Below are 72,089 nucleotides of genomic sequence, written 5' to 3'. Positions count from 1 at the left end.
AACCGTATCGAACCAGCAGTATGAGTCAAACAGGACGAGTGGTAGGAAACATTTCCTGTTAGATAATATCTAGATTCTTTGATGATCCAACGTTTCTTCAAAACGTTACTCAAGTTTCGTGTTTTGGGGTTTTTTGAAGAGAATCTCCAACATGTGCTTGTTCAGACACCGGTGATACTTTTAGGGTGAACTGCAGGTCCTCATGCTACTATTTTATCATGTGTATATATGCTATCATTTCCACTGCACTGGACATATAACAAATCTTTGTGACGTGGCTTTAAGCGTATATGTTACACATTACTTTAAATATATCTTTATTTTTGTCACACCGTCAGACCAGCAGGCAGTGTGGACATCCAACTGTGTGAACACGAGAACGCAAAAATATATTATTACATTACACTCAATCATGTGTTATTTACCGGTATATTTATAATTAGAGCTACTTTGTTATATTTTGTAACTTTGTAATATGTTGTTTTATTTCATTTAGTTTGGTTAGCTACTGTTCTTTACTGCCTTGGAGCAAGCATAGCCACATAATTTCCTCTGGGATTAAAAGAGTGCTGGGATAGTCAGATTCTGATTCTGACAAAGTGATTAATATTAAGTTGATACCATAGATACATCTAAAAAATCTGGGATCAATTCAAATCTCAGGAACCTTGATTTTAAAATCAAGGTCAGAGGTCAAGTTTTCTGAAAGTCTGGTAAACACAATTACAAGAAACGGACAAGTTGCCCCATTTTTTTTTTGGCCCACCTACTAAGAGGCTGAGGGTCCTTCTGACTGTTGTGCTGTTGAAACAGGCGACTCCTCCCTGTGTCAGATTAGGTAAAGGTATCTTATCTTGTGTTAAACCCCCCATTTTTTTTACATGTTGTTTCACTGGAAGACTCAGAGAAAGAAAGAAATACAGTTTTATATCAGATTCATCCCGACTGCACTTTCCCCTTCCCACTGATTGATGATTTATTAATATCATTATTTCATATGCTGAAGCAGCAGCAGTGACAGTTATCTGTTCTCAGAGGAAAATCTGACTTGATTTATGCAGAGAAAGATCCCCCAGCAGCTGCAACTGCAACCTACTCGTCGGTGAGAAGAACAGCCTCAAACAGGATGAGAGGTACGCCGAGTTTCCTGCAAGATAAGCTTTAAAACGTGTGATGTTTCCTAAAAAGTTCCACAAGGTTCATGTTTGGGGTTTCAGACGAAAGCCTGGTGCTTCCTTTAGAAAGTAACTGCAGGTGCCTTGATTTTTTTTTTCTTCCATCAGTTCAACATTTCAGTACTGTTAGCCCTGGGCCTACGTTAGTTTGCGGCCAGATATCCATGTTTCTGCACGTCAGCGTACTAGAAGAGCGACAACAGCAAAGAAGCTCTGCTGCACTTCAGTTTCCTGTTTTTCTGATTTAAAAAATGGGGAAACACTTTTTTTATTCAAATGTTATTTGAATAAATGTATGTCAGAGTTATCCAGCTTTTTATCAAACACAATCTTTCCTCCACTTGACATTTTAATTGACACAAATGACACAAATGCCAACGTTTCAAATTGACTTTACAGAAAAAGATCTCTCAACGGCTGCCACCTACTCATCGGTGAAACGAGCAGCAGCAGACGAGCAAAACGGAGCAAACGGGACCAAAGGTATGAAAAATTCCCGGCACGACAAACTCAAAAATCTTTGAAGGTGTTCTGATGTTTCCACAGGAGGTTTTCTGGGGTTGATTGTTTTCGAACATGTGTCGGATGCATCTGTGATGAAATCTGCTCCATATGTTGGTGTTCTGGATCAGCAACTAAGCTAAGCACTAAACTGAAGTGCACGACTACGTTATGATGGTTGTTAATAATCGGAATCAGAATTCTTTAGTAATCCGAGAGGGAATTATGTGGCCACAGTTGCTCCAACATGGTACGAACTTTAACTAAACTAAACTAAACAAGAATCAGCTGACAAAAAAAAATCAACTCTTTTCAAATCTTCAGTCCACTGAACATCAGCCTCACTTTTCCAGGTGCTTGGAGACTTTCCAACTTTCCAAACATGGAATCTTAGACTCTTAACATTTCCAGGTCCATATTTTTTATCTTTTGACTCTGCTTGAATAGCTTAGCATGATTCACATCTCAAAATAATCCTTCTTTATTTGATATGGAGTCTTGGTGCAGGCCCTCAGTTCATTCTCTCTCCCTCCTGACAACATTATTAGAAATGTTTAATGTGATTATCCATGGCTGGAACAAGATCTATGTCAGGAAATAAAGAAAAACACAACTGATCCACTTCAAGATGAGCTTTCCTTCCAAGTTATATCTTGAGTGCAGCTGCCAGTTTCAAAAACAGATAATGCGTCCATGATGATTTTCCTCCTCACACAGAGCTGTAACACAAACAGCTGTTGAGTGAAGCAGATCTGTGGCGTCTCTGTGCTACAGAAACAAGAAGAAAGTCTGGATAAGCACGTGGTGATGCTCACGTTCTTTCTGATCCACTTCTGCATCCTTTGGTGGGAACTGAAAGTGTAACCTTGGATAATTTGATATTTTGGAAGCTGGTCCCGTCTAATGATGGTAACAACACTGTTGTCTAAGGAGCTTGGAAAGAAAAGTGTCTGGACTTCTTTAAGCTGCTTGAAGACGTTTCACCTCTCATCCAAGAAGCTTCTTCAGTTCTAAGAGTCAAATGGTGGAGAGTCCCAGATTTAAGCCTGCAGGAATTTTGGGACAAAAGGACCCCCTGATGATCCTCTACCTAATCACATGAGCCAAGGTGTGAAAATGGGTGTGGGTCACAAACACAGTTGTGCACGTTCAATGCAGACAACAGGATTCAGACGCCTTCACATTCACCCTCTTGTTTGTGTGCAAGAAAAAAACAGAAGTGTGTCCACCGGACTCTCGGAGTGAGCACAAACTTTTGGTTTTTTTTGTGTTCTCACTTTTACTATAAAGTCAGGAACTCCTTCTGATGTGGTGAAGGTGTCTTTAAGTGGTTCAAACGTTTTGACTCATGGGGCTTTGAGCTTTCAGACTTTGTGCACTGATAATAAAGCAGCAGTATTTTCATTCAGATTTTTAAACTGGGTCATTCTTCCTCAGAGTTTCCCTGCATATACTTTCACTCCGTTGTAGGACTGACCAGTGTTAATTGGGCCAAATGAGGCCAAGAAGTCATGGCAAAAACTCACATCTGTCCAATATGAGGTGAATATCGGTGGAGGCAGCTACACTCACCCTAAAAGTCAATTTTTCTTTGAAACAGCTTTCACAGGTTAGCAAAGTGTTTTATTTGGGTTACGTTAAGTTTGCAAAGTGTTAAACGGGCTTGGCAGATGTGAGTAGCTCTGCACTCATTAAGCTTCCTGTTTCGAGCACTAAACTCAGCAGAGGTGCTAAAAAAAAGTCACTCCAGGTTGAAGAGAGGATGTGCTGTGACTTTACGTGCAGCCCTACTCATGAAAAGTCCACATTTTCCCTCACGTGACTTCTATCTTGTTTTTTTTTTCAGTGTGCGATCCAGCTGCAGGTTACTCTTCGATGCACATAACAAGCGAAGTCAGTTATGGAGAAATCGCCATCAGGAAAAACAGCAGGCACAGAGGTACAGCTGCTCCTCTTTCATACTCGCTGATCTTCTGCAGGATCTGGTTTAAGTGCACAGATGCTGTTTGTACAGAGGAGGAGGAAGTCGGATCACTTTGATCCCTCCACACTGTAAAACCTAATCAAACCCTAAATGCAACAGAAGAATGGGGTCAGATTCATCCTGCTGCTGGCACTGTGATAAACACTGTGAAAAGATGATGACGCAGTGACAGCATCTGCACTGTAGAGCTCCACAAAGCAGACAGGAGAGACTCAAACTGTAACATGAGGAAAATGTTGAGGTTTAACACAAATACTGAAAGTAGCAGAGCTGCTGCAGACGAAGCAGCAGAGTGTGACCCACAGTAAGTATGACATACTATATGAACGTGTGAGTGTCTTACACCTCTGAGTGCTCAGGAGGAGCAAACATAACCACAGCCTAACGAACCATTAAAAAAACACAATCATTTATTCACTTACTGAAAGTAGAGCTAATGTTTGTTCAAAGCCAAGAAAGAAAGGTAGAAAAAAGGAGGACAGTGTACGAGCACACATCTCTCAGGATCATGAATCGTTTTTAAGATACTGGAAAATTTAAATATTTCTCATAGAATTATTATAAACTATGAATCTATTAATTTATACTTTCATCTGCTGGGACACAACACAAAAAAGCACATTTTGATTTTATAAAACATAAATCAGAGGCTTATTTATGAGCTCAGCAGGTAGGATCATATCACTGTTGTAAGGTTTATGGAACAATAAAATGGTTTTAACCTTCAGCCAACAGGATGAAAAGGGAAAATATAAAGACGCTTATAACAAACTTCTTGATGCTCATCTGGGAAAGACAGAGATTTTAGATCATCGTGTTATCTGTGCTCTGAGCTCAGCGGGATCCTGCAGAGATCTGGTGGCAGTTTTAACCTGCTGATCTCTTAGGTTGACCATAACCTGCTCTTCAGCCCTTAACCCTGCTTTGTACTGTAGATCTGAAGACATTATGCCTTTAATGACACCTCACAGGCTCTGGGTTTGAATCTCCTGGTTGGCTGTGTGCAGTTTTTACACTGGACTGGGGACCTGTTTAGTTTGTAGAGCTCTATCCTGTGTGAGCTTAAGTTGGATCGAGTGTTAGGGAAGTGTGTGGAGGGAATATTTTATAACCAAACCAAAAATGTTTTTTGCACTTAGGTTTTTGTACAGATTAAACAAATATTCATACAAGTTTTCAACAAGTGTGGCCAGTGTGAGCAGGTAGATTTGGTACTTTGGACAGAGCTAAGCGAGCTGCTTTCCTCTGAGTCCACTATCAGAGATAAACATTAACAGACTGCAGATAATTTACTGCTGATGTGAAATGTCCCAGTAAGAGAGGCAGCAGGAGCAGTTACAGCATGTTTAGTCGCATAAAATCATTTCTCTAATAAGAAGTGCGCACACTTAGTGCATTTAAAGCACGAGCCCCACATGGACACAACAGGGACAAGTGGGTGGTGCATGGTATGCTTATGTCTCTTCATAAAACAGCATTAAATAAGTTTCATTCAGATAAAGGTAGGATTGGTGAAACAGGACGTTTAGAAATTCTATGGATACCAAGTATTTACAAACAGGCGGATGATCAGTGAAAGATCATCACTGAAGGGTTTTTTGGGGAACAGAAAAAAGTCACCAGCTGCTGCTGACACATCTTCAGTTCCTGAATGATTAATGTTCATGTTCTTAGGAAAATAAATCAAAGTGAAAGGACTTCAAATTTGATAAGTTGTTAAATGTTTTTTCTGCCTCAAAGAAACAGTCGACTCATAAAGATATAAATATTTAAAAAAGGAAAATCAAAGTTACACACAGTAAATTAATAATGGACAAGCTGACATATCAATAAAGGAAATGCATGTATTGGTATCACATCACCCAGACTGTCCTGTAATGATAATAAGAATATGTCAATAACATTTCAAAAATAAATAGTAAAAAAAAAACAGGATTGTGTCAACAGTGAAGTGACACAATCCTGAATCAGAATCACCAGAATCCCACTATAATACAAAAATAAACTTCTTGTAAACAGGAAGTAATGTCAGACAGAAGCAGGCTCAGGGAGGGGCGGCCATCTGCTGCGAGTGGTTGGCTGTGAGGGGAGGGAGAGTGGACAAAGACACATCGTGGAAGAGAGCCAGAGATTAATAATATTAATAATGACTAATGATTAAATACAGAGAGGTGTGATTAAGAAGAAATCCCCAGTGCACCATGGGAAGCCCCCCAGCAGCCTAGACTGATTCCAACGTAACTGAGGCAGGGTTCAGGGTCACCTGATCCAGGCCTGACTTTATTAAAGGAGAAGAATCCTGCAAGAACAAATGTCCTAAAGGGAACAAGACTGAGGAGCCAGAAATCTCTGACATGAGCCTGCTGAAGGGGGCCCAGCTTGGGCCAGACTCATTATTAGTGTCAGGAAAAAGGTCAAAGGTCAGATGAAAAAAAAGGCTTTTGTTGAGCAAATTTGAGTTCCTCTGCTGCCACCTACTGGCTCATATCATTTTGTGACTCGTTTATTTTTATGCTGTGCACATACTGGCCACTTTATTAGGTACACCTTGCTACCACTATTGCCGTCAGAACTGTCTTAATCCTTCACAGACTCAGCATGGTGCTCAACAACATTCCTCTGAGGTTCTCATCCATATAGAGATGATAGCATCACACAGCTGCTGTACATTGATGATGTGAATCCAACACGTCCCTAAAGTGCTCCGCTGAATTTTCAAGGGCTTGATTTGGTACAGATGTTATAACTGCATTTATGACACAGAGTGTAATAGTAACTGTAATAGTTTTATATTCTTAGACTGAAAATGAATCTTAGAAATAAGCAGCAGTTTATTATTGACATTCTGCTCTAAAAGTAGAGCGTGAAATGTACAAAGTGATGAGATTCTTCCATTATTTAAACCAGTTTACTGTCCTGTCAGATTCAACTGTGAGCTCTATAATGTAATTTCAATTAAGTTTTACCTATATAGTGCTGAATCACAACAACAGTCACCTCAGGATGTTTTATATTGCAATATAAACCCCCCAAGGATAACACAGAGAAAACAGCAACAACCAGACAACCTCTATAAAAAAAAGCATTTTTAGACAGTGGGGAGGAAAAACTCCCTTTTAACAGGAAGTAACCTCCACGAGAAGCAGGCTTTGGCAGGGGCGACCATCTCTGGTGACGGATGATCTGATATCCTCGTGTTGGTGTTGTTCCCAGACCATCATGAAAATGTTGTTCCAGGTTCAACATTGGAAGTGACCAATCACATTGTTGTGACGTTATTCTTTTGCGCGCCAAGCCATTCGTGCATTTATGAAATTCCAATGTTGCAAGGACAATATCAATTCTACTTACTGTTTATTAAAGGGTTACGGTTAGGGTCAGGGTCTGTTGATCGGCGGACAGAGGCGGTTTCACGCAGCTTAAGTACAGTTTTTTGTTTTACGCCGGTTTTTCCCGAAGTCGCAAAAGTATGACGTCATAACATTCTGATTGGTCACTTGCAATGTTGATCCTGGAACAACATTTTCATGATGGTCTGGGAACAACACCAACACGAGGATATCAGATCAACCCTCTGGTGACTGCCTGGAGGAGAGGGGAGGGAGACAGGAAAAAAGACACGCTGTGGAAGAAAGTCAGAGATTAATAATAACTGATAATTAAGTGCAGAGAGGTTTATACACACATAGTGAGTGAATAAGTCACTCTCAGTTCATCATGGGAAACCCCCAGCAGCCTGGGCCTATGAAAAAGTTCATTTGAGTCAAAGCTAACGAATCTGAGTCTCTTTAAAGGGTTAATTTGATCTACTTTATCAAATCCAAAGTCAGTGAAAAAATGAATATATTGTCTTGATCTTTGTGAGGATTTATGTGAGTACAAGACTAAAAGTGTCCCGGCTCTGTTACACTTCAGTGGATGTTTTCTTTGTGGAAAATGTTGCATGTGCAGTTATTTTTTGATGTGTCCCAGAAGTTTTTATCACCTGAAATTTAAAAGTTTCTTTAATCTGTGTGTTTGTGTTCAGATCCTTCACCAGAGCCAGGGGTCATCTACTCAGCACTGAAGTCAACAATGACGCCTTCCAAACAGCCGATCCAGTCTGACCAGAGATGACGGCTGGCTGCTAAATACAGTGCTGTACACCTCTGTGCAGCACATGTTATTTATTTAATTACATGCTGTGTGTGTTTGCAGTTTTATAATTGCACTGAAATAAATGACTTGAATGTACAGTTTACGGTGAGGTGGATTTGTTTTGTTTTTTTCATTTAGCCAGTCATTGGAAACATGAAGAATCAACGGACCGGAGCGTGCACGTCCATGCCTTCAGAGTTCATCTTTGAAAACAGTCACTGCATGTTATCCAGCTCCACCTACTCCCCTCCACACATGCTGGGTTGTTTTAGCACAACAGATATTGTATCAGTGATTAAAGAAAACACTTTGCTGTTTATAATGCATGTTTAAAGGAGGTGAGTGCAGCTGTCTCAGATGAAATCTAGGGGACTGGGTCCTAGAGGTGGACCAGTTTTTGCATATTTTATAACATAGTGCCATAGTGCTGTTGAGTGCCAGGAGGATTTCTATGATTTATACATCATGGAAACCAAACAACCTCTGGTGAAGCGGATGGCACAACACAGAAGAGCTACCTCGTCAGGCCAGGACTCTGCAGTCTGTTTACACCTACAGGCCAGTGGACACTCTTTCAATGATGAGGATGCACACATCCTGGACAGGGAGGAACGCTGGTTTGAGGGTGGAGTCAAGGAGGCCATTTACGTGAAAAGGGAAAGACCATCTCTGAATCGAGGAGGGGGCTTAAGGGTGCATCTTTCACCATCTTACAATGCTGTGATTGCAGCCATTCCCCAACTCTGTGTGAATGGTACTCATGGCCATTGGTGCATGATTTCCTTTGCTTGAGTCATGTTCTCCATAAACTGATGTAAATTTGTATATACACATTTTTGTATGAAATGTTAGTTTAAAGTCCTCCGTGAACGTTACCTTATACTGGTGGAGGGGTTTGTGTTTCCCAGGAATCCTAGGGACTATGTTGTTAGGGGGATTCTGACCCTTGGTTGTAACTTGGTTTGTTTTGTTTTTGCAGTATACTGGGATTCTGATGTTTAGAGAGCCATTGAGTTTTTGTTATTTAAGTTTCTACTTCTTCTACTGTTTTAGTTTAATCAGCTCCCTTTCTTATGCGGCATGTCTTAGTCTTCTCCCTGCGTTCCCTAGTCAGTCTTGTCTCCATGTTTATTTGCCTTTCAAATTCCCCAGTCTTTGTCTCTGGCTCTCTCACCCTCATTCTGTGTCATGTCTGTCTCCTTCCTATGCTTCCTTGTATTTTGTCAGTCTGCGTCTCAGTGTTTGTTCTTGATTTCCAGTTTTATTTTGATAGTCACTTAGCCTGTGTGCATCATGTTCAATTTTGCTTCACCTGTGTTATAGTGAATTTAAGGAATAGTGTTGCTGGTTCATTAATAAATGTGGCCACCAGGGGGCATCAGTTAAAATGCAAATGCTTTATTGAACTGTAGTTTTTGTCCCTGGGCCTCTGAACTATTTAAAGGTTCCAGGAGAGACAAAGGAGGAAGTTGAGACGGAGAGATGCTTGGGGTTTTTCTAAGTCTCATTGTAGAGTTATATGGTTTATATTTAGGGTTTTGGATAGTTTTGGATGATAGTTTTAATTATAAATATAATATATACATGTTTATGGTTACTGGTCTTTTTTGGAAAGTGTGGAAACACCCCTGGCATTTTATGAGGAGGGCGTGCTAATCAGCAGATGGGTGTGAAGGACTGCCAATTGCTAATTTAAAGTGCTGATCGTAGATGCCGCTAGTGCTCCACAGAGCTGCCATGTTATGCTGCTGAAGTATTTTGATTTTTAAAAAATGCCTACAATGATTGGAACCTTGCTGCTAACAGTTATTCATCACACTGTTTCAGCAGTATTTCAAATCATTTGTTTTTTCTGAATATTGAAACATGTGATGCAGCCTGTGAAATGCATTTTTAGAAATCTTGTTCATGTTGGAGGTGTTATTGAAACTGAATGAAAACAGGAAGAACAGGCAGCATTTCTGAAGGAAATATGTGTGACATCAGACCTGTTTGTCATTTTTGTCTCTGTGCTGCTGCACAGAGACAAAATAATAATACATTATTATTAATACATTATTATTTGTGTGTAATAAAAGACCCACTGTTGAAGAACAAAAGACACACCTCTGTCCCATTGTTGCCCTTTAGAGTACAACAGCTTTTCAGTAAGTCCTCTGATTCAAGTAATATTGGAGAAAAAGTGATGACATTGAAACCATGGGTAAAACTGAAACTGAATCAGTCCAGCAGTAGACCATATAACAAGCTTTTATGACTTATAATACATGAATAGGTCAAACATAAACAAAACACATCACCGAGCTTCATATTCTACCAGAATTATATCAATATTAATAATTTTCCATCCATTAAAAAATTAATTGAACTGAAACTGATTATTTTTCTAAACTTTTTAAGCCTTTTCTTGTTAAAACTAGTTTCTAAGTTAGTGTCTGAGTCCTTGACATTTTTTAGAGGTCTTCGTGTTCATATTCATGTTTACACTTCGTTTGTGTGTGTGTAGTTTAGGTCATCTTATTTCTATAATGAAATAGAGGTAATGTTAGTCAAAAAATGCTTACAGTTTCTGCTGTGTGAACGTCACCACTGTCAAGCACTGTGACAGCATATCACCAGCAGGTGGCAGCACAGGAGATTCAGTCAGGCCAACAACAGGCTTTTAGTGTTACCTCTGTGATGGAAAATTAGTGTTTCATCTCATCTAACCTCTGCGCAGCATCAGTATGTAATTGTAACTTTTTTGTACAAAGACAGTGTATGAAGAGAGAAAACTGACCGTAAGCTTTGCTTGAGGCCATGACACAATACATTATCAAGCTGGTGCCTATATGATAGTGTGAATTTCTTACTAACTGCTGAACAAAGAAAGATTGCATCCACACGAGGGCTATGAAGGAGCTGCTATAATTTTGCATTTTATTAATGTTGGTACAAACCCTGTTCGTGCTGTGTTGATCCCTTTGCAAAATGTTGTAACTTTCTTTCATAAATTTCAGAAAATCTGTTGGTTTTGGTGCTCATATTATTTTTCCACAAAAATTGTGGCGATGAGGATGGGATTTATTAAGCGATTTCTTCTCTGCTTTCATTTCAATTCAGGAAAACCCGCAGGTAGATGGATAAATCTAAAAGAGTTCTTATCTATGAAAAAATTATTGTGGAGGTGTGTGAATGACAGCAGAGACCAGAGGGGGTCACCGCTGAAATCTCAATTGATAAAGAACTCAGAGTGAAGAGCATCTGAGACCAACTTCAGTTTCTGATTGTATTGTAGTTTTTCAAGTACAAATTCTTTAATTTATGAAATCTGAAATGTAATTAACTTACATTTAAAAAAAAATGTCGTTGCGGTACAAGAGGAAAATTAAGGAGATAAAAAGGTAAAAAGGATGATCAGGAGAAATTAGTTTGGATACATATTTTGTTGCAGGATTGTGGGGAATAACAGAGACCAGCAGGCTTCCCCTTACCTGCGAGCAGTAGCAGCAGCTGGAAAGACGTTTTAGCTTCACATGAGTTTGTGGACAATCCAGACGTAACCCTTTAGTTGCCACATTTTGTGTCACTGATCCTTCTACAGGAAAAACTACGTATTTACTAGCTGCATGTTTGTTATGGTATCACATTGTATTATTGAATAATCTCAAATGTCACTATTAAAAGATGTACTGGGTTAAACCCAGCATCACTTCTCTCACAGCAGCAGAAGGTGAACGACATGATTTTATAGCAGCCATTTCTGCAATCTGTTCATCCAGACCCACAGGAAGCATCGCTGACTAATTCTAATCTGAGGGTCTTTGTGGATGATTTGGCATCACGCAACCAAGCTCACAGTTAAAATCAAGTAGGATGTGCAGTGATCGCAGAACATAGGCAAATACATGGAGTGATACATGATTTTTGACATATTATGGAAACAGTAGTTTCAGCTGATTTAGCGAAATCCATTGCACATCAAACTCCCTACATACTTACATGTATGTATACTACATACTTAGTTATCAAAGATGGTGCCAGTGTTGGTGGCAAGCAGTCTCCTCCGCTCTTTGCTGTTTGTCGTCCTTCTCTCTATGTGCTGCCCTGATGTCTTCACGTTACTCGCATAATGATCACCAAACTCTTTTGAATCTCCGGCCTTTGGACTACCAGACGCAAGAGTTTAAGATTTCCTCAAAGGAAACGTTCACGGACACGGGGTAAATGTGGTGGCATCCGTGTTCGTATCAAGGCCTATTTAAATTCACATGTTGCGACAAATGAGTTTTTAATGATCTTCTTTTAAATGTTGACTCTGGCTATTCCGTGGTTTTAGTTTTACTAGACTTTACTGCAGCTTTTGACACAGTTAACCACAACATTGTTCTATCAATACTGGAACATGTTGTTGGTCTTAAAGGTACGGTTTTATCCTGGTTTAAATCTTACCTCTAAGAGAGGTCGTTCTCTGTTGCTATGGGGCAACACTTCTCGGCCTCTGAACCTATTTATTGTGGTGTGCCTCAAGGGTCTGTGCTCGGTCCTGCTCTTTTCTCTTTGTATTTGGTGCTGTTGGGATTAATTTTTCAAAAAAAATATAACATCTCCTTTCACTGTTATGTCGATGATATCCAGATTTATTCACCTTTGAAATCAGATGTGTCTGCATCTTTGCAACCTCTGTTCAACTGTCTGCAAGAAGTTAAAATTTTGTTATCACATAATTTTCTTACACTCAATCGAGTATAAGACCGAAATCATAGTTTTTGATAGTCACATTCCGCCAGACCAGTTAGCTGATGCCCTTGGCCCTCTTGCTAGCCATCTCTCGCTCACTGTAAGAACCTTGGAGTGTTCCTGGAGAGCTGTTTTAAACTTGAGAAACAGGCCTCCACTGTGGTTAAAAAACAAACAAACAAAAAAAAACAGCTTTTACCAGTTGCGTCAGATATCCAAAGCAAAGCCTCAAAGGTCATTAAAGGACCTTGAAAATCTTATCCACGCATTTATCACATCCAGACTGGACTACTGTAACTCCCTCTACTTGGGCCTCCAACACTCTTCTCTTTACCAGCTTCAGTTAGTTCAGAATGCAGCTGCACGCATAGCTGGACTGCCCAGCGGCCCACCGGGCAAATGCTGGCGATTTTTTGTTTTTATGGGCCGATGGATTTTTTTTTTTCTTTTCTTTAGGAAGGGTATATATAATGAAAGGTGTTGGATTGGCCAATTGGTCATGATTGACTCTGGGCTGGACCAATTACAGCCGAGGAGGCCGGATGCACCCGCCCCCTTGTTTAGCAATCACGTGATTTTCGCGCATTGCATGCCGGGAACTAGTGGCAAAACAATCCAAGTACCGCATCAAATGCAAGCATTTGCAGCACCGCTAAACGTTCATTCTCCGGTTCCAATACCTTCTTGTTTTTTCTTTGCCGCACAAAAAAGGAATGTACAAAACAAAAGGAGAACAATGCCGGTCTGTACAAAGACAGACTCGACGAAAAGACAAAGAATAGATACGAGGAAAAAATCAAAGGAGTGAAAGTGTTAGACCCTTAGCACACAGAGTGGACAAAATACGTTAGCGTGCTGCCCAACTTTCACCACGCTCAGATTTATAATTATACGCTTCTTGGAGTGAGTGCATACACTCATGAAGTTTAGTAACTTCAGGTCACTGCAACAAGCCCAGGTACAGTTTACTGACGGATGGGTACAGGACCTTGAAATGCACCGTGTAGAACGAAAGACCATCGTACGAACAAAGGTAAGTTTACCAGTCTCACAAATCGTCGTCATAAATACACATTCGTTAACCGTTTATTAATATAACCTTTGAGCTCAACGGTAATTAATTAGTAGTGGAAATAATTTCTGGTAGCATTACAGAAATGTAGCAGTGACAATAATATTGTATGTTGTAATCGCACTGGACAATTAGTGATACAAAACAACAGTTTTATCCTGTGAATAAAAGTATATGTTTTTGTCAGTGTACCATGGTAATAACAGAAGCGAAACGCAATATTGTGTCAGGACAATTCACTATTTATGCACAATAAACAAAGGAGCATAGCGCGACAATTTCTGTTCAGCGCCAGACTTGCTTGTAACCTATATCACCAGTTATGTTAAGAAAAATGACGTATTAACTACTACAAAATTCTGACCTTTGTGGGAATGCTTGGAGCAGACTAACATGTGAGCTGGAGTGTTCTGAGACGTTATATTTGGTATATCCAGACCATCCGTCGGCTCTTACTTCGGAAATATGGCTTAAAAAATTTCTCTTCAACGACGTAATCCGATTAAAAAAAAAAACGATCTCTTTACCCTTCGGCTTCCCGTGGCTGCAGTTAATAACACAGCAGCTTCTTGCCATTTTTTTGGTTTCTTTTTATCGCTGTGTAACTGAGTTCAATTGAAAGCCTGCGTGCGCTAGTACCGCTTGCCACAAGTTCCCAGAATCCTTTGCGGTTTTACCCCTGAATGATGTCACATTTTCAATCTTTATCCTGGTGGGCCGGTCTCTAGTCAAAATGCCCGGGCCGATTTTTTGTCCCAGTCCAGCCTTGGCTGTGTATGAAGTGTGATTTTATCGTGGTGGAAGCAAAACAGCAAAGGTAAGAGGGAGATTTATGTGAAGCGTAGTTTGGATCTTCTTTTGCTGCTGGTTCGGTCAGTATTGTTTGGAGAGAGATAAAACTAACAGCTTTAGAATCAGCGCAAAAAGGGTGTAAACACAAAGCACCGACCCGCGGATCAGAATCAGTGCCCCGACCGTCAGCTGAGAAAGGCGACATCTCACTGATTCTGATCCGCGGGCGATTTTTTGTTTTTATGGGCCGATCATTTTTTTTTTTTTTTTTGGAAGGGTATAAATAATGAAATTATTGGCCATTGGATTGGCCAATTGGTCATGCTCGACTCTGGGCTGGACCAATTACAGCCGAGGAGGTCGGATGCACCCTCCCCCTTGTTTAGCAATCTTATAGACGAACTAAAGAAAATGGAGAACAAAAAAAGGAAAGGAGGTGCAGAAAAAATTAGGGCCAAAAAGAAACAAGCCCTTCAGGCAGACGCTGCCAAATGTGTAAAAATAACTGAATTGTTTGGCGGTAGCTGTGGCATAGCTTCCACAGATTTAGCAACATCAGCAAGTGGTGGAGGCCAGCAGGTGGATAAGGGAAAGGGGAGGCAAGAGGAGGAGAGACCCGAGGCGGCCGCCGGTCATAGTGGCAGAGGAACTGAACTTCATGTGGCAGGATGAATGTTATCCTTCGGTCCAACCCACTTTCAGCCTGGCCCATTAGGGGGCGCTGGTATAAATAGTGGCCATTTGAGTGTCTCTGCGTCGCTTGCCTGTGATCTCCTTTTTGGTCACCTGACTTCCCCTCGGTGTGGTGGAGATCATTTGCGGGTTATTCTTCTGTTAACCCCCCAACGGCTGGGGTCTCTGTAGCAGAGAGACTAGTTTTTGTGCCCCGTGACAGAAAATGCCCTATGTTTAGAGGAAAATCAGGTATAGGGTTGAATGAATGGTTGGAGGAAATAGAAGGTTGTGCTAGAGCACGTCATTTGTCTTTGGCTGATAAAGCATTTTTCCTGTTTGTCCACCTAGAAGGAGAAGCACGTGAGGAGATTAAATATCGCTCTAGTGCAGAGAGGACTGATCCTGCTAAGATAATTACTATATTGCAAGAACTTTATGGCTGTTCAGAATCCTATGTAGCATTGCAGGAAGCTTTCTTCTCTAGAAAACAGCAGGAAAGTGAGACACTGCAAGAGTTTTCCCTCGCTCTCTTGGGTCTTATGGAGAAAGTTAAATCGAGTGCCCCCAATGGCATGCCCAATGCTGACGTTTTATTAAGAGATCAATTTGTTGAACAGGTCTTAGATAGTACCTCGCGGCGGGAGTTAAAGCAGCTAGTAAGGAGGCAGCCCACACTGACATTGCTGGAGATTAGAGGGGAAGCTATTAGGTGGGAACGTGAAGGGTTGCCTAGTGGCGTTAGGCATAGAAGCAGTTCTGTCCCTTCTGTTTATGGCATTCAGTATGGGGTCCATAGCGGTCCTTCAGGAATAGCCCAGTCCACCCATTTGTCTGAGATGGGCGAGATGAAGGAATTGTTAAAGCGCCAGCAGGAGCAACTTAATCAGCTCACTCAGAGCATTGCTCGATTGCAGGGCCCCCATCGAATGCCTCGCTCAGGACGGGGCGATTCCATTATATGCCGTCGTTGTCAGCAACCTGGACATTTTGCTCGGGACTGTGATGGGGAACGCGTTCCTCGTTCCCGGCCTCCTTCGCAGGCCCCTCTGCATAATCACCGGCACTCTCCTTTAAATACGGCTTCGGAAAACTAGCACCCTCCGTATTGCCGAGCCACAGTTCGGGTGGGGTGTCTATTGGCTCAAGGGTTGTTTCTAATGGTCCAGAGGCAGTCTCGAAATTAATTTCGTCCTGTCCTCATATAGATGTGGACATGGGCGGTATAAAAGTACCTTGTTTGGTTGATACGGGGTCCATGGTCTCTACCATTACTGAAAGTTTTTTCCGCCAGCATTTTGAGTCCTGGGGTCAAGAGCGTCTCCAAGCTTGTCATTGGTTGCAGCTTAAAGCGGCTAATGGGTTGTCCATTCCTTACCTTGGCTATATCGAGCTAAGTGTAGAGCTCTGTGACAAGTTTCTTCCACAGTGTGGCGTGTTGGTCGTTAAAGATCCTCCAGGTGCAGGACCTTCCACGGTTCCGGGTGTATTGGGGATGAATGTCATTCGGAAGTGTTACCACGAGCTTTTTGGGCAACACGGTGAAGCATTGTTTAGTTTGGGCTTTGTCACAGAGGCCCCTAAACCCCTTGTGCAGGCGCTGCAAAAGTGCCATGACGTTAGTATAAGAGCCCCACTGGATTTGTCTGGCCATGTGAGAGTGAGGGGTAAGCGAGCATGTTGCATTCCGGGTGGTGTAATGAAAGTAGTGGCCGCCACCTGTTCTGAGCAATATTCAGGTGCCACTGTGTTATTTGAACCTACTGATGTTAACTTGCCTGCTGGACTTTTAGCGTCCCCTGCATTGGTTCGAGTGGTTAGAGGTACTGCATACATACCAGTTGTTAATGTAGGGACTACGGCGGTCTTGCTTTACCCTAGGACCGTTATAGGGACCCTGGAATCTGTTCATGTGGTCAGTTTGCCCGCTGGTGTGACAGAAGTACCCCCTAACGTAGCCACAATGGCATCTCACACCGCCACTCCTACTGTGTAGGATCAGATGGAAGGGATTGATTTGTCTAAACTGTCAGCAGAGGAACAGGGACAGGTGAGGTCTCTCCTTAAGAAATACAGCTCGGTCTTTTCTGCTCATGACACTGATTTGGGTTGCACTAACTTGATCTCCCATGACATTCCACTCTTAGACGATATCCCCGTGCGGCAGCGTTACAGGCGCATCCCCCCTTCAGAGTACGAGGTTGTGAAAGAGCATATTAACCAGTTGTTAGGGGCCGAGGTGATTAGAGAGAGTAGCAGCCCCTATGCTTCTCCCATTGTGCTCGTTAAGAAGAAGGATGGCAGCCCGCGCATGTGTGTTGATTATCGGCAACTGAACAACAAGACAAGGAAAGATGCATTCCCCCTGCCGCGCATTGAAGAATCCTTAGATGCGCTGACTGGTGCCCGTTGGTTTTCCACCATGGATTTAGCAAGTGGCTATAATCAGGTCCCAGTTACGGAAGAGGATAGGCCCAAGACTGCCTTCTGTACTCCTTTCGGCCTATTTGAGTGGAACCGAATGCCATTTGGGCTCTGTAATGCCCCTAGCACCTTCCAGAGACTAATGCAACGCCTTTTCGGTGATCAACAGTGCCAGTCTCTGCTTCTCTATCTTGATGACATTGTAATCTTTTCATCAACAGTACAGCAACATCTTGAGCGGCTGGATGTGGTGCTAGGTCGGCTTCAGCAGGAGGGTTTAAAAGCAAAGCTTGCCAAATGTGCCTTTTTCCAGCGGGAGGTTCGCTACTTAGGCCACATCATCTCCGATCAAGGTGTCTCCACGGACCCTAGCAAGGTGGAAGTGGTGGCTAACTGGCAGCCTCCTAAGACTGTCTCGGAACTACGCTCCTTTCTTGGGTTTCCCAGCTATTATCGCCGTTTTGTAGAGGGTTTTGCCAAGTTGGCGGCACCTCTGCATAGACTGGTGGCAGAGTGGGGAGGCAGAAAATCAAAGAAGAGGTCAGAGCATGGTGTCGCGGAGAACTGGACTGCAGAGCGTGTTCAAAGTTTTGAGGCATTAAAGACTAAACTGACAACAGCACCAGTGCTTGCTTATGCAGATTTCTCTTTGCCTTTTATTTTAGAAGTGGATGCCAGCCATGCCGGCCTAGGGGCAGTGCTTTCCCAGGAGCAGGGAGGCAAGGTGAGGCCAATAGCCTATGCCAGTCGGGGTTTGAGGCCCACTGAGCGCAATATGCTAAATTATAGCTCAATGAAGCTGGAGTTTTTGGCACTTAAGTGGGCCATGACTGAGAAGTTTAGAGAGTACTTGTTGGGCCACAAGTGTATTGTTTACACCGACAACAATCCTCTTAGTCACTTGTCTTCTGCTAAACTTGGGGCTACTGAACAGCGCTGGGCAGCTCAGCTCGCTTCGTTTGACTTCGACTTAAAGTACAGGTCAGGAAGGAGTAATAAGAATGCAGACGCTTTATCTCGCCAGCATCCACCTGATCCTCAGGAGATTAAAGCCATGGTTCCTGGTACAGCCTTGCCTGGAGCTCTTCAACAAGCCTTGCGGCTGGGACCAGCTGAGGTATCACAAGCTGTCATTACAGTTTTGCCCCATCTCACTACTCCTGATCTTCATACCCTCCAACAGGTCGACCCAGTGATAAAAGAGATCTTGGTGTTTTGGAGACGGAAGCAGCGACCCAGCTTTGAGGAGCGGCAGCAGCTTGCTCCACTTGCTCTGGTGCTGCTACGACAATGGGATCGTCTGATTGAAAGGGAAGGAGTTCTGTATCGTCAGGTTCATCGCCCTGACGGTGCCGAGGTGGTACTTCAGCTTTTGCTGCCTAGTGCACTAATTGAGCAGGTGTTGACTCATGTTCATCAGGAGCACGGCCATCAAGGTGTGGAAAGGACCCTAGCGCTTCTCCGCTCACGGTGCTACTGGCCAGGTATGTCTGCTGAGGTAGCTCGTTGGTGTCAGAGATGTGAACGTTGCCAAGTTGCAAAAGACACCCAACCAGCAGCTCAAAGTTTCATGGGACATTTGTTGGCTTCTCGACCAAATGAAATCTTGGCCATTGATTACACCTTGCTCGAACCTTCCCGGAATGGGCTGGAGAACGTCTTGGTGATGACTGATGTTTTCAGCAAGTATACATTGGCTGTCCCCACTCGTGACCAATGTGCTGCTACAGTGGCCCAGGTTCTTGTGACTGAGTGGTTTTCGAAGTTTGGTGTACCAGCGCGTATTCATTCCGATCAGGGTCGCAACTTTGAAAGCTCCCTGATCCAGCAGCTCTGCAGGTTTTATGGTATTGAGAAGTCCCACACTACTCCTTATCATCCGGCTGGAAATGGTCAGTGCGAACGTTTTAATAGGACTTTGCACAATTTGTTGCGGACCCTGCCAGTATCCAGAAAAAGAGACTGGAATGTATGTTTGCCCCAGTTACTCTACTGTTATAATACCACTCCCCATCAGGCTACTGGGGAAACTCCATTCTTATTGATGTTTGGGCAAGAACCCAGGTTGCCAGTGGACTTTCTGTTGGGCAGAGTACCGGACCCCATCAGTGGAGATGTGCACGAGTGGATTCAGGAGCATCAAGCCCGGCTACAGGTTGTACATGAAGGAGCCAAGGAACGATTGCAATTGGCTGCCGACCGCAGAAAGAGGCACCATGACAAAAAGGTGAAAGAGGCACCATTGAACGACGGCCAGTTGGTGTTCCTGCGCGATTTGAGTGGAAGAGGGAGATGTAAAATCCAAGATCGATGGAAACCAGCGGTATATAGAATCCTGAAGGCACCTAAAGGAGGTGGGGCAGTATATACCATTGCACCTGCAGATGATCCCAGCAGCGTGAAGCATGTTCATCGTACCTTGTTGAAGGCTGTGGTAACGGCAGCCACACCATCAGAAGGGCCTGCTCCAAGCAGTAGCCCACATGGCCCAGAAATATCCTCCCCAGAACCAGGACATGACTCATCAAGTGACAGTGACCTGTTATTCCTGAGCGTAGGAGCTCCTCAAGTAAATGTTTCACCATCTTACAGCCCAGTGGCAGTGATTCCAAGTAGCCCTGAGTTGTTGCTCCCGCCAGAAGACCGAACTTCCGATGTCCCAGCCACTTGTACAGTTACTCCGAGTGTAGCACCAGTTCCATCTAGCTCTCTTCCTGCTCCCTCTATGAGTTCTGATACAAGAAATGTGGTGGTGCGAAAAACAACCCGGTCCACAGCTGGCCAGCATTCAAACATCCATCATCTCCCAAGACCAACAGGGGAGGTGGCACAAGGGGCTGCTGATTCTATTTCTGAGCTTAGGGTACATGCTGTCTCTGCATTTTTTAGGCCTTGGGACTAATCTGGGTGTCTTTTCATCGTCGGGGCGACGATGCAAGAAGGAGGGGTAGAATGTGGCAGGATGAATGTTATCCTTCGGTCCAACCCACTTTCAGCCTGGCCCATTAGGGGGCGCTGGTATAAATAGTGGCCATTTGAGTGTCTCTGCGTCGCTTGCCTGTGATCTCCTTTTTGGTCACCTGACTTCCCCTCGGTGTGGTGGAGATCATTTGCGGGTTATTCTTCTGAAGCCTCCATCGCGGCTGGTCGTAGCTATAGAAGCCTCTTCTGAGCTATTCTGCTTACGTTCTGTGACCCGGCTTACTTGGTACGTAATCAACTTTTGTTACGCTCTCTGCCTTCTATTGTTCTTTTATAGTAATTATTTATTATGTTTCGCAGGAAGTGTGGGCCTTCGTTTTGCGCCAAGCTACGCGAACTGAAGTGCTGCTGTTTTGCCTTGCTGTGCTTTTACCGTCTGTTCCCGTTGTGAGAATTCTTTCCCTGCTGCTGTCAGCTTTTACAGTGGATGTCGGCGTGGACAACGGCCATATGCATGCCGGTTATCAGAGTCAGCTGGCGTGCATATTGATTGACTGTTACTTATCGTCGTGTGGACGGCAAGTTGGAGCAGTACGGCGATTCCGTTGCTCCAGATTTTAGAGTTTTATCCAGATTGTATGTTGTTTTATTGTTTTTGATTTGTAGTTTGGATTTTTGTTACACCACTGGTGGGAGGCCCTTTTTCTAGCTGTAGATCACCAGTGTGGTCCTGCAGTTGGGTTATCCCCCGGTTAGTTTGTTGTAATATATTAAAATTTTCTTTGTTTCTTTTATTCAGATGCGGAGTGCCGACGTGGAGGAGACTAGGGTGCCTTGGTGGTGGGATCCCTTGAGTGTACACACCTGCCTTGTTTAGTTTATTAGTGTGAGTGTGTGTGATAGTGTGCTGCACTTGTGTTTTGGGTGTGTTTTCTTTCTTTAGTTTGTGTGTGGCATCCCTGCCCCTCCACTGGTAAGCCTCAGCTCTGAATACCCTTTTAAGCATATTTGTACTTGAATATTTATGATTGTGCTTTTATACTGTGTTTTAAATAACTATTAATAAATTGTCAATTGGTTTATCATTGAACCTCGTCTCTGGACTGAGTATAGCGAACCTAAGTGCCTTTTTGGTGATTTAGTGTTATTTCCAGTATTCTCTGGGTGAAATTCCCAGGGTGGCATTGTCGTTCTTTAAAACTGAAGAGTATTTACTTTATATCCCAACCTCGTCTCGCCACATTCAGGTAAGAAGTTATGACCTGCTGTCTATGTAACGGAGCGGAAAGGTGATTCTATTTCCACAGTGTTTTTTTTTTAATTAAAAGGAAGGAAACCTTCCTCCAAACGGACAGAGCAGTGGAGCCGCCAAGGGAAAGCACACGATTTAAAACTGTATGATTAAAATATAATTTATTATGTTTAAATAGTTAAAAATGTAAAATAAATTAAAAGAACCTTGGCCAAGGGGTAATACAATAAAAATCAATAAAACACAACATTAAAAGTCCAGTGGCCTGCGCCACGACCTAAAAGTCCCAGGGAGCTAAAGAAATCCAGGGAAGTAGTATAAAAAGGGAAACCCAGCGGAGTCCTCTCCTTCCTTTCCGCATTCGCGTCCCGATATGCTGGAGAAAGGGAGGAGCGGCAGTCACTATTCTTCTAGGCAGTTTTTATTCAATAAAAGGGGATGAGTCGAAGACTTACCCCGGGTGGGCAGAGCTCTCAACTCCGCCCGCCGCTTCTTTAAAACTGCAAATCCACACAGCCGTCTCGTGCCTTCCGCTGGTGCTGTCTCTGCTGGTACTGTCGGTCTCTGCGCTGGTACTGTTGCTCTCTGCGTGCTGGTGCCTCTGCGCGCTGGTCCTCCATTAGCCAACTCTAGCCGCCTTATATGTCACTCTGTAAATTATCTTAAAGCCTCACGTCAGGCCTCTCAGGCCCCATCTCTTAAGCCTCCGTGTCACTCCAGGCTCTCGTCGGTTCCCGTGACACTCATGGGTGCCTTCATGCTTCAGTCCTCTCTTGCCTCTCGGTCGAACCGCTTCCTTTGGTCTGCCAGGCCCTCTTATTGGCCTCTCTGGGATCTCTCGCAGGTGTGATCAGTTTACTATCAGGTAGGGGCGGAGTCTTTCCAGGACAATTTGACAGTATAACGAAAACATGCAACAACATAACCACTGCACAAAACATGACCAATACATGCAATATAAAAACTAAGTAAATACACTTCATATTAAAATATTAAAAAGGTAAAACACAACAAAACATGCAAAACTTAAATAACTTGTCCCTTTCCACCCCGTGACATCTATCTGTGTCAGATATAAATCAGGTTTAGTTGTAGTTTGTTTTCGTTGTGCTGACTTTTTACAGTCGCTTAGAATAACTGGTACTGTGTACTAGCTAGCATGACGGAGTTTATATACTGCTGGGCTTATGCTTAAGGTTAGTTTCTCAAACTCCTCAAAATCTTAACAAATTGTGCCAATCCTTACATGTTGCACCAGGCTGATTTATCATCAAAAGTGGAGAAGTCTGTGACAGAGGAGACAGAAGAGCAGCAGGGAGAGATGGAGCAAGAGAGAGAAATAAAAGAGCAGGAGAGAGAGATGGAGAGATGACTTTATGTCATCCATGAGGGATGCATTTGACATGTGTTTCACATATTATAGCCCAACAAGTTACTTATAGCAATTTAAATACAAGCAATCAGTTTTTGGCAAATACCGGAAATCAGTTTTTGGCAGACAATCACCTTTTGGCACAACACCGGCTATTGCAGTTAATAATACAACAGCTTCTTGCCATTTTTTGTGTTTCTTTTTATCGCTGTGTAACTGAGTTCAATTGAAAGCCTGCATGCGCTAGTACCTCTTGCCACAAGTTCCCAGAATCCTTTGCGGTTTTACCCCTGAATGACGTCACATTTTTGGTGGGCCGGTCTCTAGTCAAAATGCCCGGGCCGATTTTTTGTCCCAGTCCAGCCCTGGTCCGCGCTGTGTGTTTACGTCTTTGTGCAGAATCCGTGTTCCTGCTCTCAATTACTGTCTTAGCTGTTTGGTGGTTGTTGAAATTTTGTGATATTTCACCAGAGATTCTGGCATTTCAGGCAAAATAAATTAATATAAAAAAATCGATTCAGGATTTTAATGAATCGATTTTAGGTTATCCAAGCCAGAATCGATTTTAATCGATAAATCGATTATAAAAACCCACCCCTAGACCAGACTGACCAACCTGTGTACTGTCTGGATTCAAACATTTTTTTTTAGCTGCTGACTCTTTCACAGACTCTTTCAGTCTGGCTGGTCAGTTTGAATAAAATGCAAAGTCAGAAAGCAAACCAGTTTCATAGTATTTTGTGAAATAGTCATGACTTTTCATGTGTTGATACTAGGGCTGGGCGATATGACCCAAAATTCATATCTCGATATTTTTTAGCTGGATGGCGATATAAGATATATATCTCGATATTTTTTTAAGCCATAAAGTAAGAACAAAAAGAGAGTTCTTAGTTAAAGCTGTGTCCCAGATGTCACACAGGCACTTTTATTAACATACAGCACAGATGTACATGAAAAATTACTCAAAAATAAATTATGAGCATTCATTAAATAATAATGCTCCATAAATAAAAGAAAACAATGTTGTTTTTGTGCATAACAAAGAGCTCACAATTGTGCAGTCAAAATGTAAACTAAAAGACGCTGAGCATAGTAACAAAGACAGACAGATGTCACAGCAGCTCTATTCCCAAGTTTTACTGCGTGACTGACAGCTTGGAGTTTGAAATCCACTTCATAACCACGTCTCTTAACAGGTGCCATTTATGGTCCTTATACACACACAATACGGTAATATTACGTTGAAGCACAGTACGTATCACTCCGCGAGGCTCCTCGGTAGCCGTAATGCCCCGACAATCTATCAAGCGGTGCAGCTCCGTAGCTTACCAAAGTCGTACTCAAACATTTTTGACAGATTGCTGAGCGCCGTGTTCCACATAAAATCGGTTCGTGGCCATCAAGCACAACCAGAATTCATACATAAGGCGCGCTGTCAACTTTTGAGAGAATGAAAGGATTTTAGGGGCTGCATAGCGTTAGCGCGGTTAGCTCGTTAGCGCGGTTAGCTCGTTAGCATGGTTAGCTCGTTAACACGTTGACGCCGTCCAGCCCCACGCACGGGGCGATGCGCAGTAACTCGTTAACGGAGATTTGCCGTGTCCATCTTGTCGTTGCCTGCACGTGAAGCAATGGGGGAGGAGGGGGAGTTGTGTTCAGTGAAGGAGAGAGGCGAGGCCGAGTAACGTTGCGTAGAGACAAAAGTGAACGAAAGAGAGGCAAACTTGCGGCTCCACAACTATAATTATAACGTAACATAGACTATATCGATATAAAGGATATTGTCACATCTTATATCTCGTATAAAAATATATCGATATGTTTTAAAAACTCGATATATCGCCCAGCCCTAGTTGATACATGTTTCTGTATTTCTGCATCAGTCATGTGTAGTAAATTGTGTCCAAATTCACAAAGCAGAAAGCCTTCATATAGAAGTGGAGGAAGGGAGGATCATATCAAACTTACATGTACATTTTTTAAAATGAGTTTCAAATGTTATTGATTAGTAATTTATTTCATTTATTTATTCTTATTACTTATATTAATATTTATTTTTGTATAGATGGAAAAAGATCATGATTTGTGTTAAAATACAAACTGTTAAGGTTTATTTTCCTGTATGAAAATCCCCCACCCCCTCCAAAGCTAGTTTTTGCCCACATGGACATAAAAAAAAAAGAAAAAGAAAAAAAGAAAAGATTATTGAATAGACTGTTTTACATTGGTGCTGTAACTGTTGGCTGCAGCCATTTGAATAGGCAAATATATGATATCTCCTACATTAACTTACTGGCATTTCAGCATAAGATAAGCTTCTGTTTTTATTTGAATACTAGTGCAGGAGACTGGCGATACCTTCAAGGGAGCTACTACAATTACTATGTCTGTAAAAGTTCTCAGTCATCCATGTCATTGTAGTCTAAGGAGCTTGGAAAGAAAACCGTCTGGACTTCTCATTGGATGAGAGGTGAAACGTCTTAGACTACTACAATTACTGCTAACAGCTTTACTACAAAAAGTACTATACCTGCAACTGTCACATTTCGGCTCTATGAAATGGAAATGCATGGGTCCATGTCTTATTTTAGATTACCATACTTCATTAAATACATTACTCATTAATTGCTTAAAATAAAAGTGTTTTATGGCTCTAAGCAGAATGGTTGTGGTCTCTGTTATGGAGAAACTTCCTTATTAGTGTTAGTTAGCTAACACCAGGTGTGAAACCAAACGGTTAAGGTAAGAGATACTGCATATCCAGTATGTAAATTGTTGAACTACAGCCAGAGTAGCGGCAGCTGGAATTTGAATGTACTGGACTGATGCAGTGAGCTCACAGACATCATATCTTTCTTTAGTCAAACTGTTGAGGATCATAAAGCTGCATTTCTATAGTATGTATAGGGAAATGCCGGTATAAGTATCAGAGGGGTTGGTGAATTTCTGATCAGCTGCTGGAGTCTCCGCAAACGTTTGCAGAACAAGTACAGCAACAGGTAACACTTCTTCTTTCTTTTATCTGTTTGAAGAAAAAGTGCAGGTGGCTTTATTTTTAACTTGTGTAAAAGATTTGCCTCTAACAATAAAGCAAGGGTGTTTTCAAAAAAGAAATCCCACCATAGTAATAAGTTTCTTTGATCAATGGACTCTGTAAAAGCTAAATCAGATGAGCTTTTTAAAACCTGATGTGGACACCCCCTGAGTGTTAAACATCTTGAAAACCAGGGATTTCTGGAGCTGCTACATTTAAACTTCTGCTATTGTTTCATATACATGTATTTATGTATGTATTCATTCTTTGTATAATGACAAAATTAGGATTTGTCATGATGTTAGGTAACACCTGCTGTCAAACTAAACATTGACACTCTGCATAATTTGAACTCTTCTTTGATTTTACATGACATATTTGTCTCTTACTGCATTAAGAGAAAATGATACAGTTAGGTCCATATCGCTGTCAGAAAAGAGCTCATTCAAATTTCTGACAGTTATCACTTGATACTAAATTGCTGAGTGTGTGTGAGTATCAATGAGTGGGTGACATACAGAGAAAGAAGGGAACAGGCATAAAATTAGAAGGTAATTTTTTGTAATCTTAAACTGTTTTGTGGGTTTTATTTTAAAACTAACTGTGTGTTAGTGGGGTGAAACTATACAGGTAAAAACAGAGACATTAAATAAGGTTAGATGAGTTGAAATGTGCGAGAATCCTATTGATAGCCATTATAAACTCTGAAAGGACAGACACAAAGCACGGAACTTAAACTGTTCAATGTCTTGGGTTCATTTTTTAGTTTTAATGGTGTGAATGAAGCAGTTAGAGTTGAGGATTTGAAGAGTATTCCCATTGAAATATGCTATCAATTTTTGTTCAATATTTAAAAAAGAGAAATTTTAGAATATAAAAAAAAAAAAAAAAAAAATAGAAAATAAAGATGTCCAAATGAACAGAACAGAACAGAACAGAATCAACTTTTGGAGGTAATTGGACAATTGACTTAAAGGCTGTTTCGTGGTTGTATGGAACGCCTGGACTGCCATAATGAATTAATTAAATACACCATTAAATACTTAATTAAATGTGGCAATAATTAATTGAAATTGGAAATAATTAAAAAAAATTTTTTTTTTTTTTTTTAAAACACATTTAATTAATTATTGCCACATTTAACTAATTATTTATTTCACATTTTAATTAATTATTGCCACATTTAAATAATTATTGAATGGTGTATTAATTCATTTTGGCACAGTTGATTCCTTCAGGTCTCACCATGAAATAATTTTATCTGTCAACCTCACCCATCAAACTCAGGGGGCGGGGTTAATGCTGATCGAGTCAAAACCATTGCTTTGGCCTGGTGTTTCTAGCACACAACAACCGGCATGTGGAAACTAACAGAACTGAACTGAACTTTGAAAAACCCTGTTCGTGTGTCACCAAATACCATTTTAATATATATATATATTTTTTTTGCCGAGAATGTAGTGGTTTAATCTTCAGATGTCTGGTCGGTTTGTCAAGATACAGCCTCTTTGCAAAGTGATGTCTGCCCAGCCCAGTCTCACAGCAAAGCGTGGGATAGACCTGCTCGCCTTGCAAGCATTCGAGCTTTTATTACCACCGACAAAGCGCAGGCCCCGGTACACAATGACTTCATTTACTGAGGTTATATTTATCGGGATTTTATTTCCTGATGTTCGTATGTGTCCTACGTGTTTCAGTCGCCAATTCTGAATTATAACTAACATTAAAAACATGTTTAAGGAGGAGGGAGAGCAAATAAATTCGATTAACATCTGATCTTTGAGTTTTTATTCAGTAATCAGATCTCCGCCCCATAAAACACATGAATGGTTTTATAACATCAGGGTAGGTTTTCTGACGCCCCCTCATACGTCATCCGATACAATACACATAAGTTAAAACCACAAATGTTCTGTTGACAACTTGTGACACAGTTAAAAAAAAAAAAAAGAACATTGTCTTCACGGCAGGTGCTTCCTGTCGCTGCCGGACGCCCGCTTATCGTCGGTAACATCAGGCTCAGTTCTGCAACAAACTGTTCTTTTACAGGCACAATTTTGCAGTTGCAAGCTTTTACAAAATATTATTTGAACCTTCACCTACCCCTGAGTCTAACTGCTGTGTAAGTGTGTGTGTCGACCTTAAATGATCTCTGGTTAGTTTCACTTTCACAAGCACGCTCAAAAGCCTGCGCTTCCTGTCTACTTTGGCACAGAGTGTACTCAGAGTTGAGCCTTTCTTTTATAACTCAACAGAATCAGCACATACACATTTAAGATTATTTAAAAAAAACAAAAAAAAAAACAAAAAAAAAAAAACCTTATTCAAAAGCATTTGAGATTATAAATTCAACTCAACAGTTTAAAGTGGTTATCACTGCACCTGTGATAAAGGTTAATATGATGCCAGTATGTTTAAACATCTGAATGCAATGGCAATGATGATGATCATGAAAAACAGCAGTAAAATATTTCCCTGATCCCGACACCATTGCAGAATAATTTTTATGATTAAAAGAAATGATGGTGAAGAGGTGTGGAAAAGCTCATGATCCAAAGCATAGCACATCATCTACAAAACACAGCAGAGACAGTGTGATGGCTTGGCCATGCATGGTTTCCAGTGGGACTGGGGTGTTAGTGTTTATTGATGATGTGACGTGGGACAGAAACAGCCGAATTAATTCTGAGGTGTTCAGAGACATACTGTCTGCTCCAATCTAGCTAAATCCAATCAAACTGATTGAGCAGTGTTTCATGATGGACAATGACCCAAAACATACAGCCAAAGCAACCAAGGAGTTTATTAAACCAAAGAAGTGGAATATTCTTGACAGGCCAATTCAGTCACCGGATCTAAAACCAACTGAGCATGAAACTTGTTGAAGACTAAACTTCACACAGAAAGGCCCACAAACAAACAGCAACTTAAAGTTGCTGCAGTGAAGGCCTGACAGGGCATTAGAAAAGGAGGAAACCCAGCATCTGGTGATGTCCATGAGTTGAAGACTTCAGGCTGTCATTGCCAGCAAAGGGTTTTCAACCAAGTAATTGAAATGAACATTTTATTTTCAAATAATTAATATGTCCAATTTGAGCACCTGACATGACGGGACTGTGTTAAAAAATAATTTATTTCCTCACATTTTTATTAAATCATTTTGCTCAACCCGCTGAATTAAAGCTGGAAGTCTGCAATTTAACTGCTTATAAGTTGTTTCATTTAAAATTCATTTTGTGAATGTACAGAACAAAAATTAAAAAAAAAAAAAAAAAAAGTTGTCTCTGTCCGAATATGTATGGATCTAACTGTATATGCTGCTAAAATGCCGAGCAACCTACTAACCCCAAATATTGATTGAAATAAATATGTAATAATATCACTGTGATTAACATATATAAACAGAATTATAGAACAAATGCTAGATGTGAAAGTGTACATACGTTTACAGACCTATATAAGTCATGAGGTGCTAAGTCCTCTTTTAACTGCTGAAGGAGTCGCAAAATATTTCACTACTTTAAGAAAAGAAATATCATAGCTAAGTGTAAACTCTCAAAAATAACTACTTGGAACTACTGTCATCTGAACATAGAATAATACCAGAATATCATTGTTGCAGTAAACCTATGATTAATGTGCGCACTGTGCAATAAATGAATAAGCAAATAAATAAAGTCTTTACTCATTCTGACTACTATTGACATCTTTAAGCTCAAACCTCTGCTCGCATTTTTTGATTCTATTATTTAGTCTTAAGTAGGGATGGGTATTGTTTAGGTTTTATCCGATACCGGTACCAAACCGGTACTCTTGAAACGGTGCCGGTGCTTAAACGGTGCTCGAACCGGTGCTTAAAGAATGGAGAACACAAACTTTGTCCAAAAACCTCTCATGTTCAGCTGTTTTTTTGTAAAAAGACAACAATGTTAGCCTTTTCTGCAGCTATAGGGCATATATGGTATCACTCTTGGCTGGAAGCAGTGGTTTAATAATGGAAAAAACAAACTTTGTCCAAAAATCTCTCATGTTTAGCCGTTTCCCACTTTTTCTCTGGTCATTTTAGCCTTTTTGGCCAGGGTGAAGGGAGCATCTGCCATCAAACAAGAAGAAAGGCGCATGTAACTACGACGGTGTTTGCTAGTTCACCTTACATGCATTAATGTAATAACGTGGTTAGCCTACTCAACATAAATTACACATGAACAACATGAAGCTACTCACGCAGAGAAGAACGGCTGCTGCTGCATCATCCTCCTCATCATTTCTGCTACACTGGCAGGGCTAGGGGCCAGGACTCTCCTCTTTGGGTTCTTGGGGGATGTTGCTAACTCTGGGTCCGATAACAGGCACCACACCCGCAGTAGATGTGCTCGGTGTGAGGTCTCGCAGCAAGCTATCAGATACGGTGCATTTCTCGGCTTTTAATTAAAGCACTATGCGTCACCACGTGTTTCATCAGATTCGAGGAGTTACCTCCTTTGCACAGTATCAGCTTAAAGCACTTGTTGCAGGCTGCTGAGTTTGCATCTTTTGCTGTGAAGTACAGCCAGACTTTGACCGCTTCGCCTTGGACATTTTTAATCTGTAGCTCTGCTCTAAAAGAACATACGTACCTGGGCCCGCCTACTATCCTTGGAAATGTAAAACGATTGGCTAGAATCCAAAGTGTATCACAGCTCAGGAAAAAAAAAAAGAAAAAAAAAAAAAAGCACCGAAATAAAGCACCGAAATGTGCGCTGCTTTTCGGTCTGGTTACTACAGTTTATGTCAGAACCGGTGCGATACCGGTACCCATCCCTAGTCATGTCAGGTAATCATTTTCATGTGTTCTATGTATACAGTGGAACAGGCCACATCCACTTGAGCTGAATACCTGTTAGCTAAAGAATCAGCAATATGTCATTTATTTATGGACAGGACATTATGTGTACCAGGTGAACTAGTTCAGTCATCCTGCATAACCTATTAAGCATGTTTGTCTTTATAAGATAAAGTGATAAACAAATATTAATTCAAACAAAATATAAATCTTTTCTGCAATAAAATGTACAACAATCTGACAATGTTGTTGTTTTCAGTTGGTTCTAGTTAGGTAACGTTTTACTGACAGCTTAACTTCCCTGATTTGACTTTAGGAATACTTTCACTTATTTTATGGCCATTCTCAGTGCTAAGTACGTCATTCTGTCAGAATAACCTGACCCTCCTTTTCTTCTGATGATCCAGGTTTTTGGCTCAGGATGAAGTCCTGTGTACTTTTCTTCTTCTTCTTGGCATCTCTGATTTCCTCCAACACTGCTTCCCCTCCACCTGGCATCAAACTGCAAATCACGGAAAATGCGAAGGATGTCTGTAAGAGCTGCACCAACACGTTAAACACTTGTCTTTAAGTCTTTTAAAGCCTGAACCATGAAATAATTGTCACAAAAGTTGTATTTTTTTGAAAATAGAGTTTATTGAACAGTTTAACCATAACCTTATTCCTGATCTTAACCAGGACTGTAATGTTAAATAGCGTGTTTCTAAGCGATTTGAAGAAAAAGAGCGAACATGTGTAGATGGAGTCCAGACGGTTCTCATATTTCCTCTTTTTTCCGAGGTCGTCATTTAGGAACGTGGTGGGTAGCCGAAAACGTAATATGTTGACGATTTGTCACCTAGCGTAACATGTTACGCTTTGGGAGTGAGAACGTGTTGCATATCTGCTACATCCAATGTTAAAAATGCAATTTATTGCTAAATTTATGGCTGAAAATGCATTGTGCATTTTTGGTGGGTGTTTCACACTGATGATGTAGAAGTTTAAAAAAAAAAAAAGCTCACAAAACTCATATCAAATACAATGCACTTGGCCTTAAAGATCAACTAATGGTTAAAATCTTGGTTTAATGAAGATTTGTCTTCACCAGTTACCTATGAACTGTGTTTAGAAGGAATATTAATTCCTTTTTTAAACATTATACTTAAAGCATCAAAGCCTAATATAAACACATTCAGACTGCTTTTTTTTTTTTTTTTTATATATATATATACTTAAGTGCTTTTATCCAACATTGATCGGGTTCAGTATCTTAATCAAGGATAAGTCAACATATGGACAGGACAAGCTAAGGATCAAGCCACCAAATTTTCAATTCATAGACCACCCACTCACCCTTAAAGACCATCAGCAGTGGAATGCCTTGTTTTGCTTTTTACATTTAAAAAAAAAAAATATATATATATTATACTAATTATTGTGTTCAGTACTTTAATATATGGTGTTAGATTCATTGGGTTCTGGCTCTTCAACCTTCGGTAGGTTTCCTTTCTAATTTCTGCATCATAATTTTTTTTAAACACGCAGAAAGGACTTTATTTTACTGTGTTGTCTTTGCAGTATCACCAACATATGTTGTTGTACATGTACTGTGTTTTACAGTGAAGGATCTTGGTCTGATGTACTTTATTAAGGGGCTGGTTAACAAGGAGTTCCCCATAGATTATGTATGTTTACCAATCAGAAGGTAACAATAAGTTATTTTGGTTCATGGTTATTTTGTTTCCTCATTTCAATTTGAAAATGAAAATGTGGTTTTTAAGATATTAAGTTTTTTTACAGTCAAATATATTTTTATCCTGATCACAGTGTGAAATTGATTGAACTACAAGTTGATCCTGCTAAGGTGGATTTTAGCTTTCAGGACAACATTGGTCTCCAGATTGAAATCAAGGACATGACCTTTTCTCTAGAAAGTCAACGAGAAGCAAAAGTGCCTTTCACTCAGATGAAGTACGTATAACTACAACATTATAAATGTTCTCAGACAATGTAGAACAAATCAGATCACTGCCTGCAGAAAAGCTTCAGCATTGATAATGCTCAAGGAAATTGTGCTCTTTGAAAGTCTCTAAAGATAACAACAGTATATTTACAGCAACATACATAATGTTAGCATTGTTTGCCGAGTATCTTTTTTGTAGTGGATCATGGGGTCTTCTGTAAGACATGCTCAGGTTTCATCTTCATATACAGATTTTATCTTTTAGTATCTCTGAATGAACACAGAGCTTCACATACAGTGTATCTGCTTTTATGATACATGCACTAGATTGATATAATAAACCTAGAACATTCATGCTGAGATTAATTGCTCTTGAGAACAGTCTCCTCAGATTAGATCCACAGGCCAGAAAGTTGTTTTTTTTTTTTGTTCAAATTGTGACAGTAGCATTTAAAAATAAAAAAAAATAAAAAAAAAAACTCAAACAAATATCTCACACACACACACACACACACACACACACACACACACCGCGCCAAAACTTGGTCCACTCCAAGGATCAGGTCCCCCGACACAAACAGAGTAACATAGTGTACGCTGTTAAGTGCCAGGATTGATACATCGGGGAAACCAAACAACCACGGGCAAAGCGGATGGCACAACACAGAAGAGCTACCTCGTCAGGCCAGGACTCTGCAGTCTGTTTACACCTACAGGCCAGTGGACACTCTTTCAATGATGAGGATGTACACATCCTGGACAGGGAGGAACGCTGGTTTGAGCGTGGAGTCAAGGAGGCCATTTACGTGAAAAGGGAAAGACCATCTCTGAATCGAGGAGGGGGCCTTAGGGTACATCTTACAATGCTGTGATTGCAGCCATTCCCCAACTCTGTGTGAATGGTACTCATGGCCATTGATCAGTGGGTTTTGGTCAGTGGTCATGAGAATTTGCATAATTATGATTAAGGAACTGACCTCCCAGCCCATTGTTCCTTCAGTGGGCTGGTTTCAGTCATTATGCAAATGTACTGTTTATAAGATTTGGGGAAACCTGCAGTCAGCTGAGACTGAAGAAGTCACTTGGATGAGTGATGAAACGTTTCTCCCACAAAACGCTACGTCCAGATGAACAGAATCAACTTTTGGAGACATACACTCTTATATTGTACATATATTTATTCATATAATTCTCAGATTTAGCCATTCTTATATTTTTCTTGTTCTTATGGTATTGTATTTTTGCACACCTCTGTTGCTTGTGAAGCTCGCACACAAGAATTTCACTCACATGTACCAGTGTCCCTGCACATGTGATATGACAATAAAAGTGATTTGATACGACACAAAAAAATAAATAAAATAAAAAAATAAAAATAAAAACCAGCACTTTTTGTCTTTTCCTATGCAGCATTATCAAAGGCACGACAACCTTAAATGGAGAAGGCGTGACTGCCACAATCCCAGTGAGAATGAACCAAAACCCACAAGGACACCTGAATGTTGAGATACCAAGAGATAGCTGCACAATCAAGGCAGATACCATCACAACAGCGTCCACTGGCTTTACATGGTAACAAGACTAAGAACAGGGGCTTCCTGCTTCTCTCTGACTCTAACTGAACAATAGTTCAACAAAAGTTTTATTTATTCAGAACACTGAACTGGGATGGAGGCTCATTGGCTGTATCCCAATTCAGGGTCTGCAGCCTTAAAGGCCGCATTTTAAGGCCGATTACGTCACAGCGACGCGACGAAGGCTTTCCCCAATTCGAAGGCTGCTCGAAATGCGGCCCTCAAATGAGTCCTTCATTTCCCTGAATTTTAAGGACGTGGCGGTGTAGACTTCATGGCCAATATATCCCAGAATGCATAGCGCGGCGGTGGGTGTGGATAATTTTGCCGGAGGAAAAAAAAAAAAAAAAAAAAAAGGGCGCCCTAAGAGTGAACTTTAAGTGAGTACTGAATGTTATGTCACTTATTTATGTGCAAATGTTCAATAACAAAGAACATTAAACATTACTGTTGGCCACATGTCGGCAAAGTTATGTGACATTAGTGACGTTTGTACTAACTTGGTTTTAAAGCCTTTACTTTAAAATATCGCCGTTCAATAGCTGACCTTAATCTTACAGAGAATGATCAAAGCTCATGTAGAAACAAACAAATGAAAAAATGATTTTCTCCTTCATTTCTGTCAAACAAAGCTGTATGAAACGTTTCCAGCTGTTAGTATCATGGTTGCTAGGCAACCTGGGCAGCGCAACGGAGGCTAGACTGTCCCATTTCACAAGCCTCGCACTTCCGGCCTTAGCAGCCTTTAAGTACGCGGCCCTTGAGGATCGTTGAGACTGCGTACTTTAAGGCTGCAGACCCTGAATTGGGATACAGCCATTGTCTCATAGACCTCTATGCAGTCAGACCAGAGAGGTCGCCCCCTGCTGGACATTAGAGAGAATACCGGTTTAAAATACCTTTCAGGAAGACATATGCATAGTCACACCCCCACAACATCCAGCTGTTGCAGCTGGGGCTGAATGGAATTTGAGCTATGTAACCAGTAAACTGTTATTTCAGAAATTTATACTTGGCCTAAGATGTCTTAGGATCAGTTTCTCCACTTCATCCTCAGAGAAACATGAACCATCAGGTGGTAGATCAACAGTCTGTTAGACAAGTCCTGCTGATGAATGATAAGATTTCTGAATTTTGTTTGTTTTTCAGGCTTCTTTGGGACTCACTCAAACTATTGTACCAGTATTTCTTCAACAATAAGGTCAGTGCCAACTGAAACACAGCTGAAGCCAGGCTCAATGAAACCTGGGGTAGCTCTGCCAGGCAACCTGAGTTTTTGGGAGAGAAATGCATCTAACATGAAGCTGCAATCACACACACAAAAAAAAATATAAAAAAGGCAAAGACAGTGGAAACGTCAAACGTCATCTATCAATGCTCAGATTTATGAGCAAAGACACTATAGTGACTGGCGCAATATACCAGAAACAGAATAAATTAATGAGGCAAAAACAAATAGATGTGTTAAGTAGCAATACACTGAACAAAGTAATGCAGCATAAGCACAGACTTTATTCTGTGTGTCTTCAGACATAATTTTTCATAAATCAATTAAATTAGATTTTCTTTATCACAAAAACAATCACCTGAGCATGCTTTGTATTGTAAGGTAAACATTCTTCAATAATACAGAGGAAATCCCAACAATCAGATGACCCAAAAGTACTAAATAAAGTGCCAACAGTTTTGATACTTTGTTTACAATTGTGAGACAATTAATTTAATCACTTAAACAGCAACTGTGATTTTATGTCAAAAAGCTTGGGTTCTCACACAGCACTCTCTAATCAAGCAGTTAAAGTGCTCTGTACAACGTGCGTCATTCACCCGTATTCATGTAAGCACTTATATATAAAGCATATATCTAAATGCTTTTTAGCTAGCACATTCACACAGTTACACTCCAAGCAATGCACTGGGGACAACTCAGGCTTCAATATCTTGCCCAAGGGTATTTTGACATGCAGACTGGAGAAGCTGTGGATCAAACCATCAACCTTCCACTTAGATGACCTGCTGTACCTCCTGAACAACTGTCACCACATACAAGACGTTTTTTTTTTATTATTATTTTATAGTATCAATCTGCCTTTTGCAGATCTTATGACATCTGTGTGGCTCAGAAGTGTTTGTGTGTCTGTAGCTCTGTCCTTTTCTTCAAACTAAAATAAATGATAAGCTGAAGGACTTGCCCATGATGAGGACTGTCCATGAAGACCACCAATTAGACTTGGACTACTCCTTGAGCAGTGATATCGAAGTAACATCGAGGAGCCTTGATATGTCTTTCAAGGTAACAAAAAAACAAAAAAACAAAAAAACAAAACAAAAAAAAACACTGAATTATCCTGACCCTGAATAGAACCTTACAGACATTAACGCCTGGTTAAAAGTCAGAGCACAGCAACACAAACTGTAAGGTTTAGTGACACTGGTATGTTGCGTTTTCTTTATGCCAGCTGTTGTCCCTGCCGGACAACATTAGGCCTGTTGAAAAGAGTCTTAGCATCTGAGTTAATAGTAATGTGATCTAATGAAATCATATTTTTACCATGAAATACACACCAGTGCATGCATTGAGATTCTTGGGCATGTCTCCTTCATGATTTTATGACTTGGAGGTTTTTCTACTCTGTAAATAAAAATCATCATTCTGTGTGTGTTTCAGGGCTTAATTTCTGTACATGGACAGACTGTGGACACTGACTCAATAAGGGCAGGCAAAGAACCAGTTTTCAAAGAGACTAACCATATGGTCTATGTGGGCATCTCTGAGTTCTTCTTCAATGGGGCCGCCATGGCAATCTACAAATCACGACCATTTGAATTTAACGTTCCAGAGGTGAGAAAAGCTGATGAACACCTGATAGAAGTTTTCTGTTCCCTGAACTAACCTGACCTTTTTCTAGACCAGCAGCATGTAATGAGTTTTACAGACAGACAATTCAGTGAGCTGCTCTCACTGAAAGAAATAACACCAGATCTTCCACCATTGTTTAATATAATAAGGAAATAAATTAGACCAGAATAAAGAATCCCATTTTAAAACTGTCCTACTCCTGCATTCCTTTCTGAAGAACTCTCATTATTGCTTCTATGGTGATTATCATAACAGACTGTTTTGGCAAAAGTATTTGGTTATCTGCCTTCACATGCATATAGATTGTGTGGTTTTAAGGTCAGAAGTTGTATAAGGCGGCCTGGCTCACAGTGCCCACACCAATTCATCCCAAAGTTGTTCTGGGGCCATTGTTAAACTATGCCTACAAAGTTGGGAGCATGAAATTGGCCAAAATGTCTTGGTATGCTTAAGTATTAAGAGTTCCTTTCACTGGAACTCAGGGGGTAAGCCCAGCTCCAGAAAAACAACCCCACACTATTCTTATTACACACACACACACACACACACACACACACACACACACATACGGGTCTATGTGGTATGGCGGGACTATACTACGTCAATCCGCCCGGTGGTGGTTTAAGTGGACTACCCTTTTGAAAGGACTTAGAGCCAAGGGAGCGAGGTTAAAGTGTTCGAAAAAATCTGAAAAAAATTTGGGTCACTTCAGACCTCATACACTCCCTATAGAAGTCTAGATACACTGATACACACCAACCAGACTCTATTGTGTTTTCTGGAGACATTGTCCACTTGACAACAATGTGTTTTATGAGGTCCAAAAAAAACAATATTGGGTCTTTAAAGGGACAATGATGTAATATGTAAATAGCTCATCATTACCATGAATACACATCTGACAGGACACAGGATTACTGGAACATCATTTTATTAGTGTTCTTGGATCTGAACATTAATTTTAACCATAAATAAAAAAAGAAATCTATGGACAAAAATGCCCACGCTTCCCACAGAAATATAAAAATATAGAAAACAGAAAAATTAAAAACATTTAAAATGAATTTTAATAGTTTAAAGGTAAATATTAAGGGGAGAAAATATGCATTTATAATTTTTTATTTTAAATATAACCCGTCAAAAAAAACCCTAAATAAATTAAATGTAAAAATTATGAAATACAAACTACTTCTGTATTTAACAAGAACTTTTTTTTCTTTAAACAGAACATCAGTGTTAACAATTGGCAATCTGACCAAGATGTAAAACCACAGCTCTCTAAACAGTTATTTTAGTTCATTTTTTTCTGCCTTTTTGCAGTTAATCCTCTGTTTCTTACAAAATCTCTTATGTTTTGAACTGTTCTTCCTGCCAACACCGGATCTTCTACCAATTTGCAATGACTGCATTCATTTTTGGTGGCTAGTTTCCCTTCGTTTATGTGGTCTTTAAAATGCCTCATCACTGCAGCAACCTCAGCCTTGGACCACATGTTTTTGGGAGCTCTTCGGGAATTGTGGGATTGAGCAGCATTTTTCTCTGGAAGATATATAAAGTAGTAGTAGTTAAAACAAACAAAAAAAAACAAAAAACATTTGGTGGTTAAAAGAATGGATGCTACCCTGTACTAACTTCTGAAATGTGTTGCTACCATCAATATCAAAACGAGCTAAAATTCTCTTTGAAAATTTATCAAATTTCTAAAATGAGACATTTAGTGTTCCGCTGTGAATAAAAGACTGAATAAAAAGTTGAATAAAAGTCTCTTGATGCATGCTCAATCATCCAGGTAAGTAAATCCCAAAACGTTGATTCTGTTAATCTGGACGTAGCGTTTTCAGTGGGAGAAACATTTTGTCACTCATCCAAGTGACTTTTTGCCACCACTCTGCAGTTTGCCATATGTTGCAAAGTGATGAAACAATAATAAGCTTAGAGAACCAACTGCACCCCTTACCTTCAGAGGGAGCAGCAGTCTCACTTGCTGCAGGCATTGTGAGTGGTCCTTCATCTGCTGATTACACAATTTGATTAAGTTTTAATATTTGTAACAAACATTTTATCCACAGAAACCAAGCTAGTGGTAACTTACCACAATCTACAGTGTCTTGGAGCTGCGCTGTGTTTGTGGAATCAGCTACTGCATGTACAGGCTCACTGGTGCCACACGCCAACATTGTGAGTGCTGTGTCATCATCATCTGATTCACTCTCACTGTCCTTTGTTTCAGCATCACTTAATGCAATTTCATCTGAGAAATTGTGGGAAAACCCCCCCAAAAAACCAAACACAAACCCCCCAAAAACCTCACATTAACAACGAGATATGACAAAATACAGAACAAATACTGGAAATTATAGTACATAGTTTTACTATTTAAGGCCACCACTCTGCAGTTTGCCAAATGTTGCAAAGTGATGAAACAATAGACTTCAAGAACCTTAAATCATGGACATTTAACAGAATGGTCTGTGCTTTTAGGTTTTAATTCGGTTGATAAAGCATAATATTCAACTACTGCCCTAATATTTGCTCCTTTCAATACAAACCTTCTATTTTGATCTCATCCAGTGATTTCCCCTGGATCTGGGAAAGTTGTCCTTTTTCCAGTGTTAAAAGCAGTTTGGAAATCTTGGCCAGCTGTGTTGTGGGAACTGGTAATCTGTAGAATTCGCGGTGAACGCGGATATCATGACCCAGGAAATCTGCAACCTGATCAAGTTCGTTGTTTTTCAAATTAAGGACTTGTGAGAGTGTGGCAACATGTTTTCTGAGCTGTGTCGATCTTAGATACTCAGGCTGCTTTGCTCCACACTGGTGTGCATGAACACGCAAGGAGTCCATTCCTCTGTAATGACTCATTGATCGGGGTCTTGCAAAGAGGTAGATATTAGTGGCACAAATACCACAGTCAGGCCTCCTACTAACCAGTAGTGACAGAGCATCCAGCATGCTTGGTGTTAGCAGAACTGGAACATTTCTGTCCCTTTTTCCCATTATTTCTATTCTACAGAAATAGTTACAGAGTCTCTGTTCCATTTCTGAGAGCCCCATGGCAACATCTGTGTGGAGTGCTGTTTTGTCTCTTTCAAGAAAACTTTTGAGGCGCATCTTTGAAACCTCTCCAGAACGTCTTCGGTTGAACACAATGATTTGTGAGAGTGTAACTTGTGCAAGTTGGGCATAATTCTGAGCTGTGGCTTCGTTCTCCAAGCTGCAAAAGGCACTTTCTGCAGATTTTTGAAGGTAGTGATGGAGAATCCGAACATCTTCTGTAAAGGGCAATGTTGATGGCTTGTTAAACTTTGCCTCACTCAATGTGTTCAAGGCACGGTGAGACACCATCTCAGACCATTTGGAGACATACAACTTCTTGAACGCATCAGTGGACTTGATTAGGGCTTCATCCTCTGTCATGAGGGCACGACAATGGATAATGTCAGACATTTTATGCAGTGTATGTCCCAGTTTCAGCGCAAGGCTTGGAGTTTTGTATGACAGTGTCTCTTCATCAAAACCTGAAACTTTCTTTACTGCTTGCACAACTCTCTGGAAATTAGCAGGCTTAATAGCTTCTTCCATGTTATGCACTGAGAATTCTGTGCGCAGACACAACAACAAACGTCCCGCTTCACGAAGCTTCTGTCGTATATAATCATACTTTGTAGGGTCTTGTCCATGTTTATTGTAGAGGGACTGGGCAAACTGAATAACAGTAAAGTCATTTCGCACAGCTGAGGCAATCTCATCTTGTTTCATAACAGCAAGAACCTTCCAGACTCCACTTGACACCTGCGGATAACACTGAGACTCCAGAGTTAAAGCCAGGCCGAGTACTTTGGTTCTTCCAGGTTCTTTATCCGTGTCATCTTTTGGTTTGTTAGGACATCTGCGGACATGTCTCCAAAGATCCTTGCGAACATACATCCCTTGACAATAAAAGCAATGAGCAAACTTTCCCTCTACTGCTTTAATCTTGGGTCTTCTCTTCACTTTCAGTGGTCCCACTCCACCATGCAAAACTGCAGCATTATGCTTAAAATTTCCCTTATTTCTCAATTTCTCTAACAGACTTTTACGCTCGTTTGAGTCTCTAGGCAGGGAAAATGCATGCACAACATCAGGAGCCGTTTTGTGCGTTTTCAGGTGGCGGGAAATTTTAGCTTGTGGTTTGCCACAAAAATAGCAGTAATTTCTTTTACTTAAAGTCATTTTTTCTGATTCAGTTTCGCAAAGCTCACTTTTATCTTGTGGCTTGTCCTTTGTCAAGTTGTGGATTAAATTCGTTGAATCTGATTGTTCATGCGCTTTGGAGATGTCATCTTGGCATAGCAGACCTTTTGATGTGCTTGGCAATAATGAGATGTCTTCATCTGAATCTTCATCATATGACTCTGAATCTGGCACATATTCTTCTTCTGATATGCTGTGGTTGCCATCATCATCGCTTGATATTTGATCCAGAACTGAATGTGGCAATCCATCCTCCCCTGAATATTCAGAAATTTCTTCTTTCTGGAATGTAAGAACAAAAGTTTTTTTAATTGATCAATACTTTAGACAGGTAAAAAATAAACTGAAAAAAAGTCAAGCCAAATATGAATGGGATACACACCTGTGTTGACTGGTGGCAATTCTGATTTGCCAATTTTGCAAGGCAAGATTTGTGCCAGACCCCTAAACAAACTGAAACACATTTTGATAGACTTAATTTAGCTTTGCAGTTCTATTTAAGTGAAGTAGTTTTTTGTCAAAGCATTGCAGTAATGTCAAATGCTGAAAAAACAAAAAAAAACAAAACTGTTCACATTAAGGATATTTTAATGACTACACATACACTGCTAATCCCCCTCCCCCCCCCAAAAAAGGACATCCCAGATGTGAATGAAGGAATTATTCTTATTAAATACTTTGTTCTTTAGGTAGTTGAGTGGCATGAAAGTGTGTAGTTGAATGTGTGTGGCCTCCAGATGCCTGTACGACTTCCCTACAATGCCTGGGCATGCTCGGGATGAGGTGGCGGATGGTCTCCTGAAGGATCTCCTCCAAGACCTGGACTAAAGCATCTGCCAACCCCTGGACAGTTTGTGGTGGATGGAGTGAGACATGATGTCCCAGATGTGCTCAATTGGATTCAGGTCTGGGGAACAGGCGGGCCAGTCCATAGCATCAATGCCTTTGTCATGGAGGAACTGCTGACATACTCCAGCCACATGAGGCCCAGTGTCGTCTCGCATTAGGTGGACCCCAGGGCCAAATGCACCAGCATGTGGTCTCACAAAGGGTCCGAGGACCTCATCTTGTTACCCAATGACAGTCAGGCTCTCTGGCAGGCACAGAAATGCCACCCCTCACCATTACTGACCCACTGCCAATATGATCATGCTGGAGGATGTTGCAGGCAGCAGAACATTCCCCACGGCATCTCCAGACTGTCACGTGCTCAGTTTGAACCTCCTTTCAGCTGTGAAGAGCATAGGGTGCCCGTGCTGAAGTTGCCAAACTTTGTGTTTTCTGGCAAATGCCAAACATCCTGCATGGTGTTGGACTGCAAGCTCAATCCCCACCTGTGGATGCTGGACCCTCAAGTCACCCTCATGAAGTCAGTTTCTGACCATTTGAGCAGACAGATGCACATTTGTGGCCTGTTTGAGGTCATTTTGCAGGGCTCCTCTTGTTCCTCCTTGCACAAAGGTGGAGGTAGCGGTCCTGCTGCTGGGTTGTTGCCCTCCTATGGCCTACTCCACATCCAGGTAGCACCTCCATGCTCTGGACACTACACTAACAGACACAGCAAACCTTCTTGCCACAGCTCACATTGATGTGCTACGCTAGATGAGCTGCACTACCTGAGCCCCTTGTGTGGGTTGTAGACTGTCTCATGCTACCACTAAAATGAAATCACCGCCAGCATTCAAAAGTGACCATAACATCAGCCAGAAAGCATAGGTGCTGAGAAGTGGTCTGTGGTCACCACCTGCAGAACCAGTCCTTTATTATGGTGAATTGACTATAATTTCCACTTGTTGTCTACTCTATTTGCAAAACAGCATGTGAAACTGGTTGTCAGTGTTACTTCCTAAGTGAACAGTTTGATTTCACAGAAGTGTGACTGACTTGGAGTAACATCGCATTGTTTAAGTGTTCCCTTTATTATTTTGAGCAGTTTATGTTATGGAATGGGGAATTGAGGACAATCCCAAGTATACCATTTTTACAAGGTCCTGCACCAATGAGGTAATACTGCATTTCTTTAATTAGACGTGACCACCCATTAATTAAAAAGGGAGCAGTGTTCATTTCAGCACGTCTTAACTTGTTGAACTCTATTAATGCTTTTTACTATACACTGTACCTATTCACTAAATGTCTCACCTTTGCACTTAAAGCCAAGCCACTTGAGGGAGGAAACCGGTCCCACACACTGAATGCACTTGTCCAAAGATGATATTGTTGTGCACACCAGACGATGATTGTGACACTGTTAGCAAAATATTGCAACATTTATTTGTTTTGGACAGTTGGAAAGGTGTGTTTTCAATTCAGTTGCAGATATCAACTAATAAACTTCGTCCATGTAAATCACATCACACCCAGGTGACTGCCAAACACAAACACACACACAGCATCCATAAAGAATGATGATAGATTAAATTATTAGTTCATTAAGTGGTACACTGGATTATATTTACCCTTTCAGGCTCTGGATGTTTCAGGTCCAGATCATTGTTTGGAAAGCTGTTTGGTTGCGGCTTTAGGCAGCTCACAGTCTTCTGAATCTGGCTGGTCTCAGTCTTCGTGTGTAACAGATAGAGAATGAAGACAAAAGAACAGTAATCTGACAGTTACTAAAAATGCATCACTCAAGAGGATGAATAGACCATTTCACTATCGGCAAATAGCGTAAGGTACACATCGTGCATGAGAAACATTCATTAAAATCTGTCCTAGGTCAATGTTACCTCTTCAAAATCTTGCACTGAAGAAGAATGCATGGCTTCTGAGCCTTGCTGAGGCATTTCTTCATCAAGATCCTGCAACAAAGAAAAGATGGCACAAAGATTAGACCAAGTGCTCTTCTTGCAACTGTACTGGGCAGTCCTGTGCTTCTGTCTTTAATTTGCATGTGTGTGTGTGTGTGTGTGTGTGTGTGTGGGGGGGGGGGGGGGCTTTCCACTCAAGAAATGTTTTCTTCTGAAAAAAAATACTGGCTACAATAATTAACAACTGATTCCTTTGCAATCATCCATCCTCTTCCACTTATCCTTATCAGGATTGTGGGGTAGCAGTTTTGGGGCCTATACCAGCTACCATAGGGCAGTACAACCTGGACAGATCGCCAGTCTAACATGGAAGGACAAGCATTTGCATTCACACCAAAGGGCAGTTTTGAATCACCAGTTAACCTAACCCCATAAGCTACATCTTTGGACTGTGGGAAGAAGCCAGAGTACACAGCCAGAGAGAGCCCATGCATTACAGCAGTAAAAAGTGCCTAAAACAAGTTAAGAAGTTGTATAGTACTATCTATCTTAATGTTCAAGCCTGAGTTTCAAAAAATTTCAACATAGAAACAAAGCACATGCAGTCAGCTCTGCATGCTGTAGGTCAAACTGTCAAGACATACGAGAAGACCCCTCCTAAAACCAGAGTGATGTCACCATGAAGCAAACTTTGACGGAGTCCCCCAATAACAGTGTGGTCCTCCTAAGTCACATTTGGGTGGTTAACACACACACACACACACACACACACACACACACACACACACACACACACACACACACACACACACACACACACACACACACACACACACACACACACACACACACACACACACACACACACACACACACACACACTCAGATGTTATCCAGACTTGCACTTTGAAACAATGAAAAGGACCTACAAGCCACGGTCCATGTAAATCACATCACACCCAGGTGACTGCCAAACACACACACACACAGCATCCATAAAGAATGATGATAGATTAAATTATTAGTTCATTAAGTGGTACACTGGATTATATTTACCCTTTCAGGCTCTGGATGTTTCAGGTCCAGATCATTGTTTGGAAAGCTGTTTGGTTGCGGCTTTAGGCAGCTCACAGTCTTCTGAATCTGGCTGGTCTCAGTCTTCGTGTGTAACAGATAGAGAATGAAGACAAAAGAACAGTAATCTGACAGTTACTAAAAATGCATCACTCAAGAGGATGAATAGACCATTTCACTATCGGCAAATAGCGTAAGGTACACATCGTGCATGAGAAACATTCATTAAAATCTGTCCTAGGTCAATGTTACCTCTTCAAAATCTTGCACTGAAGAAGAATGCATGGCTTCTGAGCCTTGCTGAGGCATTTCTTCATCAAGATCCTGCAACAAAGAAAAGATGGCACAAAGATTAGACCAAGTGCTCTTCTTGCAACTGTACTGGGCAGTCCTGTGCTTCTGTCTTTAATTTGCATGTGTGTGTGTGTGTGTGTGTGGGGGGGGGGGGGGGGGGGGGGGGCTTTCCACTCAAGAAATGTTTTCTTCTGAAAAAAATACTGGCTACAATAATTAACAACTGATTCCTTTGCAATCATCCATCCTCTTCCACTTATCCTTATCAGGATTGTGGGGTAGCAGTTTTGGGGCCTATACCAGCTACCATAGGGCAGTACAACCTGGACAGATCGCCAGTCTAACATGGAAGGACAAGCATTTGCATTCACACCAAAGGGCAGTTTTGAATCACCAGTTAACCTAACCCCATAAGCTACATCTTTGGACTGTGGGAAGAAGCCAGAGTACACAGCCAGAGAGAGCCCATGCATTACAGCAGTAAAAAGTGCCTAAAACAAGTTAAGAAGTTGTATAGTACTATCTATCTTAATGTTCAAGCCTGAGTTTCAAAAAATTTCAACATAGAAACAAAGCACATGCAGTCAGCTCTGCATGCTGTAGGTCAAACTGTCAAGACATACGAGAAGACCCCTCCTAAAACCAGAGTGATGTCACCATGAAGCAAACTTTGACGGAGTCCCCCAATAACAGTGTGGTCCTCCTAAGTCACATTTGGGTGGTTAACACACACACACACACACACACTCAGATGTTATCCAGACTTGCACTTTGAAACAATGAAAAGGACCTACAAGCCACAGTCCATGTAAATCACATCACACCCAGGTGACTGCCAAACACACACACACACAGCATCCATAAAGAATGATGATAGATTAAATTATTAGTTCATTAAGTGGTACACTGGATTATATTTACCCTTTCAGGCTCTGGATGTTTCAGGTCCAGATCATTGTTTGGAAAGCTGTTTGGTTGTGGCTTTAGGCAGCTCACAGTCTTCTGAATCTGGCTGGTCTCAGTCTTCGTGTGTAACAGATAGAGAATGAAGACAAAAGAACAGTAATCTGACAGTTACTAAAAATGCATCACTCAAGAGGATGAATAGACCATTTCACTATCGGCAAATAGCGTAAGGTACACATCGTGCATGAGAAACATTCATTAAAATCTGTCCTAGGTCAATGTTACCTCTTCAAAATCTTGCACTGAAGAAGAATGCATGGCTTCTGAGCCTTGCTGAGGCATTTCTTCATCAAGATCCTGCAACAAAGAAAAGATGGCACAAAGATTAGACCAAGTGCTCTTCTTGCAACTGTACTGGGCAGTCCTGTGCTTCTGTCTTTAATTTGCATGTGTGTGTGTGTGTGTGTGTGTGGGGGGGGGGGCTTTCCACTCAAGAAATGTTTTCTTCTGAAAAAAATACTGGCTACAATAATTAACAACTGATTCCTTTGCAATCATCCATCCTCTTCCACTTATCCTTATCAGGATTGTGGGGTAGCAGTTTTGGGGCCTATACCAGCTACCATAGGGCAGTACAACCTGGACAGATCGCCAGTCTAACATGGAAGGACAAGCATTTGCATTCACACCAAAGGGCAGTTTTGAATCACCAGTTAACCTAACCCCATAAGCTACATCTTTGGACTGTGGGAAGAAGCCAGAGTACACAGCCAGAGAGAGCCCATGCATTACAGCAGTAAAAAGTGCCTAAAACAAGTTAAGAAGTTGTATAGTACTATCTATCTTAATGTTCAAGCCTGAGTTTCAAAAAATTTCAACATAGAAACAAAGCACATGCAGTCAGCTCTGCATGCTGTAGGTCAAACTGTCAAGACATACGAGAAGACCCCTCCTAAAACCAGAGTGATGTCACCATGAAGCAAACTTTGACGGAGTCCCCCAATAACAGTGTGGTCCTCCTAAGTCACATTTGGGTGGTTAACACACACACACACACTCAGATGTTATCCAGACTTGCACTTTGAAACAATGAAAAGGACCTACAAGCCACGGTCCATGTAAATCACATCACACCCAGGTGACTGCCAAACACACACACACACAGCATCCATAAAGAATGATGATAGATTAAATTATTAGTTCATTAAGTGGTACACTGGATTATATTTACCCTTTCAGGCTCTGGATGTTTCAGGTCCAGATCATTGTTTGGAAAGCTGTTTGGTTGCGGCTTTAGGCAGCTCACAGTCTTCTGAATCTGGCTGGTCTCCGTCTTCGTGTGTAACAGATAGAAAATGAATATACAGTGAATTTTTGAAGAGGCTTTTGAAACATTAAATAAACTGTATGAGAAAGATAAGTTTCAAGCTATTGTCTTTAAAATATTCACTGTCATGTATAGAGAATTTAAGGCCCTATGATTAAGAGACAAATAGTCAGTGTGATTTCTTTATTTTTTAAGCCATTGCTAAAGGAGTAAAACAATCACCTGTAGCAGCAACGAACTGTCACTAGGGCCCATTTATCTTCAAGGGACAAAATTTAAAATGAATCTAACTAAAGAGGCTACACAGCAAAATCTCCAGTGTTAAATTAACACTAGAGAGTGTCTATATGGGTCCACACAACACTGTTGAGTGTTGAATTAACACTTTTGACAGTGTTATATGTTTAAAAGTAACCTAGTCAGTTTTGAAGATTAACAAAGACTAACACTGAGCAGTGCTGATTTTCTAACACTGGAATATTTCTAACATTTTGAGTTATTTTCCAGTGTTAGAAAATCAGCACTGCTCAGTGTTAGCCATTGTTAATCTTCAAAACTGACTAGGTTACTTTTAAACATATAACACTGTCAAAAGTGTTAATTTAACACTCAGTGTTGTATTTAACACTCAGAGGTGTGGACCCTTATAGACACTCTCCAGTGTTAATTTAACACTGGAGATTTTGCTGTGTAGAATCACATTAAACATCAATCACTGTTAAAATTTAGAAACCGAAAGCCATTTTTTATTTCTGCATACCTGCTGATATTTTTTTAGTGCTTTTAGAGGGCTTTGATGTGGCAGCCATCACAATTGCCTGTTTTCCATTAGTACCTACCCCTGTTTTTCCAGTAGGTTATAGTACCATGTAGTTTTTCAGTAACTACTGCACCAAGGTTCCAAGTGATCCAAAGTGATCAGAAAATTTGACATAGACTGAATGCCACCAGGTGGCTGGTCAATGGTGTCACTCGATAAGTTATGAGTGCGCCTCCTTCGTGAAAATCCAAGCCATCATTTTTGAAACTCTGAAATGTTTGAAATAGCGACCAAAATTAACAGCGTGATCCCTGAATTGAACACTAAAGTATAGACTGAGCAGCAGGCATTTTGTCACCTTGACGTCCATGCTTGCTGTGGCATTTATATCACTGGATGCTCGGCTGCATTGCTATAGTTACCCCAGGCACAGTAGGTGATACTCAATTTCAGTGAAAAACTAGATGCCCTAAGTCACGTTAAGCCAATTTGAGTAGGTACAAATGTAAAAATGGCTTAGGGTATGCAATTTATCAGTTCCAAAAAGTACAATTGTAGAAATACCTTGCATCTCCAGAGCCAATCCGAGTCACCATAATTATAGTCTATTTCTTCGCCTGGACTTATGTCTCTGCTTGCAAATAAGCATAGATGGGGCTTTCCATTGATATTTAATATTTTCATCTTAGCACTTGGACTGATGTGGTTGTCGTTGACAAGTCTGCCTAATGACCCATCTTCTTGAGATGCATCCACACTGTGGGGTTAGGCAAAAAAGTATTAGCTTAACTAGTTAGTTAGGAAGCTTTTTTTTTCATAAATCAAAAGCAATGTGTCATTTAATCTTAATCAAACTACACTGATATAATACGCACCACCAGAGTTTTCCATCAAACTTGAATTCAAACATGAACACCTTCAGGCTGTCATGATAAACTCTGTGTCTCCGCTCACATTCTTCTTTTGTTATGAGTTTACCTCTGTATTCCAAAAGAAAGTCTCCTTTTTGGAATGGAACAGTCGTGAAAATGCCCCGACCTGAATTGCAGAGGCATACCAAGTGAGTGACAAAAGACAAAGTGACAAACTCCAAATCTAATCCAAACTAAAGACCAACTTACCTTTGAAGGCATTTATGTAGTGGATATCAAGTCCCAGTTTGTCCCTTCCAGCAGAAACATGACAGACTGCATCCTCCCGTGGAGGAATGCGTCTCCTTCGCATGTTCTCCTGTACGATTGGCTGTATTACCAAAGCATATAAAGTATTACGATTATCGTCATCATTGTCATCATCATCAGTAGTAGCAGAACTAGCAGTAGTGTAGTTTACAGCATAAACACAGCTGACTTATTCATAGTGCTAATTTATGCCTTCTTTTAAAATGTTAAAGGCCTAGTACTCAAAATGGCGACATGTGACATTTCTGTAATGGCGACTGCAGAGAGTGATACAAGTACTGAGAAAGCTTAGGCATCAAAACTGTAAGAAGTTTTTTCTTCAGGCATATAAATAAATACACGACTAAATACACTTATACCCTTGCTTTTATTTTAGGGCTGTCAGCAGAATGACAGACATTGGACAAACTGCCCGAAATTAGCTAACAGCGACATCAGGGATTTTGACTCAGACTGCGCTGGTTTAATTGTTAATCGCGTTAGTCGCGATGTCGGCATTAACACGTTTAAGCCACAATAATGCTTTAACACCGAGTAAATCCTAACACGGGTTAGCCCGCTTTATCGCGTTGACGCGGTTAGTCGTCAGCCCTATTTTATTTACTCAATGACAAACGCTGGGGCCGTTTTACTTCTTCAAAGACTCACTAACAGTCCATAAAGCATAAATTAAACCAGTTTAATATAGGCCTGTGCACCTATAATTTCATATAGTATTAAAGTCATGGTGCATTTTACATTAAAAAAGGCTTACCTTTGTGTTTTTAATCCGTCTTCGTATTGCCGTCGACATACACTTGTTAAAGGGCACGCGCGCGAAAGTTGTGGCGCCGTTTCCTGTAGGTACCGCCTATATATATAGCCTACCAATCACAATGACTTCCGGCCGTGTGTATTGAAAATGTGTATTAAATTGCAGTACCTACACACATCCACTCTAACTCGAAACGTCGCTGTGCAATACACTGGAATACACAAAAATCAGGTGAGGGGTATAGGTGGACTTTTAAGAAAATCAGAAAATCTTTTAATTATAGTTTAATAAATGAATTTACACTACAGTTTAAGCAAATACAGGTCAAAAGATAAATAATGACCTCATAAGAAGTAGAAAAAATTATTATTTAGACACTTAAAAATGCATTTACAAGTCATGTTTTAGGGGGACACATGAATACACAGCAAAAAGTCGAAATGTCCCCGGAGCCCAGGTACAGCGCAGGTCAAATGTCAATCCATACACACACACACACACACACACACACACACACACACACACACACACACACACACACACACACACACACACACACACACACACACACACACACACACACACACACACACACACACACACCTTTTCCTGTCACCCCAACAGCTCTCATGCAGTCAACAATCAAATCCTCCATTCATCCTTGAGTACTTGATCACCTCTAAATGTCACTGTTAATTTTATCAATTTATTTATCATTACCTTAACACTAATCCACTGTTTTAGTTTTCTTTATTTATTTTCAGTTCACTTTCTCCTATTTGATCACTATGATTCCTTGACTATTATTATTTCACAGAAAATCAACTAATCTACTTCTTCTCCCTCTTCTGTCATCCAGGAATTCACACGCTCATCACTCCACGCACACGCGCGCGCATCACTCCACGCGCGCGCGCATCACTCCACGCGCACGCGCATCACTCCACGCGCACACACACCCTTGTTCGTTCTGCCTGTGAACCCCGCCCCTCGAGGCTGGCTCACACACACTTCATGCTTTTTCCAGTCCCATTCAAACTTTCTGTGAGACACTTCCTTCTCTGCTTATTCTGGGCAACGCCCTAGACGGCACACAGAGCAGGTGTCATCCGCTCTTATGCACCTCACAAATTTCCAAACTGCGCCACGGACTCGATACCGCAGTTTCTCTTCCTTTAAAAAAAAAATAATAATAAATATATATATATAAAACCAAACTCAACCCCCCAATTGACTTCACAGTTCGCAACAACTCATGACACGGCCTCCTGCCGCAATTTCTACACACCACAAACACACTATTTTGTTTAATCCTCATACACTCAGCTTCTGTATCAAATCACTTTCACAGCACACGCAGTTATAATCAATATAAGCAATTTACACTTTATTTTATATACTCAGGCATGTATCAACACGACAAAAGACACCAGATGCCAAGACAAGTTATTCAACAGTTCCTTATTCTTGTCACTTCTTCAAAACCTCTGTAGCGTTACACCTAACTTTTTGACTAATTTAAAACCTTCTAAGGCCAGGTCCAACCTTGCTGGTCAATGAACCCGCTTCGGGAACGCCGTCGCCGACAGCGGTCAAATTTCTAAGCCCTAATTAATTTATAACCACTCCCCGCAGCTCGACAGGGAGCTCCACGTCCGGCATCTAAGTATTACACTCGCGCTTTTCCGCTTTACTTAAAGCTCACAGGTCAGTCACATTGAATAGTCACGGCCGAGTCTAACTCTTCACCCAAATAGCGCAGTAAAAAAGGTAGTCCTTGACTACCTGGCCTTTAACGGATGTCCGAATTCCCACCCGGCCACCTGAGCTAAAAATAACCATGCGTCCGCAGTTATTGGTCGCTGCAACACGCTGAACAAAAACTGCACTCTACGGAGTCCAACCCCGGTCTAAGTAATTTACTTACTTTTTAAAAGCATCACTGTGGGCTCCAAGCCCCAACAATCTTTTCTAATGTGATGCCCGAACCCAGTTCTGCTGATCAATCGGACCAAATACCCTAATCTAAACCTTGGTTGGCTGGCGTCACAGTCAACAAATATAACACCTCAATTTAAACACATATCATATTAACTTAAACACACAACCCCAGAATTAACAGCAATAAATTTTGTCAGTCAAATATTCCCCAAACTTTTATCACTAATTACCCAAAATCACCACGGACACAGACCAGAAGCTCTGAGTGAACATTTAATTTAGCTTAATTTCCAATTGAGCACCTTTGGATATTACTTTAATCAACAGGTGGTGCTTACCTTCCTATTTCCGGCCCATCACTCAGTCGACCTGCTGGCTGTCTGTCCGTTTTGACCAAACCCAAGTCCCTCCTCAAACCGGGTTTTCGGCACCAAAACTGTCCTGATTTGTATTTGAGGAAAGAGACATACGACTGAAGGTCCATAGTGTGTCAAAACAATGATTTTATGAAAACATATATGTGGTGAAGATGAGCTCTGCAAAACATCAGCCTCGATCTCCCCAGAACAATAAATGGGGTGTGATATATATAACATATGATGACAAGTAATATGCATCACCGCAGATGAAAAACAACATGTTCCAGTAATTCCAACTCAGACATATTCTTAAAAAAAAAAAAAAAAAAAGAGAACAGTTCCTTCCTCTGTTCCTCCGCCACCCGCCAGATGCTTCCTGTTATTTCACTTTCTGCGCTTCAGAACAGAACATGAGCATGCCGTTTACACGCAAAACAAGTCTATATACTGTGTTTGTGTGCAGGCAGCCTATGTGTAAATTGTATTGTAAGCATGTGTGCAATCCTTTCAATAGCTGTACTTTGCTCCATTGATCGGTCGAACTCGCGTCGGCCATAGCTTCAAACTATTAATTAACTTGGCCGAGCTTCAACTCTTTAATGAGCACCAAAATGCAATATGTGTAGAACATGATTACAGCTGCACCTGCAATGAAAGATTATTATGTGATTATGCTAACACCTGAAATACAGACTTTAATGTAACATCAACAGTTTCAATAAATGCTCTAATGAAATGCTAATGATAAATCATAAATGATGCAACAGTAATAATAATAATAATAATAATAATAATAATAATGATTATGAATAGTAACAGTAAAATAATATTCTCATCCCGACACCCTCCTTCCACCAAACTTTAGACTTAGCACAATGCAATCAGACAAGATATGAGTGAAGTTGGCCCCCCCCCCCACCCCACCTTGTTCAAATCCAACAAAAGTGGTATCATACGTTTGTGCTGGTTCACTCACATTCAGACAAGTGCCATTGTAATGGCAACCACCAAACCCCAGGTTGTCAGATGAAGAAGCACAATTAATATAACGATCTAACATTCTTTCCACTCACTCAATCGCCCCAAATACTCATCCTTCTTCTGTACACAAGAAGGAGGATGATGAGGTTAGTCACGAGGGAAACCAGACTAGGTGCATTGACACATTACAACACCCAGGGTCTACTAACCACATACCTTAACAATCCAGCAAAGAATGAGTCTCAATCACTACCTTATGTAGTGGCTTCCTGATTAGGTGATCTGGGACAGGTGGTGGATTACTGCAGGTGTGTTCAGCCAAAGGTGGGAATCCCTAGTGAGTCCCGCCCATAGACAGACACACATATGCATAAGAGAGAGCGATAGGGAGAAAAACAAAACTTGGAACAGGCAGAGAACTAGGGGACCATGACAGACAATATCCCATTCACATTGTGGAGGATTTCTTTTTCTTTTTTTAGTAAAATTATTAATACCACACAAATATGTTAACAAAGGTCCAAACTGTCTTCTCATCACCTGTTTTCTTCTCTACAGATGGAGGCATTGCAGGGTGCTGGCCTGAAAGCTCTGGGAATTAAACCGGTAGAATTCTCTACAAAGAGTTTATGTTAGAGGGTCAAATAAGTTTCATCTTAAACTTCATTCATCATCAAACATCATTACATGAAAATAAACTGTTAACATGGCTTTTTTAATAATATTCATAGGGTCTTTGGACAGCAGAGCTGACTGAGGCTCCAGTCATTCAAATCAGTAAGGCTGGTTTGAGTGCTACTGTGAAGTTCAAAGCACAACGTAAAGCTGAACTAGGCGGTTTTCTTATGGTAAGCACATGTGCAGATGCAGTGGGGTTTTTTTTTCCTGTAACTGTGTGTTTATTGAACTTGAAACTTTCTTGAAAAACGCAGATGCAGTGTTTAACAAATAAGCAAACTCTGTAGTGGTATTTACTCTGCATCAGACTTTGGCTACGTCCACACTAATGCGTTTTCGTTTGAAAACGCATAATTTCTTCTCCGATTTGGCCGCCGGTCCACACTGAGACGGCGTTTTCGCTCAAGGAAAACACAGTGTTTTGAAGCGCATACATTTGAAAACAGAGCTTTCCTGTCGCAGTGTGGAAAACACAGACTTTCGAAAACGATGATGCATTTTAGTCATATGATGCAGTCATGTGACCAATTAAACTAAGATAGTGGAGGGCATTATACAGCATTTGTTTTGTTTGCTTTCAACTTTGACTACTCAACTATTAAAGATTAATATTGGTTCGTACATGCTCCAGATAGCTTTTCTTCAATTTACTTAATTCTCAATCGCTTTGGCAACTTTGTACTTTTGTGTTATATCAACTCCACCTCATTGTTAGTCCATTTAAAAAAACTCGGTGCTCTTCAAAGAGATGTTTCAAAGCGTGGTAAATAAACGGCAGACAGAAATGAGGCAGGTTGAATCTTCTTGCGTTTCACCCATGCGCAGTACTGGAACGTAAGCGTTTTCAGCCGTTTCAGTGTGGACGCACAACTCTGTGAAAACGACTGAAGATGCTAGTGTGAAAGTGGAGCGTTTTCAGATGAAAACGCTGTATTCAAATCTATCTGGACTAGTGTGTACATAGCCTTTATCTGTATATTAAAAAAGAAGTACTTTCAGCTTACGTGTTGTGTAATGACAACACACATAAATCACAAACTAATTGATAGGCTGCCTGAGAATTGGACTTCAAGCTTTCTTCAGTTTGTCTCTGTGACATGTTTCTGAACATCCATGATGTTCTGCAGAAAAGAGCAGCTCAAAGAGAGTTCTGACGCTTTTATTGTGAAAGTTTGGCTAAATGTCAAAAAATATAGAAAATAGAAAACTCACACAACTGTAACAGCTGACTGTGGGAGTCTTTCTGTTGTGAATATCTATAGCAGGGGTGTCCAAACTATGGCCCGTGGTCCATTTTTAATTGGCCCGCAAGTAATTTTATAAATAGAATAGAATATGGCCCGCTAGTGATGGGCAGATGAAGCTTCATGAAGCACTGAAGCTTTTCATCCAATTGGTTCACCCCAGTGCAAAGATTCTTGAAGCTTCATTTGCTCTAGTAGGACATCTACTGGACGTAAAAATATTAGTTGGCATGAATTTGAAGAGTGCGGCCTTTTGCACACAGCCTGTAAACGTCAACAACAAAAGGAGTGTGTAACACCAGGGGGTGTTAAAACTAAGGCACTTGCTCCACCAAAAAGGACAATCACATAAAATTTTTTACCCCCAATTACTAAACATGGCAGAACCAAAGAAGCGAAAGGTAGAAAGTGAGTGCAGAAAATTTCAGACACGGTGGGAAAGTGAATATTTCTTCAAAGAATTCAAGGGGAAGTGTGTCTGTTTGATCTGCACTGAAACTGTGGCAGTTATGAAATAATATAATGTACAACGTCATTATGAAACCAAACATCAGGCCTATGCATCTTACACTGGTGCTGAGCGAGAGCAGAAATTAAAGCAAAGGGTAGCTATCCTGCAGGGTCAGCAACAGTATTTTTTTCGTGCTCAAAAGGTCCAGGAAAAGGTGCCAATAGCCAGCTATGAGGTCGCCCAACTCATCGCAAGACATGGCGAGCCTGTTTCAGATGGAGACCTCATAAAACACTGCCACACATTGTAAATTCTGTCTAAGAAGAAATCTGAGAATGAGCTACCAAAGCTTTTTCAGAATAAATCAATAAAGATCCATTTATGGAAAGCTGTGATGAAGGCAGTTTTGTCTTTAATTATATTCAACAATATAACATATTTGACCACTTTTAATTGATTTTTCTAACTTTAATAGACTAAAGTTAAGTCTACATACCTAATTTCTAATAAGTGGCCCAGCCCCTCCTATATTTTTATGTATGTGGCCCTCAGTGAAAAAAGTTTGGACACCCCTGATCTATATGGACACTCCTGTCTGAGCTGGGTGAAACTACCAGAGTTTGAATGCAAGATACATGGAAGTGACTAACCACATATGCAGAAATTATCAAACTTTCTTTCCTGTAGAAGTGTGACTTTAAAATGGATGTCAAATTCAAAGAACGGCTCCTCATTACGAACATTCAAGAACCAAAGTAAGTAAGAACACAGATTCAAACTGACATGCTGTATAGTACACTCTGTGTATACATTAGTACTCTAGTGTTGTATATTGTGAGAATTTGCAGTGAAACTTTTTCAGATGTAAGGACAAAGCTAGAAGTATCAACGGCAATCTCCTGGTAAGAAGACAGTGCTCCAATAGATTTACATCCATTTCTCTATACCAGCAGATTTTAATAATAATAATAATAATAATAATAATAATAATAATAATAATAATAATAATAATAATAATAACGTGTGTGTCTCTATTTGTGCAGGCTTTTTTGGTTAAAGTCTTTCATAAACGCATAACCAGTAAGCACTACCATACAGAGTGACAAAAACTCACCTGACTCTCATGATATTTTATTAAAATTTGACCTGGATTGTAATCTATGTGTATGTGCGTGTGTTTAGAGTGGTTTGTTAAACAAATACCCATCCCTCTTCCTGCTGAGCTGAGCATTATTGATGCAGAGACCCAGTTTGAGGAAGTAAGTGAGCTTGATTTCCTTCTGTCTGAACACTAATGTGCTAAACTTTCAACAGTCCTCTACACCACACTGATAATTTTTAAAACTATCACAGTAAAAACATGCCGAGTCATTATTTATTTATCTGCTGTTCCATGATAAATGTCAGTTGTCATAAACTATGATCTTGATCCATGCTCAATCATCCAGGTAAGGAAATCCCAGAAAGTGGATTCTGTTCATCTGGACAAAATCTGAAAATTCAACATCCAGAAATCTGAGATTTCTGGGATTAATGAATGAGCTGCTGCCACTCAGTCACATGTAGCCTGTTTCTACCTAATACTACCTGTCACTGCCTTTTATTGCAGGGCTATCTGGTGGTGGGAGGAGGCCTGACCTTTAACCCTCAGAGCAGCAGCAATGCTGGCGGATAAGCAGCAAAGGCTGAAATATGGAGTTTGTGATCATCTGAATGTCTGGTTCTTTATGCTAAATATAAAATCTATGTTTGAATAGCTTAGAAAGTTAAATCTATCAGATGCAAATACTGGATATACTGCATGTACTGCATATACTGCCTGTTTCTATGATTTTTTTTGTCTTCAATAAAAGCTTCAGCATCAGAGCAAAGAGAAAGTACTTCACCAACCTGCTCATGTCTGTTTTACATTAAGTCTGTCTAATCATGATACAGTATACATATGTAGTGAAACACACAACACAGAAACACACAACATATCCTACTGATCCTGGGGACAATGACATGCAGTCAGTTATAGCCACTCACCTTTGATTACTGAATTGCATTCACTTCATTAATGAATAAGAGTGAACATTTGTCCTAGATTAACACTGTAGGGTTTTTACCTTACAATATAACATGACTTGAGTCAAGATTTGCTGACAGTTAACTGGTGCTTTATGACTAAAACTGAACAGATCTAAAGGTGTTCCTGAAATGTGGGTTTATTAGATCAGGACAGATGGATCACACTCTCAACACAGGACTGACGGCACTTTTCACCATTTAATAAATAAAACACAAAATATTTTAAGATGAAAGTGAAATTACTGGATTTGTTTTGTCAGCTCTTGCTTTTCAAAGACGATAATGAGCAAAGTACAATTGACTATGTGCACGTTAGCATATGCTACTTCCGGTGCGGAAACTCCTGTGGGGAGCTTTGTTTCCGGTGTCCTATTCGCGCCTGGTTTACGGTCCAAAACAAGTTAAGCAAATGAATGAATCAAGCGGAGATTTACATTTCTATAGATGTCTTGGGCATTTACCCAATATATCTGTAAATGATGTTCATCGACTTGTTGATATTTTTTCCCCGCGCCTCAGGGCAAAAGAGAAAATGGATTCAAATGTTATATTTCTCAGCTGTCCCTCGTTTATCGCGGGTGTTATGTTCTAAAAATAACCAGCGATAGGTGAAATCAAGTAGCCAATTTTATTTTTTGACGGTGCAAAACGTTTCGTCGACATCGTGGACATACAGCACTGCACTTCAGAGTCACTGTCACGGACCCAGTTCCAGGGATTCGGGGTCCGTGAGCAGTGTGGACTACTATTGTAGTTATTATTATTATTATTATTATTATTATTATTATTATCATTATTGTGGTTGTTGTTATTATGGTTGTGTCTGCTGTCCTGTTTTTCCGTGTTGGTGTACTGTCAGGTGTTTAGGGGTGTGTGCTTGTGTATGTGAGGGTGCGGTCGTGGCAGGCACTTTTAGGCCTGGTGGGTGTGGCCCTGCCAGCTGACCGGTCCCACCCAGGAATCCACACACACCTGGCGCCGATCAAGCCTCGTCAGAGGAGCTTCAAAACAGTGTGGCTGAGAGCTCCTCGACGCTGGATCGTTGAGTGACTTCCCGTCAGTAGTGATGGTGAGATGAAGCCTCATGATGAACTGAAGCTTTCCATCCAATTGGTCGACTCATGGTTCGAAGCATTGTGATGATTCATTTGCTCTACTGCGCCATCAAGTGGACAATTCAAGTGAAGCGGGCTCTTTGATTATAATGATGTGTAAACCTTATGTACATCTGGATAATGACACAATAGTGTTTGGTGCTTCACTTTTTAATAAACTAAAAGACAGAAATCAGATTATAGGATGTGTAGTGTTGTTTATTTATATTTTGGTGTTTATCATTTGTGATATTTATTACTGTGTGCATACTTTATTAGGAGAGACAAAATTAAAAAAAAAAAAAACATCTCTTCCTTGCTGGTTCCATCGAAGAAGAAATGCACAAGTAACTATGTAGCACGTACGTAATCCAATTCCACAACACGGTGTGATGGGGAATCAGCTGTTTTCCTGCCCATGTTATTTCGAATCTGGCGCGAACCGGTGAACCAGTCCCTGAATCAGTCACGTGGTACGGACTGCCCGCGAGGCCTCGAACGTCACTGCCTACGTAATCAAAGCAAGCCTCGATACGCGCTTCAGAAAAACGCCCCCGCGATTACCCGACGCACGATTCGAAGCTTCGACACACAGGACACATCACTACCCGTCAGTCTTAAGTGTATTGTGCAAGGTTAGTGCAAGTCTACTGTTAGGTTTTGTACTCACGGCTGCCTTTGGTATGCGTGTTTCCTCAGGAGGAATTGTGGCGACCAGGAGGCAGCACACGGAGAGTACACAGGGAACGGAGACAGAGCACGGAGCACGGGATAAAGGAGAAGACACGGAACGGGAGTTGGGATCGCACGGGGGGATTTATTGTTGTTCGGATTGTCACCACTGTAAATAAACACTGTTGCACTGTAGAGTCCTGCATTTTGGGTCCTCCTTTCCCCACATCCCCACGGTCTGCCAGCGAGACCGTGACAGTCACACTGCTAGCGATCGATACAGAGATTCTGTACTGTACAGGAGAGACGTCACGGAGGAGATCGTCTGCAGCCATCAGGACGCAGGACACAATGTGACGTAAAAAAAAAATAAGCATGCAAACTTGCACTAATAAATCCGCGAAACAGCGAGGTGAAAGGTGAACCGCGTTATAAGCGAGGGACCGCTGTAATTTTGAAGGTAAGTCACAACATACCCTTCGTAAATACTAATGTATAGAAACCATTACCAGCAATCATTCATTTTTTGTGTGGCTTTTTTCACGGTTTGTTAACATGCTGTGTAGGTGTGTACTTGACTAGCTGATATCGACATAATGGGGGAAACATCTGGTTTGACTATTTTTCACCTGTAGTTTGAATGCTGAACATTTGCCTGTTTAAATCATAAGACCAGTCACTATACAGAGATGTGCTTCTGAATGTGGATGATGTGTCTTCTGATTTTGTAATGCAGTTCTGCTTGTGTTGAGTGATGTAAACAACTGATCGATCTAAACTCTTTAAACTCAAAATTGATCATTAGATTTTTTATGACACAACAGTGGTGAGTGTTCCCACCTTCTGCTCTTTGTAAATTAACGCAATCTTTCCGTTTTCGAGTTTTGGACATGATTTTGGAGTATATCGTCGCAGTAGTGATTGACTGCAAAGTTAAGCTACCGGAAATGTACAACCCCACACCCGGTCGTAAACCAGGAAGTTAGCATTTTCTCGTGCACAGGGTCAATTAGAAGTGCTTGTACTGATGAAGACCTTTAAACTGTAAACAGCAGCTAAGTGAATAAATTCTCAGCAGTGACAACACAAAACACACAACATGTCATAATCCTCAGTGCACATTTTTACATTTTAGTTGGAGGGTGACGCTGGGGTGATGTGCTGCTACCTTCTGGCAGGTTCCTGTGACTACACACTGCTCTACAGGCATTCAGATGTAGTCCCTGTAGTATCTACTCCACAGTGGAGGCTTGTGCTCTTGTACCTGTGTGTGAAACTGAGCCAGCTGAGAGCATCAGTGACCACAACCGTCCACTTCTTAAACACAGAGGTCTCTGCTGTGGTTTCTCTCGCTCACCAGCAGTTATCCTGTCATTAACCCTTACCAAACCAAAACAGGTAATTACACTGTAGCTGTAAAAAGCTGTTTGTCTACAAGCTTTCAATTAAAGAGGCGATAATCACTGTTATATGTTCAAGTGCATAGTATGGAGGATGTCATAAGGCCTTGAGGCAATAGGATGCAAAACACAATATTTATGAGTGTTTTAAGTTGTAAATCGAAACATGTAAACCGAACATGACAGGAAGGTTAAACGCATATTCACCACTGCATTCATTGTTAAAATCATTTTGTAATGTAGGATCAGCTAAGAACGTAATAATGAATGAATGTAATAACTGAGGGGAGTCCTCCGTTTCTCCCTGAAGGCGCAGGAAAGATGATGATGAGGAGGTGTTAACAGTCCACCTCACAGGTGAGACTTGTTGAAACCAGCTGGTTAGGAAGCTGCAGGAGTTTGTGTGTTAGTTAACTACCAACTGATGTCTAATCCTCCTTTTATCTTCTTCATGCTGTAGTCATAGTAACAGCTGAGCTGCATGTGAAAACAGAATCACCTGAAAGACTCACAAAGAACATCAGAGTGGCTCTTTATTAATTTAATGGATTAAACTCACATAAATAAATAAAATACAGCGTTCCTGCAACAGTGTCCACGTCTCCCACTCATGCAGATTGCTCACTGCTTACCCGACACTCACAAAGCTTTAAACAGGACATAACTACAGAGTAAAGACAAAGTGATCACTCCACCCGGCACTCTGAGAGAACAGCAAACACAATGAGAAGAGAGTGAAATACAAAGATTTGACTGGTCAAAAACACCCACAAGGACTACAGCAGGTTCTACAGCTGCATTGTAGAGAGAACACTGAGCAGCTGCATGGTACGGCAGCACTACTGCTATGGACCGCAAATGCCTGCGAGAGTGATAACAACTGTGGAGAAGATCATCAGGACTCAGCTGCCCTCTCTGCAGAACATCTACCATCGCAGAGTCCAGAGGAGAGCTGCCCCCATCCTCAAAGACCCCACACACCCCCAACACGGACTGTTCACACTTCTGCCCTCGAGACAAAGGTTTAGAAGTGTGAAATTTGGAGTTTGGATTCGGGAGACAGACACTATCTCTACTTTCAAGATTAGGCTTAAAACTTTACTTTTTGCTAAAGCATATAGTTAGGGCTGGACCAGGTGACCCTGAATCCTCCCTTAGTTATGCTGCAATAGATGTAGGCTGCCGGGGGATTCCCATGATGCATTGAGTTTTTCCTTTCCAGTCACCTTTCTCACTCACTATGTGTTAATAGACCTCTCTGCACTGAATCATATCTGTTATTAACCTCTGTCTCTCTTCCACAGCATGTCTTTATCCTGTCTTCCTTCTCTCACCCCAACCAATCACAGCAGATGGCCCCGCCCCTCCCTGAGCCTGGTTCTGCTGGAGGTTTCTTCCTGTTAAAAGGGAGTTTTTCCTTCCCACTGTCGCCAAAGTGCTTGCTCATAGGGGGTCATATGATTGTTGGGTTTTTCTCTGTATCTATGAAGCGCCTTGAGGCGACTTTTGTTGTAATTTGGTGCTATATAAATAAAATTGAATTGAAATCCAGACTCAACAACTCCTTCTTCCCCACTGCCATCACTCTTGAACAGCCGACCCACTTCGAATAGTAATAATGATTTTTTGCACATCAGGTCATCCTGCATATTAAGCTATAGCTCTGTTTCACAGATCTCTGTTTCAAATCTCCATACTTTGTCTGTTTTCTGTCTTCATTTATTTATTTGTACTATTTGTATTATATGTTCTATTGTTAATCGGCATCTGTGGGTGGACAGCAAAGAAAGAATTGCTCAGAGAAATGCCTTTTCTCTTGTAAAACACATGACAATAAGCTGGGAAGTATCATTATAATAGTAATATTACTCTTGATAAAACGTATTAATGACTTTCTCTAAAAGCAACATGAGGATCATGGCTCAGACGTTGTTTTGTCATTATTAGATAAAAAGGCCATAAACGTTCTGTGTGAGGGTTCAGTGTTAGCATGTTTCAGACAGCTGTCTGCAGTAGGAGACACTCACCTGACATGAAATACTGCCAGAAATAGAATAAAAGACCTCCAGAAACAACAAGAAAAGCCAGGAGAGCTGTGGTCCAGGATGGAAATGGTTCTGTGGAGAAAGACAAAGAAGCATTTGACCTTTGACCTTTGACTAAATGTAATTCATGAAGGAATTTGTTAGATTTAAGATGGTAAAGTATTGAAATTCAAATTTTATTTGTCAAATACACAGTCATACACAGTACGATATGCAGTGAAATGCTTAGACAACTGCTCGTGACCTAAAGAAAAAAAAAAGACTATGAATAGGATAATAAAATAAATAGGAAAATTAAAATGAAGGGTAAATTTAGCTAGGAAGGAATAAAATAAAATATATTAAAGTTCAAAATAAAATAACTGTACAACAAAATACACAATATACACAATATACAAATATATAAGAAAAATATATAAATATATAAATATATATTTCCTAATCTCCTTCAGGTAGGCCGTCTCGTTGTTATCAGAGATCAGGCCCACCACGACGGTGTCGTCAGCAAACTTAATGATGGTGGTGGAGCTGGTAGTGGCCACACAGTCATATGAGTACAACGAGTACAGCAGGCTCAGAACACACCCCTGGGGGGCTCCAGTGCTGAGAGTGATGGAGGCATGTCCTCGGTTGGAGGCAGCTGCTGCGGGCTCACCCTGACACACACAAAGCTCCACCTTCAGTCCTGACACTGAAACATCCACTGTAGCTACAGTGATGCAGATGTGACCCTCAGCAGGTGGATTTCCTCTCCATAGATGTGTTTCCATGTAGATCATTAGTTACAGCAGTTTTAACTGTAAGAATGTAATTGTAGGGTCTTTACAATATAAAGTGCATGAACTGTTGATTTGATTTGATGCTATGTGAATAAAACTGAACGAATAAGTGCTGATGTTTATTCAGACTGTCTCTCTGATCGATCTCCTTGACCCAACCTCAGTAATTACTTCCAGCCAGCAGCCCCATCCCTGCAGGTGTGCTCACACACAGCTCCCCATCCATCAGTCCTCCAGCTTTAATCATGAGTTTAAACTTTCTCTATTAACTCGCTTTCATGGTGCCTCAGACTTAAAGCCTTTATTTCACCCCGCTCTCTTAGCTGTTTAACTGATTCATAACTGTACTTTTATTTAAAATATTCAATCATTTAAAATAATTACTAATATATGTATTATATGGGGGGCGATCGTGGCTCAAGAGTTGGGAGTTCGCCTTGTAATCGGAAGGTTGCCGGCTCTGCCAGTCTCGGTCGTTGTGTCCTTGGGAAAGACACTTCACCCGTTGCCTACTGGTGGTGGTCAGAGGGCCCGGTGGCGCCAGTGTCCGGCAGCCTCGCCTCTGTCAGTGCACCCCAGGGTGGCTGTGGCTACAATGCAGCTTGCCATCGCCAGTGTGTGAATGGGTGGATGACTAGTCATCAGTGGACAGAGTACATCAACATTCATGGCTCTGAATACACAAACGTGCGCTTAAATGAGCTCACATTATTCATCTGGACTGATGGATCACCTTTGTTTTTATAAGTCAGCATTACCATGGAAATTACAGTAAAGCACTATGTAAACAGAAAGTGGATTTATTTGTCTTCAGTCTTGATTCTGCATGGAAACAATAACCTGACATCTTTGGCTGGAATCATCAGTTTCAGAGCGTCGCCTGAAACCATGGTTACTGACCTGCAGCCTGACGTCACTCAGCAGCTGCATGTATGAGTGTAGACACGTGTGTGCAGCTGCTCAGCCGGTTGGATATGTTGGTGGAAACAGTGAGTGTGACAGTGAGGGCCAGACGCAACATGAGCACATGACTGCTGTCAGCACACTCAAGTGTATAAAGGTCTGTACCCTTGCAGTCCTCTTGCTATGAGCGCTCATATCCCCCAAACCCAAGAGGACTAAGGAGCTCTGAGCATTGCACCTCCACTGCTGAGAATACAACCATGTTCAGCAAAGCTGTGTTGGCTTTGATTCTTCTCTGCCGGTTTACAAGATCTGTAGGTGAGTTTTTGCATGAGAAAGATGGAAATCGTGTGTTTTGTCTGCACAGCAGTGTTCATGCACAGGTATATGTGTCTGTTTCTACACGTGTGCATCATGTTAGACTCTTCTAATGTTGGGAAGAAAATGAAAACAGCATTTTCTTCACTTCTCTAACTAAAAATCTGCTGTTTTGTTTTCTGTTTATTTTTGCATCTGTCAAGATTCAGACACGGGCACTGATTATCCTCAAGTGTTTTTATTACCGTGCGCTCAAATATGAGATTTGGAAGGACCGCTTGATTGTTTTTGTACTAGTGTTTGAAGTTTCTTTGCTAAATGACAGACCCTGATTCATGCACATGAAGGCTGTTGTGTTTATAGGTGTTGACAGACTCATGTTTAAGCATTGCCTCAGGTTTCATTGTGCAGGAAATGGACATGAAAATGAGTGGAAGGGGACTTTTTAAGTACAGAATTTGATACATGAAGATGAAGCTTCACAGCAGTGGCAGTTCCACACCAGATTTAGCAGGTTGGGCTCAGGGTGTTTTTTCATGGGGGCATTGAACCAAACCAAGAGGACAAAATTGAACTGCTTCATCTATGAAGGGGATTTATTTGGAGCACAAACAAAGTGAATGAACATTTAACAATGAAACAGAAGATTTCACATCCCGCACATGTGCACAGTTAATGTTTAAAAAGCACTGGCTGAAATGTCTATGGACTGAAACGTCTGCACCCATGACAACAGGCAGAGTCCATAGTTACAGAGAAGTCCACCCAAGGAGGACTTTCCTACCAGCTGGGCTGGAAGCTGTGCCTCCCGTCCCCCATTCATGTGGTGGGGAACGTCCTCAGACTGGGGTGGGGGGGTCATCCTTGATCCTGCTGATGTCTGAAAAGAGATGAATATGGAGTAAACATGAGGCTGTAACTGAGAACTATAGTAACTCATTACTTTATCTTTTCATTATTATTCATTAGTGTTAATGAAACTGCGTGTATGGAGTGTCATCACAGGGCAGTGTGAGACACACAGGTCTAAGGACTGGTCCACTGTGTGTCCCTCACAGCCCGTATCCTCCTCCTCTCTGTGGCTCGCTCTCATTTCGGGGCTTTTCTGGTCAGATTCAACATGCTTGATCAAAGAAATTATTTTGGTCTTTCCTAGTAACCCAAGTTTACATGTCACATGGTTTACTTTTCACTCATATTATACAATATATACACTACAGTTTAATATTCATGATGATGTGCAATGTTCCCTCTAATTTTTCATGTGTCTGATTTTTCAACTCCCTGAGCGATCCCTTGGACCGCTGTGAGCAACAGCAGACGTGTGCACTGTGGTCACGCCAGCATCAAATCCATCCAAGTTACTTGGTTTATTAAAATAATCAAATTACAGCATTTAGATTTATGTTAGACTACTTTTAATTAAGTGCTTTAGCCCACTTACAATGAAAATTTAAAAGTAAATCTTGTTCATGACCTGTGTAGTATGTTAACACTACTGGAAGTAAAAATAACTGGAACTCCAATTTTGAAAGCACAACTTTTTTTTTCTTTTTTTTTTTATAAAGCTCTGACTTTATGAGTATGAGTCTGTGGTCTGGGGAAGAGTCCTGTAACGCTGTCTGCAAAATACAGCATATAATGACCAATGTTGGGAAATTACTTATATAGTTACTTCTTCAAAAAAGTGACTGAGTTTTGCAAACAACAAAGTTTTTTGCATCTGTTTATCTAAAGATGCAGCCAAGGTGTTTTTTTAAATAAACATTTCAAACTATTTACAGAACAATCAGCTGTTCTGCATCAAATTTGATGCCACACAAATTATTTGTGCCACTCCAAAAAATAATTTCTGTCCACTATGAGATAAAGGAGAACAACAGCCTGATACCTGCAGGCCTGACAGCAGCAGATGTATCACTCCTGTAACACCTGTAACATTCAGCAGTCGACTCATGTTCTGACACACACAACAAAACAATTGACTACACTACACACTAACTACACAAGACAACACACTGACTTTAGACTCCAAACACGCTGAACATTGCAAACGCCGTCACTCCTAAACTTGTGTTGAAAAGCCTCGAGTACTGTACCCTTTTTCAATACGAGCTTCGGAAAGTTTCATTTGGCCCTCTCTATCACTGTGTGTGTTGTAACAGGAACAGGAAATGATACTCTACCACAAAGAGAACAAAAAACAAGTGACAGCACCACCAAAAACTTGACTGACTTTACTCCTACACAGCACCCATGCTATCTTGCATAGATGGAGCGCTTTAGGTTGAAGTTGTAAAATGTTGCTTTTTTTGTTTCTTTCTTTGTTTTTTGTTTTTGTCACAATCAAGTTGTTGATATTTAATTATCTGATGTCCAACCACACCTTATCGCTCTCACTCAGACTTACATGATTTAAACTTTAAAGTTACTTCATTAATTCCACCATCAGGCTGGGGTCTTTCTGTGCTTGTCTCCCCATGTTTGTTTTCAACACAGTCAGATTAACTGGTAACAAAAAACTGCCCATAGGTGCGAATGTGAGTTTGAATGCCTGACCCTAACTTATCTGTAACTCTGACACTAACACCACATTTTGAGTCTCAACAAATGTCTTCAAAATCATGGTGCCAAGAATTTGTCCCCATAAGGTCTGTTGGTCCCCACAAGTATATTAATTGTCCAATTTTTGGTCCCCACAAACACGTGTCAGGGTGAACACTCTCTCTCCCTCTCTCTCTCTCTCTCACACACACACACACACACACACAGCTCTCAGTAAGGCCTGTTTTTAGAATCACAGTAATTCTATTTTCAGATTCAGGATCATGCAAGTGATGAGTTGGTGACACAATTCTTATCTTCCTGGGTTTGTTACAGGAAGTGTGTGTGTGTGTGCATGCATGGGTTTGTGTGTGTGTGTGTGTGTGTGTGTGTGTGTGTGTGTGTGTGTGTGTGTGTGTGTGTGTGTGTGTGTGTGAGAGAGAGAGAGAGAGAGAGAGAGAGTTAGCGTTTGCCTTGAAATGTACTTAGAAAAGATTGATTCTGTCCTGTGTTGTCTCTTCTCTCCTTCAGCCCTGACAATTATCAGAGCTGAGTGTGGACAGGATGTCATTCTGCCGTGTCAGGTCCATAAAGATTATCCCACTGCGGCTGTAGTGTGGAGGAGAACTGACCTAAAGCGAGAAAAAGTACTTTTGTACCAGAGCAAGATGTCTCATCGAGCCAACAAGTATCCATCTTCAACTAGCCGCTTGCATCTGATGGATGGATGGATGGACAGTGGGAATTTGTCCTTGGCTCTGCAGGATGTGACGCAGGCTGAGAATGGAACATATGAGTGTCTGGCCATCGACAAAGAAAGATACCAATGGAAGACTCACATTGAGAATACTGATATCATCAACACCATCCAGCTGATGATTGCTCCAGTGGGTAAGTTTGTAGAGTCGTCAACAATCTGTTCTCTGTGTGCCTCAAATCACAACTACAGTTGCCTTGGTTACGCTGCAGTCTAGGCTGCTGGGGGATTCCCATGATGTACTGAGTGTTTCTTCTTACCTCACTATGTGTTTAGACACCTCTCTACACTGAATCATTAGTAATTATTAATCTCTGGCTCTCTTCCACAGCGTGTCTTTTCTCCTGTCCACGTCAGCTCCCCTCAGCTGGTCTCTCAGATGGCTGCTCCTCTCTGCGACTGGTTCTGCTGGAGGATTTCTTCCTGTTAAAAGGGAGTTTTACCTTCCCACTGTCACCTAAATTGTTTGCTTAAGTGGGTGGGGGTGCACTGCAGGACACCTGAAGCGTTGTTCCTTCAGTTACAGCCCCTTGTGAAGATCAGCCTTTGAGCCCCTTTCATAAAACGTCTGCACACATGAGGCCGAGGTTCTAGGAGTTATAGCACAATTAGTTTAATCATGACTTACAATAAACATGATGAAGTTGTTTTCATCAATCTAAACTCACTGCTCATGTTGTTAGGTATACCTTGTTAGCACTGGGTTGGACCCCTTTTACCTTCAGAACTGCCTTAATCCTTCAAGGCATAAATGCAACATGGAGCTGGAAACCTTCCTCTAACATTTTGCTCCATGTTAACATGAAAGCGTTGCACAGTTCCTGCACATCCACGATGTGAATCTCCTGTTCCATCCCAAGATTTCTCCACTGGACCGAGAACTGAGTCACTGTCCTGTTCACCAATTAGTCTCACAGTGTTTTGTCCTGCTGGAAGATGGTGCACTGTGACCAAAATATGATGGACATGGTCAGCAGCAATGCTCACGTATGTTGTAACGTTCACACAATCTCAGACACTGAGGGGTCCAAAATGTGCCATGAAAATGTGCCCAGAGCAGCAGCTGGAACAGGCGGGATGGATCATAGAGAAGGTGTCGGGTTGTTGCTATGGGAGGGGAACGTGTCCTTTTATGCAGATATTGTTGATGAGACTTTGTAGAAAGCAGGAAGTAGATCATGTCTCACACCTGTCTTCTGTTTCTCACCTGCAGCTCCACCACTGAATGCTGGCAAAAGGCGGTTTGCTCCACCTACATGTGATCTGCTTTTGACTTTGGGTCTTCTCTCATATTTCTGTTTCTGTGTTTAATCTTGATGATTCTGTTAACACCGACCTCTGACCTGAAAGTCCTGCCTCTGAGTTTAAACAGAAAACTTTTTTTTTCATTTCGTTGGTTTTTTTCATATAACAGCTGTTACAATGAGTGATAATGCTGAGATTACATGTAAAGGGTGGAAACTCATATGTATGTATTCTTTTTGTGGTTTGTTTTTAAAGATAACCACAGATTTTGATTTCACTGCAGTTTTCCTCTTATAATCTACAGTTTTCATGGCTGTTGCTTTAAAGGAGGTACTTGTTTAGCATGTTTGGACTCACAGGCAGGAGTCACATTAGTTTCACTGATGTTCATGATGAAAACAAGACGATAACTAAACACCTCTGTCAGTGAACAAGATCCAATCAGAAGTGCAGTAAGTTTAAAGCACATGTTCGATCTGCTCCCACCAAACGCTCCACCTCTTTTAGCAAACAGTGAAACTGTTTCTCATCGACTATGACCAAAACTAAAAGACGCTGTTGTCAAAAGACTCTCCACACGTTCACGAACAGACTGAATTTACTCCACTAACAGTACAAACCAACGTTAGCCAATCAAATCACTGTTTGTGGAGCATCAACATCAACTATCAGGGTGTTGCACATTAACACTGTCAGTAACAGGCAGGTAGCATGGCTAACGTTAGCTGCTAATGAAGGCACTGCTTGCATGTGTCACAATTGGCTGGACATGCTTGCTATGCTATATACTGATGCTATGCTAGAGTGTTAACAGTTCCTGTAGTTCATGATTTAGAGCAGGGGTGGCACACTGACTTTAGATGGTGAACCACAATTATAGCTATAAATGGTACCATTACACTTACTGTTATTCTTTGACACAGTGGTATGACCCAGTCTGTCTTTGCCTGTGATTGGCTGTATCATGCCACCCCTGTTTGCATGGAGATCAGCAGGACTGAAGATTCAGCTCCCACATACATTCGGGCCATTAATAACTGACATATGAAAGTGTATTAGGGGCCTGATGTGACCCGCTGGCTGTATGTTGGACATCCCTGTATTAGACGCTAAGTTATGGCTGAACGGGCACAAACAGCGTCATGCATGCCCAGATTTGTTTCTCACTACTTTTTTTTTGAAAAAAGAAAAAAGAAACAAACAAACGCACCCATGAGCTTCAGATTGTACATTTGAATCTGTGTCACAGTGTTACTATGGGGATGAAGGAGCTGCTCCGTGGCTGTAACAGTCACTGCTAAAGGAGCTCTCAGCTCCTCCACAGCCTCCCGCAGGGGGTGGAGGTACTGTCTATCATGGGGGACAAATAAAATGTAGAATATGAGCCAACAGGCCACAGCACTGACTGTGCTCTAAAACAAAGTGCCATTAGAGCTGATTCAGAGCCAGAGCAGGCAGCTTTAACACTGACTCAGCTGCAGTGTGCCTGATATTTCTTTGTAACATAGCTCGAATGCTGCTTCATGTTTCTTTTGCTTTGTGTCTCTATTTGTAGCGTCGTGACTGTACGATAACTATCCTGTGATGAACCGTGAAACAGCAAGCGCCGTACGAAACACTCAAACACTTAGCCATCCCTGTTAACTTTACAACTCCTCTTTTGCAGAGCAGCTTCGCCAAGGAACATTGTGTTTGTTCTCAGTAAGTCATTTAAACGGTACTCTTTACAACCAACACACACACACACATGCAAAACAAACCAAAGAATCTATTTTCAAACTAAAGTGTTAATACTTTCTGTCTGTGTGTCGCTGCTGATACTTAACACATGAGTGTTGTCAGAAGAAAATGACTCTGTTGCTATGGTAATCCCTGCATGAATGGATGTTTTTAGCCTTGTTTTTCTCTTATTTTTTTTTCTCTAACTGCATCATAATTTTCCCAAGTCTGAAAATTACACACAAGGACATAATTACCATCATGAATTAGTCTGAAGTTTAATTGCTGTTGGCAGTTTTTTTTAATGGAGAGAGAAAGAAAATCAACCAACACCCCAGAAAGTTCTAAAG

At 41.1% G+C, this 72,089-nt stretch overlaps 3 protein-coding genes and 1 long non-coding RNA gene across 4 annotated transcripts in view; 2 read left to right on the top strand and 2 right to left on the bottom strand.

Moving 5' to 3' along the window:
* Positions 1-7,900, top strand: part of LOC309694215 (uncharacterized protein) — a 10,693-nt gene extending 2,793 nt beyond the window's left edge. Inside the window, exons 6-10 of the mRNA XM_082514079.1 lie at positions 1-41; positions 1,062-1,133; positions 1,575-1,658; positions 3,523-3,615; positions 7,688-7,900. The exon at positions 1-41 is cut by the window's left edge and continues 46 nt beyond it. Of these exons, the coding sequence (XP_082370205.1) occupies positions 1-41; positions 1,062-1,133; positions 1,575-1,658; positions 3,523-3,615; positions 7,688-7,776 (379 nt within the window). The 3' untranslated portion in view covers positions 7,777-7,900. The remainder of the gene's footprint in view (positions 42-1,061; positions 1,134-1,574; positions 1,659-3,522; positions 3,616-7,687) is intronic.
* A 22,965-nt stretch (positions 7,901-30,865) lies between these two features.
* On the top strand, positions 30,866-57,954 carry LOC309703176 (phospholipid transfer protein-like; the record flags this gene model as incomplete). The annotated part of the gene is made up of 10 exons (XM_082527884.1): positions 30,866-30,872; positions 31,289-31,414; positions 32,484-32,568; positions 32,691-32,834; positions 35,550-35,601; positions 36,544-36,693; positions 37,069-37,242; positions 57,216-57,273; positions 57,376-57,452; positions 57,803-57,954. 10 exons carry the CDS (start codon positions 30,866-30,868, stop codon positions 57,866-57,868), a joined length of 939 nt encoding a protein of 312 aa, XP_082384010.1. The 3' UTR covers positions 57,869-57,954.
* On the bottom strand, positions 38,505-43,849 carry LOC309696313. The gene is made up of 6 exons (XR_014273416.1): positions 43,636-43,849; positions 41,876-41,946; positions 39,810-41,775; positions 39,353-39,511; positions 39,218-39,274; positions 38,505-38,799 (listed from the first exon to the last, which is right to left on the bottom strand). It is a non-coding gene; the product is annotated as an uncharacterized lncRNA (long non-coding RNA).
* LOC309695233 (histone-lysine N-methyltransferase set-1-like) lies at positions 48,450-51,019 on the bottom strand. Its single transcript, XM_082515762.1, has 6 exons — positions 50,540-51,019; positions 49,726-49,846; positions 49,480-49,642; positions 49,169-49,361; positions 48,963-49,016; positions 48,450-48,873 (listed from the first exon to the last, which is right to left on the bottom strand). Exons 1-6 carry the CDS (start codon positions 50,576-50,578, stop codon positions 48,763-48,765), a joined length of 681 nt encoding a protein of 226 aa, XP_082371888.1. The 5' UTR covers positions 50,579-51,019; the 3' UTR covers positions 48,450-48,762.
* Positions 57,955-72,089: the final 14,135 nt, after the last annotated feature.

Source organism: Aulonocara stuartgranti, assembly GCF_965226115.1.
Source record: "Aulonocara stuartgranti genome assembly, chromosome: 3".
Taxonomy (NCBI): domain Eukaryota; kingdom Metazoa; phylum Chordata; class Actinopteri; order Cichliformes; family Cichlidae; genus Aulonocara; species Aulonocara stuartgranti.
Note: the sequence above shows the minus strand (reverse complement) of the source record. Positions and strands in the feature narration are given on the sequence as shown.

Excerpts from the sequence above, each read along its gene's own strand:
- LOC309695233 (XM_082515762.1), bottom strand. The coding sequence starts at position 50,578 with ATGTCGACGGCAATACGAAGACGGATTAAAAACACAAAG. Across the intron at positions 49,362-49,479 it reads TTTGATGGAAAACTCTGGTG|TGTGGATGCATCTCAAGAAG; the intron begins GTGCGTATTATA and ends CTAACCCCACAG. Across the intron at positions 48,874-48,962 it reads CAGCAAGCATGGACGTCAAG|AGTTTCAAAAATGATGGCTT; the intron begins GTGACAAAATGC and ends CAAACATTTCAG.